We start from the raw sequence: 72,089 nt of genomic DNA, 5'->3' as shown, positions 1-72,089 counted from the left end.
GTGTAGTGTAGTGTGGTTTGCTGGTAACCTTTAATATTCCGACCAACTTTGCATTTTTTTTTTTTTTTTGCTTGTGTTAAAGGCAGTGAACAGGTGATGGCATTTGTATAGCTTTTACATGGAAACTGGGGCATGTGTAGAAACTTAACTGTTGGCCTTTACAGTGGCTGTGGCTACTTCCTGGTTACACGCAGGAGTTTTTCATTTCCCACAACACTGGACCTCGATCACACAGAGGTTCCTTTAAGGGAAAGGCTTAGCTGGTAGCGAGTATCACATCACCTCAGGTTTCAGCTCCTCCCATCAGTTAACTACAAGTGTAGGGCATTTTGGATAGATACATGACTCAAAGAGTTAAATCAGGCATCCTCAGTGAGTGCTTTCACTTCTGCTTTTTGAGCTTTTTGTAATGTTGCAGCAGATTTTGTGATTGTGTTAATTATATCTTTTTATGTTCTGCAGGGTGGTTTTATTTACTTTTTAATAATAAATTATACAGTGTTTTATTTGCCATTGGCTGTCTGCAAAATCCTAATGTAGTGGAAAAGAATGTAACTAAATACTGAAGCACAGCACACATGCCTTCAAAATGTACTTAAAAATGCAGTAATTGTACTTAAGATAAGTATAATTAGTGAGAGAAGTACTTAAACTCTTCCATCGTTGGAGTTAGGGAATAAAAAGCAAAACGTAGTGTGTGTGTGTGTGTGTGTGTGTGTGTGTGTGTGTGTGTGTGTGTGTGTGTGTGTGTGTGTGTGTGTGTGTGTGTAGGTTTGGACAGGCTTCTCTAACTTCCCTGATCCACCAGGGCCCCACAGCAAACTCATTTACACGGAGTGACAGCACTGTGTGACAACCAGGGCACATGGGAGACTACACATGCACACGCACAGACACACAAAAACAAACTCACCCCACATTTGGAGGTCATTCTTGACAAGTTATACACCACTGCCTGCTTTTTGCATCCATTTTACATGTATGTATGTATATGCAGTCCATGTGTTCGCATCAAACATGTGAATAATGTATCATCTTACCGTTGTATTTATACGGACCTTCTACATCAGGTCTCGACTTCGTGTCATCTAAGTCGGCGTTTGGCCCCTGGGGCCTGGTGGTTGAGCTCTCAAGTCTTCTATATGGGCTTCTTTTTTTATATAGAGAGCGAAGCAGCCGGGTGATGCATCATGTATTTTCCTTGAACTACAGCATAACCCAAAACTGCCACTCACTCAAGCCTGAAGAGAGTCGGGTCTTTTTCTGGTCCATGAAAGACACGGGACGATCTTCTTGGTTATTTAAAGATAACTATTCTATTTTTGAAGCTCAGGGTCTGAAACTAAGAGATGAAGTCTCTTAGTTGTGGGGACCCAACAATCTTGGGACTTTCTTTTTCTTTCTTAATTTGCCTTTAAGTGTGGGGAGCGTTCACAAACCATATACAGAAGACACACATTCTCATTAAAATACGTAATGGGCATGCACAGATGGATGCGCATGAGAAATTAAGACACACACCAGGAAACACACATAAGCAAAGAGTTATATGTACGCAAAGATCTCCACAGATATACATACGCACACATTCACATGCACACAGTGTGGTCCAGCCCTTGGCTCCCAAGTCTGTAATGAAGCCTCAGTGAAGGTCTACCGAGGAGGCTGGAGCAGCCAGCCAAGTCGGCCTGCGGTCTCATTCAGACAACCACCTCGCCTTTGCCAGCTACCCAAGCCTCAGTCACTGGGTGGGATGGTCAGGAGATCTAATCCAGCAAAGCGGAGGTTGGAGGTTTGAGGAGGACTGCTCTAGATGTGGTTAGTGCGGGACACCAAGTAGGGCCATCACTTATTTGGTGCCACAAAAGGGCAAAGGCGGCCTTTCCTGTTCTTTCACGCTGGTCTCCCGGCTTGCTGGAGAGTGGAGCTCGCCACAAACAAGACACTGCAAAAAGCAGAGTCCAAGAAGAAAGCTTTATGAATACCGTGTTTCCAGAAAAGCAAACACTCCGAAACTGTGTCAAAGTGGAGCTTAGGCTATTAACATACGTGAATTCCTCTCACTTTCCACTGGCACAGCACACTTCTTTGCAAATATACAAACACACACAGACTTGCTTAACCACTGTGGCTTCCTCCATACACACAATACACCCACCACAATGACCTGGCGGGGCCTACACTAAGCTGGAGCATATATTTACTCCACAGCAATTTACCCTTGGGCTTTGACAGCTCATCGTTTATGCCACTGTGGCGTTGCAGGGGCACCACTCCCTGTCTGCCTGTCCATCTGTCGCTCTGTCCATCTGTCTGTCAGAATGGCAGACCGGTGACCGAACGCTGATCCTGGATCACAGCCTGAAATGGAGTCAGAGGTGTTGTGAGGTCACGGCAAAAGCTGGCATATATTCATGTTGCTCTTTGTCAAAAGCCATTTTGAATGTTTTAACAAAAAAAAAACCCTACAAAGCGCAGCTGTCTCTAATGGTTTAAGTTCATTATAAACATGCTGCTCTTTTCTTAATGGCCTTTTTAGCTACATTAGCTGCATCACTCTGGATATTAGTGTTGATCTGTCAGTGGGTTGCTTGACTGGTGCAAAGCTTTGACCCAGACTTAGAGTTATCTGAGCAACTATTAACTCAATTGCCATGCATATGTTTGTACAGACATTAGTGGTCCCCAGAGGAGAAAACTACTGAGTTTGGCATTTCCCTGTCTTATTTTGGGTCTACAGTGAATTATCTCAATGACTATTAGATGAATTGTAATGCATTGTAATGAAATGTGGTGCAGCAGTTCATTTCCCCCCGGGGAGGAATTAATTGTGTCTTTTCATAGCTGCATAATCAAGAAAAAATATATAATTGGTACACCTATGACATCCTCATCAGTCTCTGCTGTATTTTGTTATTGTGGTAAAATGCAGTATGATATGTTACACCTGATATACATCAGCACATTCGCATTGTCACTGTGACCGTGCAGCACAGTCTCACGGCAGTTTGTGCAACAGTTGCCGCACAGTCTAAGGGCATATCATGAAATACTCATTAAATTTTTATCTAGATAGTTTGTGAAATTATTAAATTGCACCTAATAATTCATGTTAATGGGCCATCCAGGTTAACATTTATGAAAACTATTAAATACTTCAATTTTGCTGAAATAAGAGCTTTACCGACGTCACAAAATTCTTTGTGAATTTTGGGCTGTCCATCTTTAAGACGCTTTGCCAAGTTTGTTGTGCTTCTGCTCGTGTGTTCAGCTGCGGCTGTATGGATGGGCTTGTGTGCCTGTCTGTGTGGGCGCTGCGTTCAGTTGTGTGTCAGGAGGCAAAAACGGCACTGAGTATCTAATCAGATAGTAATTTTCTGTACCAATTAGTATTTCAGTATCAGGTTTTTTCTTTCCGCAAGCCTACTTGGTATGTATGCTGTATGCAGTACCTACATTACTAAAAAAATAAAACTATAAAGTACTGTCACATTCTCAGAATTTTGGTATCTAAAGGTTCTGGTGACATCCCTACTCTGAACTACTGCAAGTAATTTTCTACATACTACTAATTTAAATACACGAGGTCCTAAGTCATGCTGACTGTCACGAAGCAAAATCAGAATTTGTATCACTGTAAACAAACAGATTACATTTTGTGACTATTTTCTTTTCATGTGACACCACTCGATTTTTTATTACACAAATATTATTTTCCTAATATGCAGTTTGATGTCTTGGTATACAGCATTTCTGACAATATTGCCATATCTTCTTTTTGCTCTTACTGCCCTTAAGTGCCTTGAGTTTTCCACAAGCACTATGTAATATTTACATTTTTCAAAATATGTCACAAAAAATATATAATTTTTTGGTTTTACAGCAAGAAGTGTGACCCTACAAGCTCATACCCAAAAGCTCTGACTTTCAAAATCCTTAACAATTTGATGTTGTCATGGAGTTAACAGCATTTCCTTCTTCTTTTGTGAGGCGAAGTTTTAAATTCATCATCTGTACCGCTACATTGTAGGTTGATGTAACAACAGCATTGAACATGCCTGAATGTCTTATTGAAGTAATTAGGCTGCCTTAACCTTTAATCTCACTAAATTCCTCCACCTCACTAGATGAAACGCCCCTGGCCTCGCTCAAAATTGTCAATTACGCCTGTCAGATGGAGAATGGTAACCAAGCCAATTTCCTCTCTCTTTCTTCTCTTGAATTACTTTGTCTTTCTTTTCACTCTGATGTTGTTCTGCCCTCTTTTCATTCTCTCACTGCTAGAGCTGAAATGGCATAGAAGGCTGCTGCTTTTGTGTGACTATAATTGCACATTTCATAATGACACTAAGCAGACATAGACACAGATAAAGAGAGAGACGGATAAGAGGGAGCGGGAGCTTGTGTCCCCAGAGTACCCTGTGTTTCCAGCTTAATTGATGACAACCACAAGTGAAGTTTGGAACCTCTGAGCTCCTTTCTGTCAACATTTCAAGGAAGTGAGACAGCACGGACTCCATTGTATTGGGGATGATGTTAAAGTAGAAGCTATGTTTTGTCCGAATCCCTGCAGTTGTGGGGCTGGAACGTTTTCCGCATAGCAATCTGCTAGAAGCTAATTTAAAGACGCCTGCTTCCCATAGTAAACAAGGCATTTACAGCTTGTGTGGTAGCATTCAACAAGTTGATCCCAGTGCCAGTTACAGTGCTTAAGATTTAAAGGCGGCACATTAAGATGGTATAATCAAACAACAGGTACCCAGTCTTTCATATGGACAAAAGTGGAGGGTAAAGTGCAGAGCGACGGCAAGTGCTCCCAGCTATGAATTAAAAAGGGAGGGGAAAAATGAGTCCCCTTTGACTGCGTGTTGCTTAACTCTCTCTCCCTCTCTCTGGGCTCTGGCAAGCCAAGCCCGATGTTAAGTGGCTTCTTGAGTTTATCCAGTGAGGTCAGAGGGAAAATAAAAACATCACGCGAGAGCTACAATTACAGCCCTCGAACATGACAAGCGTCTGTTTTTGTGCTTTTGACTAAGGGCCCACTTTTAATGGTTGGTTCTGACTGCAAGATAAACAAACAGTCAAAGGGTTAGCACAACCCCCGTCTACAGGCGCTCGCCAGCCCCAGCCAGCGAGAGAGCCAGAGAAGCTAAACTCTGCCACAGCGCTAGGCAGCAACAGCAGAAGCAGCGGTGGTTTTGGCGGCAGGGTAAATTACAGCATGGAGCAAAGCTGTGGTTTGTATACAGCATACTAACACACTCACTCGCTTTTCCTTTCACTCTTTCTCTCTCACACACGCTCAGATCCGCTCTGTTTCACCCCAGTCCTCCCTGAGTCTTTTACAGAACTTTTCAGATTAGACACATAAATGCACACGCGCACACGCGCAGTCGCTTGGGTGGGCTCTTCCCACAGGTGTCTCCGAAGCAAGGCCGGCAATCAACATCGCCCCTGGCAAGACATCCAGCCTACAACCCTACTGATCTCATCAAGAGACCTGTAATCTCCTAAATTAGTGGTTGCAAATCCTGTGGGAAATTCTAAGCTAATGGGATCTCATTATACAGAGAATAAAAAGAATCCCATCAGGTGACATTTACATGTTGCATCATTCTGTATTCTCATCCAGGCAGGCTCGAGGGACTAATCAGAGATCAGTTCAACTAGGTTTCCTCTTAGACCGACACCCCTTTTGGAACAATGAGATAAACTATGGCAAATGTTGATTGTAGGGTTACAGCAGCATCATTACAGCGAATGTTCTAGGTGATCACACTGTGAATAACAGACCGGTGCACTCAGTGGTCACCCAGGCCAGCTCCAATTATTAAGGGATGTTATTAATGTGTACGTTATGCTAATATAATCTTCTGTGTTTTACAATAACAAATTGATTCATTTAATTCCACAAAATGTTCTCTTAGGATACACTCCAGCGTGTTTGAGCCTTTGCTTTTCTTGAATAGGATCAAATGTGCCCACCAACAATGAGGATGATATGAAGCTGTGCTGTTTCGGCTCGCTGTGGGCACCAGGGTGGAGGATGGCAAACGGGTCGCCTTGAGTGCAAATGGAAGTGTGAAAAAAATAGAACGAGGCTAAGAAGAAAGTCTGGTTGTTTGTCAAGAGCTTCAGTCACTGTTGCATTTACTGTGTTATTATTATTATTGCATGCCCTTAATCATGAGTGATACAGTGTGTCTCCATTCAGATACTTGGTTTAGTACACGTAGTACACTATGCACAGTATGTACTTACTGGTGGAAATGAATACATTTTATCAGAGTCAAATTCAACACTTACTGGAAATAACATTTACAGTGTTTTGGCTTTGAGACAAGCTGGCGACCATTGAAGGTAGCAAGTATGCAGCACCATCCAGGTACTTGCAGTATACTTTATGTTGCTGTGCCTGATAATACGAATGCATTTACACACTCAAAGTAGCTTGTCTAAGTTTGGAAGTATACAATTTGAGACACAGCAGTAGACTGTAAAACACATCATCTTTCCCTCATATCAGACTGAGGACAGACTGGATGTGACAGGGGCTTACTATAATGTAGACCAGGGGTGGGCAAACTTTTTGGCTCTGGGGCCACATTGACTTTTTGAAATTTGACAGACGGGCCGGGCCAGCACCAGATGCATACATATCAAACATAAAAAAGGCATTACATTTATTTTTAGTGGGAACAGTGTTGTTTTTGCCAGTGCATTGAAGTCTGGTGTTAGTTTTGGTGACATCAGCCATAGTTATATGATTTAATTTGGGTAATTCTGTACCAATCTTCGGCGGGCCAGATTAAAAAGACCAATGGGGCGGGTGTGGCCCACGGGCCGTAGTTTGCCCGCCCATGATGTAGACTTTATGTATAGGGTGGTACTAGGTGAAGGTGGGGTCCAATGCCTGCTGGTTAGTATGCCAACTTGAGTCAATATCTCTTCAACATAATACATAATTGCTGTCACTCAGATCTTTTTGATAGTTGCTAGAATACACTTTGAACTACAAAAGCATACTTCACTGCATTCAAAAGTGATACTAAGTAGCATTATATTACAAATCTGGTGATGGGTTCTCATCTAACTTGATCCTGTTGAGAGCACTCAGTCTTCCCTTTGCCTGTTTATGGTGACATTATATCATAGACAGACCTACACAGAGTGTTTCTCTCTCCAGAGTAATTCATGGCACTGATGACTGATTCATTTTGTTGTGTGGCTAAGGTTGAGTCACAATACAGCTGAGAAACTCTGAAAATTAAAAGCCTGCTGACAGCATTGATCATGTCTCACATCCTGTACTCCATGATTAACAATTAACATGTGTCCCTTTAAATGTAATTTTACATTATTACATAATTGCATTGTTTAGGAGCAGTGCAGTGCCAGACTTGGAGTGCATACAAAGCGTTTATTTAGAAATATGGTTCATTTATATGATGGTAGTGAAAATGGCTAACCCACATTGTACTGAGGAAACATTGCAGTTTGAGCTTCTCCTCCCCTGTGCCTCATTGACTTTGAATGTGTAAACAAACTCATCTTTGAACACGGTTTCTCAGTCTTTGTGCTGTGTTCACACCTGCTGCTGAGTTCCTGTAACAGATGCATCCATACTTTAGGGTCACTGTGCACACTCCTGCACGGTGTCGTTAGCACACACAGCTACATACGCACAGGCATGCTATACACACACAAACGCGCGCGCAAACACACACACACACACACACACACACACACACAAAGTCACCGCAATTAACCGCGTGGTATTATGTACATGTACACACAGCAAAAACACAGATATGCACAAATGCACACTGTCAGAAACACACCCATACTCCCACACACCTGCTGCTTATCCTCCTCCACAGCCCCTTGTGTTAATGGATGGGAGTCTAATTACTACTCACACACTAGGACTACTTTCTCCACACTTGTCTCACAGGACATGTGTGCATGTTGGTGTGTGGATGTCAGTGAGTGTGTGTGTGTGTGTGTGTGTGTGTGTGTGTGTGTGTGTGTGTGTGTGTGTGTGTGTGTGTGTGTGTGTGTGTGTGAGTGTGTCTGAGAGTGGTGGGGTTAGCTGCTGTCAGCACAGAGCTCTCACACACTGCTCATTAGCAGACTTTCTCTCTTCTTCTCATTTCACACAGAAACACTCTAGACTTCATACAAAACCCTGTTAAACATGGCACAGTGCTCAGCTGAGCATCAAAACATGTAGTAGCAGCTTGGCTTTGCGTACACATTTTATTTTAAGATGCAGTTTATTTCCTCTCTCCCCTTCTGCCTTATTCTCTTACAGAGATAGCTGGAGAAAAGAGACAGAAAGAGATGATTGGTGTGCCTAAAGCAAGACAAAACCAGACAGACACTTCCTCATTCAACCACCACAGCACTGGTTAAAAATAACGACAAGGAACTGTGAGCTGCTGACTCTCTCTCTCTCTCACGGTACTAATGCACACATCTGCATGTACACACACACACACACATATACACAAACAGCACTGGTGGTGGCTGAGGTATTCTGAGTCTGTGTTTTGACACGGTCTCGTCTGTGACGCAGTCTGTGTTGTACCATAAACTGTCTCTGTACTAGAGTGACCTCCCCCACCACTTCCTCTGTGCCTCTGTGTGTTTCATCTCCCCTGTGGCTTTCAGAATCGAGGTCTAAGTGGAGCACGGGGAGCAGATAGGTCTTCAGAGGAAAGATTGCTATTGAGAACAGACGTTCTCAATAGCAATCTCATAAACAAAGGCCACCTGGCTCCTAGCAGCAGAACGGTGTCGCAGTTGGTGCAACAGACTCAGAAGATGGAAAAAGTTCAAAGACTAATTAACACTTTAATTCACAACAGATAAGATTTTGTAGCTTTTCAGAGTGTTACTAAAGTTGGTAATCATATGGTGGTTTAAGTCTCTTTCTTTTTGTAGGTTCAAGTCCACAGGGTGGTATGACAGGTAAGTCATCAAGGCACCGGTTGGTTCTTGGTTTCTTTCATAGGTAAAATTTCAGGTAAGACTTCTCTTCTTCTCCACAGGCTCTGGTGCAGGTGAGGTTTCTCCAAATCCAAAGGTGAGTATTTATTTGTGAGCTAGAGTGGGCCGGGCAGGTTTCTTTAGAAGCAAGGCAGTCAGGTAAATGCAGAGCATTGGACAACAGGTTAGCTAGTAAACTAAGAGGCCTAAATTACTCCACCACACCGAGTAGCTTAACAGTCCAGCAAGGAATGGAGAGGAGAACCAGCTACCACACTACCATCTCAAGCAGTATGTGCTGGTGGAAGCTGGGGCAGCCACACCTGCTTGTCGGAGGAGGAAGCAGCGTGAATACTCAAGCCCGCACACGTGCACATGATAGCGAGAGGAGAGATAGAGCAGGTAGGGGGGAACAGAAAGAGGAGATCAGGGTCCACCATGACAGACAAAACAGAAATCTGCTTTTCTTTGTGCTGCAGTGACAAGCATGTGCTAATAACAAGGTCTACACTCCAGAGGCCTAATTAGCCTTTCAACTAATGTGGTCCTAATCAATCATAAATGCTGAAAGACTTTGATGTTTATATTTTTGGTCATTTGTCTGACCTGTGTTTTCAGTCTGGTGAGGGATGTGTTAATGCAACTGTAATTAATAACTGTGGTAATAGCAAGCTTGACTCTAAGTGGTCTTGATAAATATAATAGTTACAATTATAATAACTTCACTTTAAATGCTCACATTTTGTAGCTTAATGACCACCCGCCTCAAATGAGATTAGGTCAGAACTATTTTTTTTTTCATCCTCCTCAGGCGTTAAACAAATGCACCCATCTGTCTTCACACACATATGAACTTAATATGTCGGCTTACCCTTTGCAGCTATAACAGCTTCAACTCTTCTGGGAAGACTTTCCACAAGGTTTAGGAGTGTTTATGGGAATTTTTGACCGTTCTTCCAGAAGTGCATTTGTGAGACACTGATGTTGGATGAGAAGGCCTGGCTCACAGTCTCCACTCTAATTCATCCCAAAGGTGTTCTGTCAGGTTGAGGTCAGGACTCTGTGCAGGCCAGTCAAGTTCTTCCACACCAAACTCGCTCATCCATGACTTTATGGTCCTTGCTTTGTGCACTGGTGCGGAGTGATGTTGGGAACAGGATGGGGCCATCCCCAAACTGTTCCTACAAAGTTGGGAGCATGAAATTGTCCAAAACGTTTTGGTATGCTGAAGCATTAAGAGTTTCTTTCACTGGAACTAAGGGGTCGAGCTCAACTTCTGAAAAACAACCCCACACCATAATCCCCCCTCCACCAAACTTTACACTTGGCACAGTGCAGGCAGACAACAAGTACTGTTCTTCTGGCAACCGCCAAACCCAGACTCATCCACCAGATTGCCAAACGGAGAAGTGTGATTTGTCACTCCAGAGAACACGTCTCCACTGCTCTAGAGTCTGGTGGCGGCGTGCTTTACACCACTGCATCCAACGCTTTCCACTGACCCTGCTCTGTCATTTTACATGGCCTACCACTTCATGGCTGAGTTGCTGTCATTCCCAATTGCTTCCATTTTGTTATAATCCCACTAACAGTTGACTGTGGACTATTTAGTAGCGAGGAAATTTCACAACTGGACTTGTTGCACAGGTGGCATCCTATCATGGTACAACGCTGGAATTCACTGCGCCCCTGAGAGCGACCCATTCTTTCACAAATGTTTGTAGAAGCAGTCTGCATGCCTAGGTGCTTGATTTATACACCTGTGGCCCTGGAATTGACCTGAATTCAATGATTTGGATGAGCGAATGAGTGAATACTTTTGGTAATATAGTGTCTGTCTTCTGGCCAGAAAAAATAAGAGTTGAAGTCACATACATAATTTAGTTACATAACATTACTAAAACATATAGTTAGTGGTTGTCTGTTGTTAGATGATAGGATTTGAGATTTTGCTTAGGTTATAGGTATTGCAGTGCTATGTCTGGCCCTCACATTCACTGCCATAGAGGAGGCAGTTGTGGTGAGGATGGCTTTGTAAAATGTGTGTTGGCTGAAATCATCCAAAAAAAAAAAATTTCCCAATCAGAGTTCTTGAATTCTCCATTTGGTGTTTATATATTGAAGGCCACCTACATAGTAGCTAGGACAACTGTGTGTTTAGCCTTCCCACTTATGCTGAAACCTCTTAACTGCAACCTGTAAATCAATATGTAAATCCTGTACACATATATATTGCTTTGTAGATGAGGGCTGGTCACCAGTGGACAGTTGCTAGGTATCCCTTTAATATATTTACCCCCACAGCGCTACTCTTCTCTCCCACTGGTAGTTGCCTGAATCATTCATCTTTCATTGATTCTCCATGGTCTCTGGGTGGCACATTGATGCTAGTCTCTTCCTGTGGGATGCCCGTTTAGTCCTAGTACTGATTAATCAGTTGTTCTGCACAGGCAGCAGTCACGTTTTCTGCTTTAACTATTTATGGCGTAAATGTTGATCGCCCACTAGCTACAGGACAATGTCACATCTGCATTTAGATTGGTTCCCTATAAGCCTCGCTTTCACTATGCCACTCTGTCTGCCACTGAGCACCAAATCTCCCTGAAAAAGTAGACTGGTTGTGCAACCAAGACAGGAAGATGACAGCGCTTTTGTTTTCCCTGGTAGCTATTGGTAGCTGGGATGGTTGATGAAACAATGGAAATAACTGTGGAAACTCTAAGCAGGAAAAGAAAAAGACTCGGTGGAAGCAAGGAAGGCAAAGGAGGGGGAGTGATAAAAACCGAAAGTAAAACAAAAGCGAGCCTCAGACAGGCAATCACTTGATGCAGAAAGCTTTTGAAATGATTCAAACACAACATTAATTAGGCATTTTTTTCCACTTGTTTAAATTAGATTAAATAACTAAATTAGTCTTTTTATTACTGTAGTACAGCTGGGTGTTTCAATACGGGATGTGATCCAATCTTTGGGACAGAGGGAGAAAGAGGGATGCAAGAAAAGTTATCTGTTGCCACTTTAGTAAGAATAACATGGCCTTCTTCTGTTTGTATAAGTTTGTTGATGGGATAACACATTCGTTCTTTTTTGAATCACAAACCGCAGCTTTAAATACTCCAGGCTCATGGCTTTTTTTTGAATAAATCTTTCTTCACTGCTTTCTTTTCACTGCCTTGTGTGTAGAGCTGCAGCTTTACAGTGTCCTCAAAAAGCCCAACATCACTCAAGGATCCATCAAAAGAACAAAGGCTGCCAAAGTCACAACCTCAGGATGAGCTGGTGGTACAAAACAACAGTGGTGGTCCATAGATAAAGAATAAAAAAAACAGGGATTGAGTCTTACAGGCGGCTGTGCGAGCAGAGTATAGATTCATCTCTGTCTGGCTGACCTCATCAGCTACTCACTGTTGATCGGCGATGCAGAAGGAGGGGCAGACGGAGGGTGGGCAGAGACCAGCACCCGAGTGGACCCCCGGACCGCTCGATTGCTCAGCCAAGTCGAAAATGTGTTCTCAGATCTTTGCTTGACATGCTGTCCTCCGGGGATAGGCCTCTGCGTTTGTGCGTTTGGTTGTGTGTGTGCATCAGAGAAGAGAGGAAGCTGTGTTTGGCAGGGATTCACACTGATCATCCTTGACTGCTCTGTGATCGTGTGTGTGGTTTAAAGGGCACAGAGGTTTGTTTGTATGAAGCAGGGAAATTTGACAGTTTTACACAGGCCCGCTGCAGACATGAAATATCAGATTACAAGGTCATGTGTGACCATCATACCACATATCATAGGCACTTTTATATTTACACACGCAATAAGACATTTGAGGCACTTAAAGTGTGCTTAGCTCACGTTCACGTGTGAAAATCTGACCACTTTAATTAGTGATGACAGGACTCGAGACCATGTGACCACAGTAACGTGTCGGAATAAGTGTGTGTGTGAAAGGTAGGGAGAAAATAGCTCAGGTGTGTGCGTGTGTTTGATGTCGGAGTGGAGGCAGTGAAAGCATGATGCCTCCCTTGGCCTGTTTCCAGCTGGAACACTGTGTCAGATTGAGCGACCTTCGGCTGACAGGCCCAGGAGTTCACTGGACCGTGTGTGCGTGCAACAGAATCTGAGATTGTACTGTCATGCATGTGTGCAATTGTGTGTGTGAATACGGGTGAATGGATGCATGTGTGATTCTGTCTGTATGTTTGTGCGTCACATATTCGTTGTGTGTGTGTGTGTGCAAGTCTCCCAAGGTAGCAATCCATCTTGACAGTCTGTGTAGCCCCATCACATCACTGTCATGCCACTCTCTCACTCGGACAAGTGATGGAAGGAGTCCAGAGGGAGAGAGAGAGGGAGTGAGTGACGGAGAGAACAACAGATCACATTGGACTCATCAGGAAAAAAGTGCTGTGACACACAATCTGCACAGAGAGAGGAGGGCGGAGCCTGCCCATCAAGGCGAAACAAAACAAAGCAAGTCAACTTCCATCTCGTCCATGGATATTGGCTTAATTAGAAGCCTCCACTGATTGGATTTCCTCAGAGGCAAGCGGCGCGCAGCTTCAATTTCCACAGTCGTGAGAAAATATGAACTTGTGCATCGAAGTGATGACAGCCTTTCTTTTTCTGCAGACACAAAGCTTGTTGTTGGAGAGACCTCCAATAACATTACACCAAATTATTTTTGCTGACTGCAGCTCCAGGATAATCTATAAAACATACAAACAATAATATTGTAGATTTTTGTTCTGCTTTGTCTGTAATGCAGTCAAGCACATCTAATAGTTTAATAGATTATGTTTTGAAATCAGTTTTGGTGAACATTTACACTAAAGCTTAACCATGTAGATATCAGTGCTAAATGTAACTGCTCAAGCTAGTGAGTGAAAACTCTTGTCTGAAGATGGCAGCTTTCAGAATAACCCCAATGGGGTTTCTGTCAGAAGAATGAGGCAGACAGGTCCGGCACTCTATCAGCTCAGCCTGGCTTAAACTTGTCATCTTCAAAGCTGTTTTGCTTACCTATTCACTTGAAAATCATGTTTAGTGTATGTACCTATAAAATGGGATAATGCATTGATTATCTGGACAACCACTACTACTAAGATTTCTGAGTCTTTGATCTGCTAGTAACCTTTGGTAATGTTGGAAAAGGTAATTCCAGTAGTACCAGTAATGATGCAGATCCCTCACATAAATTGTTTTGAACTGGTGAAAAGGTGACATGTACGCCCACCACCCGCAGAAGGCGTCGTAGGGGTCAAATGCAATGTGTGTTGGGTGGCGGCCAAGGGTGGAAGCTCTGGCGGACCAGTCAGGTGTGGGAGGAGTTCAGTGGAGGCATGGAAAAAGACTTTCCCACTGCCTCAAAGTCATTCTTGCAAACCTTCAGGTGGCTCAAGTAGGGAAAGCGGTGCTCTACTCACCCGTATGGTGTATAGTACGGGTGGGGTGCTACTGACATCAACTAAGGATATAATCAGGAGGTGCAAAGAATACTTTGCAGACCTTCTTAATCCGACTAACAAGCCTTCTGTTAAGGAAGCAGAGTCTGGGCGTGAGGGAGGTGACTCGCTTATCACTGGGAGTGAGGTCACAGAGATAGTTAAACAACTCCTTGGTACCAGGGCCCATGGGGTGGATGAGATTCATCCTGAGTTGCTGAAAGCTCCAGATGTTGTAGGGCTGTCTTGGTAGACATCCCTCTACAATGTCACTGGGAGATCTGGGGTGATGCCGCTGGATTGGCAGACTGGGGTGGTGGTTCCCATCTTCAAAAAGGGTGTGATACAACTGTCAGGGGATCACACTCTTCAGCCTCCCTGGAAGGTCTATGCCAGGCTGCTGAAATGAGAGTTTGTCCATTAGTTGAACCTCAGATCCAAGAGAAACAATGCAGTTTTTATCTTGGTCACAGAATGCTGGACCAGCTCTTTATCCTCTCGAGGATATTTGAGTGTGTGTGGGAGTTTGCCCATCCAGTCTACACGTGTTTTGTGGACTTGGAGAAGGCATTCAACAGTGTCCCTCAGAGAATCCTGTGGGGAGTGCTGCGGGAGTACCGCCTCTTGGGTGAGGTGTTATAGGCCTGTCCTACCATGAGGAGGCCCCAGAGTAGACCCAGGACACGCTGGAGAGATTATATCTCAGGTAGCCTGAGAATGATTCAGTGTTCCCCCAGATAAACTGGAGGAGGTGACGGGGAAGTGGGAGGTCTGGGTTTCTCTACTTAGGCTGCTGCCCTTGCAACCCAGCCCCAGATAAGCGGAAGAAAATGAATGGATGGGTGATTGAGTTGAAGGTGAAGATGGTGAAACGACATACCATGCGAGATCTTATTAAAATAAATATCAACAACTGACCTTGGGATTTAACAGCAGACATGTGCCGGCATGCTACAAGAGTATCCGATTAGAGGTCTCTTAAAGAATTAATTAACAAAACTTACAGTGGGCAGGCTGGCCTTGTGCTGAATACTCAGTAATTCTCCAGTTGATGCCTTTTGCTTTTATATCCTCCCACGTTTAGCATGAGCTTCAGCTGTTTACAAAGAGTGAATAGCTTATCATTTTGATTAAAATGATAATTGACTCAGTATCATTTTCGGCTATAAAAGAGTTATGGGTAATTTTCTTTTTAAGAGCAATAAATAAATATAAAATTGCAGTCCCAGTGTGCCATAGTTGTTCATCAAATAGTCTTGAGTGTTAGTCAGAATCTTCAGTACAGCCTGTAAACTTTGAGGATACTTTGAGATGCAATGTAGTTTTTAAAATTGTCTGTCTTTGTGTTATAAAATGAGCTTTAGCTGCATTGCCTGCAGGGCTGTATGGGACACAACTGGAACACTGTCGGGTTGTGATTTACTAGTGTCAATCTTAACCATAATATTTAAGAAAATCTAATTAATTAATTAATTCCTGCTAATATCATAAATAATCCTGTGCCTGCGGGTGTTATTCCACCTCAATGCTGGTTGCCACCCACAATAAAAAATATTAAAAGAAAAAGAAGTAGTTAGATGCAACACTAACTAGCTACAGTAAATACACAGTAAATTAATCCTCCTCTTAGAGAATCTTTTTGCATAACCTTTGTTACAGATTTGCTCCATCTCCATATATGACCTCCATTTCTGCACTTCACCTATTCATGTACCCAGAAGTACACATGGCAGATTTAAAGTGGACCAGACAAACTGCTGATGAGTAAGAACACATACAGAGATTTCTGGATTTATGAGAAAGATATTGAAATAAATGACGCACACCAATTAGTTAAACTGCAGGAATGTCTTAAAGGGATAAAGGCCTGGATGACCTCTAATTTCCTGCTTCTAAATTCAGATAAAACTGAAGTTATTGTACTCGGCCCCACAAACCTTAGAAATGTGGTGTCTAACCAGACACTTTGGATGGCATTACCATGGCCTCCAGGAACACTGTGAGAAATCTTGGAGTTATTTTTGACCAGGATATGTCCTTCAGTGTACAAACAAATATGTAGGACTGGTTTCCTCCATTTGCACAGTATTTCTAAAATTAGAAAGATCCTGTCTCAGAGTGATGCTATAAAGCTAATTCATGCATTTATTACTTCTAGTCTGGACTATTGTAATTCATTATTATCAGGCTGTCCTAAAAGCTCCCTGAAAAGCCTTCAGTTGATCCAAAATGCTGCAGTGAGAGTACTGACAGGGACTAGAAAGAGAGAGCATATTTCTCCCATATTGGCTTCTCTTCATTTGCTTCTTGTTAAATCCAGAATTGAATTTAAAATCCATCTCCTCACATACAAGGTCTTGAATAATCAGGACCCATCTTATCTTAAAGACCTGGTAGGACCGTATCACCCCAATAGAGCACTTCACTTTCTGACTGCTGGCTTACTTGTGGTTCCTAGGATACTTATATGTATTACACTCATGTTGCAATCACGGTAAGCATAACACTTGCTAAACACCACCATGTTAGCCTGGTGACATTGATACTTAGCATGACTGCATACACTGAGCTGTGCTGATACTCAGAGGTTCTGTAGTCTGTCTGTTCAGATCAGTCATGGGTTCATACAGGAGGAGGTATTCCCTGAGACTTTGCTATTTCCTGAACAGTTCATTGTTGGGTGAAATATTTGCGCTGATACTGTTTTCCTCCTCTGTGCATTGTGTTCTTATGTGGGAGCCTCCAGACAGCTGTGAAACTATGGTGACACCTGTGCAGATCTCAGCGGGGACCCTGCTCACTCAGCCTTGGCAACAGGTCTAAGTACTGTAGCTCTCAAAGGAAACCAAATTATAGTATTGCGGAGGACTTCTGAAGGGAGGTTAGCAACCTGCACCACTTCAACTCTCAGGATCCTGAAGCTGAAGCATTTCTGCCTGCTGGGATTGTTTTTTCATCACTGCTCAGGCAATTCTGTCTCATAAATTGTCCACGAACTGCACAATCATTTGACGAAATCCAGCCACGCTCGCTAATATGAATTCCTTGTATCGCAGATTGAAGTTTATGTTTCCCGAACGTGATGTTTGGCCCGGCCTGCTCAGCACTGTGCCAGAAAATGTGATCTTACTTGTGTTTCAGAGTAATGATTTACAAAATTGCACGGGGTAAACTTTCGTGACTTCATTTCCTCTCCTGGTGTGTTGTCACTCAGCTGTAAATGTAATCAGTTCGTTGTCCAATTATGTTCAAACCCAGCCTGTCAGTGCTGTTCAGAAGAGCAGGACTGCAGTTAACGGAGACAGTGGGGAGACTTGGCTTGTTCGCCTTGTCAGCTGCTGCTTTTAATCGAATCTCTTCTGAATAGTATCCAGATTGCGCCTGCACTTCTTCATCCAGTCCTTTCAAGTGTTGGCTGCTTAAGGCGCACAAGCAAAATCTCCTTGATACTCTTGGCTTTTTCAACCTTTGCTTAAAATGTGGAGCACAGATGGTCAGTCCTGGAACCACGTGTGAAAGGCTCTCTTTTTTTTTTGGTTTTAGTATCATCCAGAAGTTTAACTGAAGTGCAAGAAGTTGTATGAATTAAAGAGAACGAGAGGAACACAGCATGAAATCTTAATACACCATAAATTATTCCCATCAGCCAGAGGACTAAATTTAAGTGTTCTTTCCAGCCTTCCTTTCATCATAATTGCTTTTGTTTGTTTGGTGTGTGAAAGCGTCGTGGTGAAGCTGTTTAACAGAAATCTAACGGTGCAGGCACATAATTTAAGCACTGTGGGGAAAATGTATTTGAGATCTTCATCAGCGTAGACAAGCAGGAAAATTGCAATCGCACGCAGTGATTTATTAGTTTCATTAATTTATGTTGATTTGCTTAATCACTTTCAGAGTGTGTCAAGCCCAGATCACGTCGATGTTTACAGCCCCGGCACTCGGCAAGGCGAGGTGTTATAATACTGATGTCAGATAATTAAGCTGGAGTGCTGAATGTGTAATGGGGTTTAATTGGAAACAATGAAGCACTGCAATCAACATTTTATCAATCAGGAATTGCAATGCATCGTGAATTGATCCGAGCAGAATCGCGCCGACTGCCCTTCATTTATGTGGGTGCGAGCAGAGACGGGAGGAAAGCAGCCTCTTCCTCTTCCTCGCCAGACAGATTTCCATTTGCTCTTAATTAAATTCACTGCTCTTTGAGTGTTAACGTATTTACTCATTCTCTCCTCCCATCAGCTGTCTCTTTCCACTTGTATTTGTCAATGCAGCAGCTGGAACAAGACGCTGTTCTTGCACTACATGCTGCTAAAGAAGCAAGGGTATTTTTAACTAGAAGCTCTGTGTCAGTTGCCAAGCACCGAGGGGCTTGTGTGAAGTCTTGTGCCTGGAGGGGCTTTGGGTTGTATATCTCTGTGTGGCAAAAACAAGTAGAGGAATAGTGGAGTAGTCAAAGAGAGATAACTTTTTTTTTCCAACAAGGTTGTAGAGCTGACACTTAGAAATGTATCACAGGGGTGCCTCCAGAGACACGTTGCTTCTTCTTTTTTGCTCTATAGGCAGGTGTGGGATGGATCGACATGTGGGTTTACTGTTGCTGTTGCCACAAGACATGTTGCCGCCCCCTTGACAACAGATCAGCATAATAAATATCTGGGATCCCTATGGCATGTTAACACTATCTCTGGCTGCCTTTCTTATTGTATTTTAAAGGTTTCTTCTATCCCACAGCATGCCCATGTTCATGTGAGAGACACACCAACCAGACACTTTATTAGGTACACCTTGCTGGTTGGATCGTCTTTTGCCACCAGAACTGCCTTAATTCTTTGTGGCACAGATTCAACAGGGTGCTGGAAGCATTCTTTTGGCCCATACTGACATGACACTTATGACATGGATCTCCTGTTCCACCAAATGCCAGATCTCAATCTATTGGATTAAAATTGTGGAGGCCATTTGAGTACAGTGAACACATTGTCATGTTCATGGTCAGCAACAATACTCAGGTAGATTGTTGCATTACAACAAAGCACAGTTGGTATTAAGGGGCTAGGAGTGTGCCAAAAAAAAATGTTGGGACATGTTGTGCATCCAGAGATGCTCTTCTGCATACCTTGTTTGTAACATGATTATTTGAGTTACTGTTGCAGCTCGAAACAGTTTGGTCACTCTCCTCTAACCTCTGCCACCAACAAGACATTTTAACCCAGTGAACTGCCGCTCACTGGATATTTTCGCCTTTTTTCAGACCAGTTTCTGAAATACTCAGACCTGTCTGTCTGGCACCAACAACCATGCCATGTTCAAAGTCACTTAAATCACCTTTCTTCCCCATTCTGATGCCCAATTTGAACTTCAGCAGGTAGTCTTGACCATGTCTACATGCCTAAATGCATTGAGTGGCTGCCATGTGATTGGTTGATCAGATATTTGTGTTAATAAGCAGTTGAACAGATGTACTCAGTAAAGTGGTTGGTGAGTGCATATTGTATCTATTTTACATTCATTTTTTTAATGAATGATAATATTCCTCTTATTACATAGACATTGATTACTCATCTCCAAAACTCTCTGTACTTGTCTGACTAAGTCAGACAACTTTAATGGCCTCAAAATGCTAATGGTTTCATGAAAAGCATATGGTCCCATAAATGCGTCTTTGAATGCGTCATTTTATCACTTTGAAACATCTGTATTCAAATATTCTTGAGGATCACTTCATTTACACAAATTATGAGAGTTCCAGCTACAGTTATTTTCATTATAAATTCATTTTCCTATTACTTTTTCCATTTATCAAAAAATTAATATATATCAATTGATGGTTTATTCTCAATGACTGTTCAGAACCCTGAAGATATTCATTTTACTGTCATATAAAACAACGAAAAGAAACAAAATGGCTCCATCCGCAAGTCAATTAATAATCTAATTTGTTAAATACTGTAAGGTCCTCACCTTACTATGGAAGGTAGCTGTATAAATAATTTGGAATAAAACCGAATTGAGTGGCTGAATCTTGTTCTCTTTAATGATTTTGTCTATTTTAGTGAGGTTTAGATGAAAACTAAAATAACATTTCAAAGAACGCGTATGGGTTAGCAAACAAAATTAACAGCTTAAGTGATTATAATGTTGTTTTTCCTGAGAAGGCTGTCATTTTGTTTCCATTGTCTTCGCTCCAAGCATACACATGTAAACCATACTGGATTACATTTGAAAGAAAACCCAGTAACCTTCAGCTTGTTTTTTTAACCACACAGCCTGATATAATGAAGCCAATAAATGCCCTATTCATTTTAGTATATGACTAATTCTGATGTGTGTTTTCACATGCACTAAAAATTTGGAGGGATCACTGATATAAAAGCATCACCCTACACTAATTCTGTTTTCAGTCTGAGCTAGTGCAGCATGTCTTCAGCTCTATCCGCCTACTTCAGCTGGCTACTCACAGCTTGATCACAGTTCTTTAATCTCATTAACCGCTATCGCTGGGAGCACATCTAAATGACTTTAAGGCAGATGATGCGGTTTAATAGAGATTGAATAGTTGTAACCTCTCTCACCCCCCCAGCTATTGTAACTGCTGTCTTAGCTAACAGCTTGGCAGTAAGGCCAAATCTCCCTTCTCCTGCTGCTGCCTCTTTATTCAGTCTTCCAACTGAAGCCTTTGGTATGTGTCACTGTATGAATATAAATGATGTTTTTGTGGATCTTTTTGAGCCTTTTTAGCCAAACTAGCAATGTGACTGTAGGGATGGTCTTCATGGTCTCGGTCCAGATTGAAATATACCAGAAATGATAAGTTAAATTTAGAGCGATTGTTAGCATCCTATACTAAACTGATATTGTGAACATGGTAAAACCTGCTGAACATCAAGGTACTAAAATTTTTCTTTTCTTTTCTGTTTTTTTTTTTTTTTTACATTATTGATTTATATAGCAGGGACTGCATTTAAATAAATGTACATGGGACTTCTAGCCACAGCTAATTTGCAGCTCCTGGTTAGACTTTTAAGCCACAACATGTCAATGCAAACATAAAAACAAAGAATCTAAATGAAAAGCACATTGATACAGTTTTTGTAAAGTTATTTAGTCACTCTTCACATGCACATACATCACTGGATCTCCAGCATACATTTGATACTCCTTACAGCTCTTTGCAGCTGTCTGGTAACTCACTAATATTTAGGCAAAATAGTAGTGGTCCCAACATTGAACCTTGTGGAATTCCCATATTGCAGTTTTTAAGCATGTTGCACTTAGCATTCATAAAGACACTGTGTACATCCACGGTACCCGTGTGTAAATCTCAGAAAGGCTTATCTTCTGCACATTGAAAAGACATCATCTACCAAAGCCACTTAAAAACAGCCTGAGCCTGAATGAGGTGGTGCTCTGTGTGTGTGTGTGTGTGTGTCTCTTTGAATGAGAGAACTGTCTCTTGTTGGAGAGGCACTTCAGTCAGTTTCTAAAACATATTTGTGGGTGATGCTACAAAGAGCGTGAAGTAAAGTACATACTCTTGGAGGTGCTAAAGCCCCACATCGTGACCCCTGAGAGGCTGTTGATCACGTTTTGTAACAATCTCATCTTCTCAGGCCTGGAGGATGGAAAGGCTCAAGTGGTTGCTCTGTCATTCACTAACAACCACTTGAACCTCGCTGCCAAGGAGACCCAGGTACTCCCCAAATCCCAATTAATGAGAGAAAAGCTTGAAGAGGGTGTTCTTGACGGTGGCTGTGACAGCTTAATTGTGATTTTGGCAAGGCCCCTCTGGCAACAATCTTCTATACTTGACAGTTCTGTGCTCTCGATTAAACTGAAAGTCCTTTTTTGCATATTCATTTAGTTTCAACTGAAAACAGTATAGTGGTGGAACATATGCCTGATGAGAGGACATGGGCAAGTTATTTGTAGCCAAGAAGCTGTATCTATTCAGCATGCTTCCACGGTGGATAATTACAGTGGTGATCACAAACACTTTTGGTGGAGCTGCATTTCAGTCCAAGCTGGTTAGTCCTCAGGTATGTATAAATTCTTTATAACCTACTTGACTCTTTATGTCTCAGTACCAAGTCAGTGTACATTAGAGATGCTCAATTAACAGTACCACATTTACTACCATGGCAAGCTGATATGTCTGTGTTAGTCTAAACAAACTAATGTTAGACATCGTTAACGTTGTCTTTAACAGTGTCACAACAGTCACAGTTTCTTAACTTCAGAATATGAGCGTTTTGGTGACATGTTATTATAGTATGCTACTAAAGGTACAATATGATGTATTCAACTTCAAAAATATGTTAATGAAAGAAGGGATTAGCATCTGTGTCCATGGATGTGAGAGCTGTGAGAAAAGATCTTGTTCACTGTTTGATTGCTGAGCTTTACTCCTCTTATAATAACGTTGCGCTTATAAGTATGCAAGGTTAATAGAACTATTGAAAATAATAGCAGTCTGTATATATAAATATGAAAGGGAGAGACAGTTTTTACCTTGAGCCAATTTCAGTTCAAGTGGTCAAAACAGATCTACAAACACACTGAACATTCGGAGATACAACACATCAATCACACCATTTCCATAAAGATACTAATTCAGATACCTAAAACTATCTACTGACACAGGAAAAATAATCCTCCATTACTGCATAGATAAAATCCTCTCTGTGTTGAGTTAAGATGAGGCCATAGATTGCTATGGTACTGGAAACTGATACTTTGTGGTGGTGGTGTCATGTGATGGCCAATAAATGATCCACTCAGTAAAGTCATTATCTGCCCTCATGCTGATCTGACATACAGGATCTCTACTGCTTATTTTATCTCAATCTTATCACATTAAAACACAGTGTGACAAGTTAAAATATCAGTGTAATCAGCTGAAATAATCAGTATCTGCTGGCAGGAAGCCAAAGTGTTTGGAGCCAAATGTCTATTAATCATGTGGTTGATTGTTTAAAACTTTGACTACACAATGAGAGTTGTGTACTCAACTACACATGACAAAACCCACATTTCTCCTGATATGTGTGGAGAAATAGTTGTTTTCATAAATAAAATGGCTCTTGTGTCTCGGACTGATCTGCTGATGTTAGCCAGAAACCAAAAAGCTGTCCCCCGAGCTGTTTGCTTCTAATATATGGGAAGTGAATGTGTAATTACACTTCCTGCACGTCTAAGTGTGTCTAAGCATGTACATATGGAGTACAGTACTATTATAAGATACTTTGAGAGAATGGCCTGAGAGAATATGTACTTTCACTGTAAGCCTTTTGTAATGTAACTACATTTTCTGGATATTTAACTTTTGCGCTGTAAACATGGAGACTTCTCGGTCGATGGAATTGTGATAAATGTACAGCTGCTGGGTATTTGATGTGCATAAATGGTTGTAGTTGCTGCATAAATGTGGGATACATCGGGCAGACTCATTTTCCTTTGACTCAGGGAGCTCATAAAAGCTGCGAACTAGTCAAGGACACATTTAACCTCACTATGTGTTATTTATATTTGGTTAAAGAGCATGCTGTAGTCAAGTTTCACTCAGGAGACACAGCACTTTGCAGCTAGCACTTATTTCTTTGATAGAAATGAATTTCAGTGAGAATAACTGACTTAAGGCCTGTAGATTAACTATCTTAATCATTCCACATAACCATCCATACACATTCAGTGGCAACACTCAAAATGTTTTATAGGTATGTGTAAAAAGTTCTCTATAGTGTTGCTACTGTGGCACTACTTTATTGTCCTTGTGCATGAAAGACTGTTCCTGTGTCAGCCTTCCTGTTCAATAGAGAGCAGTGTGGAACATCCCTTATTTCAGCTCAACCTAAATGAACCATTACCATCAAAGCCATGGGAAAAGGCAGCAAGGTGCATTAACAGTGGTCTTTTTTTAATATCTGTGGGCACTTAATGAAGGGCACTATATCTCACAATAGTCCTTATTAATGTAGTATTAGCTTGGAACATATTGGACCTAAATGCATTTTTCTGTGTGAATAATGTAAGTGAAAGACATGCTGTCTTCCACACGTCTTTTGCACACACCGTGCAGCTCTTTGTCTCTGAAGTAGACGCCTCTAAAAGCCTTTCTTGGGAGAGTGCAGTGAAGTGGACAGCAAAGTAGAACAAAAGGTTATTTTGTCGAAAGAGGCAGAATGGTGACAAATTATGAACAACTCATTACACTGAGGTGGCACTTTGTGGAGCGCTGAAACACAATCAAACATGAAGGGTGGATCTCTGGGGGAGTGTTGGAAGGTGCTAATGGCTCTTTGTCAGTGACAACATGAATCACATTAAATTTCCCTAAAGACCAAAAAGCCATTAATACTTTAGTGTTTCAAGTTTTAGGATTATTTTTTATGGTGTTTCTGCTCTGATAGGTGCACAGCTTCATAAGTTTGGGAAAACCTTCAAATTACAGAACATGAGGGAAGAAACAGTTGGTCTGTTTTTTAAGTTTGTTTTTTTTTACTTTTTATTTACATAATGTGCACTGACATAAATATAAGAAAAGAGAAAAAAACAGCTGTACATATGACATATTTCAGATTCCATTAAAAATTGTTTGAGTGAGCATGTGTGTGGTTATGTGGATGTGCGTTATATGGATGCATGATAATAACAACAATATAAAATTACAATAATAATAATATCATCTGTAATGCCACCACTACTCCTACATCTACTATTACTGATAATAATTATATTGAGGGGAAGAAGAAGAGAAAGAAAGGAAAATTCAATAAACAAAATAACATAAATGAAAATGAATAAAGATATCAACAAAATATGACCCTGGGCACTGGAGATGGCACAGGACAGGATCTGAGTTTTTATTTAATATTAATTCTTATGTACTACTCACCCACTAAAAAAAATAACCAAACATGTCTCGTCTTCAGAGCCGGTACAGAAATGGCAAAATCTTTTGACAGGGTGGAGATTTGTACATGAATTTATGTAAGCTGGGCAAAAACACAAGAGTGTGACAGTAAAGTGTGAAGGTCTTGTGTGTGTCCTCCTCATTAGGAAAGTAACCCATAGGCACATGGATGGTTTGACATTATATTGTCAAGCAGACTGCATCTCAGGCGATGCTGTGGAGTACTGAAAGAGCAGAGTAACAAATTACTTACTAAAAGTAAATAGATCAAGAATGCATTTTTTCCCCCCTTTTTACAAAAATGTGTAATACATACAGGAAATACAGTAACAGGTCAACAGGTTATTGGCAGATTATAGTGAAGGTGCATCATGTTGGCAAAACATAACCATAGAGACTTGAATCATATTTTGCTTATTACTGAGTAGAAGAAAACAGGTCAGAGATGTTTCACCTATATATTCAGTAAAGGTGTTTCCATGTTATGCACAGATGTTATCCAGACTTAAAGAATCACAGCTAGAGTCATCGGGTGATAAGCTTAGCTGAGTGTAAAGACTGGAGATGGGGACAAATTTTTTGTTTTGTTTTGGTCTCAAAGTTCACAAGATCAGTTAGTGATCTAACCTGCGGTGAGGTAAGATGTAAATGAATAATTGTAGTTTTAATTTTTTTCCTTGCTTTAACCCAGGGACGCGATTGGTGAAGATCTAAGTAGGTATATTTAAAGAGCAGTTAAAGTACTGTTGTAATATTTGTAGTTTTGGTAGTTTGAACAGAGAAAAGAAAATGAACCGCCCATGAAAAAATATATAAATAAAACAGCAGTACAGTGGAAGAGTGATGACAAACATCAGCTCGCTCCACTATTGTCATGGAGCTTAATCATTTGCTTCTCAGTTGCCTCTGGCCTGGCTGTGGTCTAAAAAGGTGTGACCCCGCTCTCATCTCTTGGATATAGTTATCAGCTGTTTTCGATGCTGTGGTGTTAAAGAGAACCACTGAGTGGGCCAGCACATGTTTCCCTGGTGGCATCATCAAATCCCTGTGGCTGGACTCACCACTTCGCTTAATATCCCTTGTCAACAACTGCTTTGGGTTCAGTTCCTGTCACTGGTATTCTAATCAGTCACTGTGTTACAGGCTAAATAGCTACACTGGCCCTGAGGCCAGCTGCTGGGCATGTTTGGATGTGTTTGGAAGCACGCCTGCATTTCAGCGGCCTGCCAGCTTGGGGGCAGCACGGCTTGACAGACACACATATACACAGAGTGCCACGGTAGTGGAGAGGCAGATCATAATTAAAGATATTTCAGTTTTGTTTTTTAATGACAAGTAACATCATGCTGCAGTAGGTGGCTCCTAAAATCTTAAAGCATACGCAAACTTATGTTCACCTGCAAATCCATGCGCCTACCTTTGGATAATTGCACGGCTGGGTGAGGATATAAACTGATATATTACTGCCTGCTTCTCAGAATAGTACAGTGAGGTTGTTTGAGTCAGCTAACTGTAAATAGCTGTTGATTTTGTGTTGAGTATCACATGGAAAAATAATCAAAAGACGATTAAAGTTAACAAGCAGTCGTCGTACCAGGACGTTGGTGGTGTACTTCCAGAACACATATATATTACCGTATGAGTGTGTATTTTCAACATATAAGTGGTAACAATGTTTCAGTCCTCTATAAAAGCACAAACACAGTTTACGACAGCAATAAATTCCTCTATAAGGCATTCTCCAAAAAATAAATAGTTGCACAGCTGACATAAACAGGTTCGCACACATGATTCAGAAATGACAGAGAGAGAGGCCACATAAAATATTTCCCAGCATGCTTCCCCGCCCTGAACATGTTTGCAGAGCTAAAATTCAATTCACAAAGAAAATGTATACTGCATAAATAAGTTTTGGTCCACAAGATGCAACCATGACTTCAAAATATTAGTGGAACTTTTATAATTTGTGTACTTTGTAGTACTAATGTGTGTCTTTGAGGCTTATCTGGTAGTTATACCACTTGGGACCCACCTAACCTCTGGGCCCCCAGAGCATTGCCCCAGCGGCTCTTGTTACACCTTTGGTTGTCCCCTGGTTCTTCAACGGTCAGTTTGAGGCTTCATTTGCTTTTCCATTTGCTGTGTGTGGTTAATAGTACTAACAGACCTTTCAAGAAGTCTGTGCTCTGGTTCTTTGAGTGAGTGAAACTGTGGAACCATTTTATTTATATCTTAACACCAATTAGCAGGTTTCTGCACCTGTTATGCGCCCAACAGTCTGTGGAGGCACCTGGCTACTAAAGCTAGCTGGAGTTAGTTTATAGTTTAGCACTCCACCCTCGTATCCAAATATAGTCTCTTCTGTCTAAAATAAAAAAATAAAAAAAACAAGATGGCAACTGCCAAAAGGCCAACCTCAGAACTGTAGTTCACAAACCAGTAGGTGATGCAGTGGTGGTTCCATTCACAGTTTAATATCTCTGCCAAACATTCAGCTGTTGAGCTGCTAAATGCTTCACTGTGCTCATCAGCTAGTTGCTAACTGTAGCTGTCTCTGTTAGCCAGACAGCTGAAAATGAGCTGAAACTCAAGCTGCAGATTCAGGTGATAATTCCTCTTTCATATTCTGACAGTGTTTCACATGGTTATCACAAAAAAAAACTTGAAAAAAAAAAAAAGTTTCAGCTGCTTAAAGTTTGGGGAAAATCTCTAAGCTTAGCACAATTAATATTGCAATTAATATCACACAGGCACATGATTTGGACACATTAGCACACAGCATTAAAGTCAGTAAACACTCGAGCTGTTTCTCTGCTCTGAATAAGAGACTGAAAGACAGAAAGTGATGGTCGGTGGGCAGCGTGCCAGCCTCGGTGATAAGTGGGCCACTGCAGAGTTATAAGCATGGAGAAACCTGATAGCAGGGTGGCAACACTCAGCATGTTGGAGGTCAGAGACAAAAGAAGCAAGCGTGTAACACGACAACAGCATGGCTCTTAAGTGGACGGCTTGAAGATATTAACACAAGATGCTGCTGGACCGAGTGGAGCGTGTTAATGTCACATCAAGCCAAAGTGTTGCTGAGAGGAAATCTAAATAGAGCAGTGAGTGAAGGTGAAACTCCATAACAAAGTGCCAGGCTTCCTTTTTTGTGCATTGTGAGACTTTTTTGTTTCAAATCCGGTGAAGCGTCTGAGAAAACCCAAACCACATTTGCAACTGAAGCACTGTATTTATTTTACAGTAACTTTCTGTTCTGTGCTGTAACCTGCTGTAAGCTTAGCTTTCATCAGTAAGACTTTAGAAATATCCTGTCATCCTTCTTATATATGTTATGGCTTATTTAGCCAGAAAGATGTGTGTCAGTGTGTTTTTCAGTTTCCATCCAGCTTCCATTTACTGTAACTTGCTCATGTTTGCAGAAATGTTATGTTGTGCTACGGACTCAGTCGGAGTAAGGTATTGAAGAATGGATCAGCTAGTAGAAACAGGGTGACATTAAGATAATATCAGAGTGAAATGACCAAGAGCCTTTAAAACTATAATTCAGTCACAGACTTACTTTAGTGCAGTGCAGTCAATGATAGTGTATTTCCCCATTCCAGTCCTGTGAAGACAGTAGGATAGTTTCTGAATTTATTACAGTAGGTGGAGCGGGGTAATTAGAGCTATTGATTTGGCTAAATGATAGCTTTCGCCTCGTGCTGAAGGGCATGTGCTCAGCAAGCCCCAGTGTTATCTGATGACCCATAAAATCAATGGCCTGGCTGCAATCTCCCTGGTGATTTAGCTCGTTCCATTTATCTCACAGGGCTGAGTGGGTTCACGTGCGTGAAAACAGAACACGAGGCTGTGCACTGGATTGCCTGCTCCCCATAAACATCCATAAATGCTACACAGTTCCCCCTGAGGGATACAAGAGTGCAAGCACCAAATCTTGCCTATAGTCCTAAGGCGCTGCCTGTAGGGGCTTGTTCCCTTGAAAAACACATTTTGCTCAGGTCATAATGAACTCATTTCTTTCGTAGCCTGCTGAGCAACTGATAAAAAAAAGAAAAAAACATCACAACATGAGGGAGACATCTGAAATGCCACCAGGATCTGAGGCTGATGTCACATACTTTATTCAGCCCTTTTTTCTTTTTTTTGTAAAGTTTAACAAGGCACTTAGCTCAGTGTAAACCTCTGCTGATGATTAATGACATCTAATTTACATTTTGTACCTTGACCTTGAATTTTTTTTTTTTAATGGTTATATTTTTTGATTTGTGACCAAAACTGAATAAACGGTTCATACCATACAATATAGTGAATAATGGAGATTTATTGTATAAAGACTTTTTTCTTCTTCTTCTTATAATCTTACTTTTTCATCCCAAGGGGTCAAATCCTGTCATTCTGTCATATGAACCCAAAAGTACCTGGTTTGGTTGTGGAAAATATTGGTTAGGATTAGAATATGTAAAGGGGCACCTTTACATATTCTAATCTAATTGAGTGATACGCGTGTCATCATAGCACTGATGCCAAGGGACACTGTGTGCCTTGAGAAAGCGGCAGCATTTGGCAACCGGTTGAGAACGGGCTGGAATGAAATGTAGGAAAATGTTAATATAAAACTTGATACGTGTTTTAGAAAATGATTTACAAACCTGTCTGTGGTAGTTTGATACAGTATCACAGATGGTTGGAAATTGGTACTGTGTGTGTGTGTGTGTGTCTACAGACTTACTTGGAACATACTTTGGAACTATTTTTTGATGGGCACATATATCCTGTGTGACCCTTTGACCATATGCTTCCTCCCTAATGTGTAGTTAATGCTATCAGGGTTGTGTCTGTTTGCGGAGGTATTTGCCTACAGACAGCGTAGTGCGAGGGGTTGCTCCCATGCAGTCCTTCATAATCCCAGCTGCATGTTGCTGGACGTGGATCATGTTGTGCGTCAGTCAAATGCTGATTGATTGACAAGTGGGCTGGAACAGGGAAGGATCGGTTGTACTACATACTTTGGACGGTGCCTCCATCGGCAGCAGACACTCTCTGCAGGCAGATGGCCAGTGGACAGCCTACGTGCTACTGCTGAACTATAATTTCAGCATACGCTGGCGCTGCCTTAGAAGTATCCCCCGTGATACTTCATTTATATGTTATTAGGAGACATATATAAGATTTTTAAGACATACAGTGGCACAAAAACATCAACATTTGTTTTGTTTTTCCATTTCTGTCCATATGCATGAAATGTCCAACAGTTCCCACGTTTGGGTTTCTCAAAACTGAGATAAGGGCTTACCCAGGTCACTAAAATGACACGTGTTTGGCCAAAACCAACACAAAAATGGGATACTTAGAAACGCGATGAAAACCATGTTATTCATTTCCACGTAATCATGCTCATTCACTCGCTAAAGGCAAAGTAGGCCTCGCTGTCATCACTAGGTTCCCTTTCACTCTCCAGCTGAAGGACAGGATAAGGTCACTTTGTTGACCTGCTTTTTACAGCAGCCACTTGGATGGTAATCACAAAAAATAACACCAACCCACTAAAGAGCCATACACGGGGCTGGCCTGTAGACCCGGTCACAATGAGTGCTGTCTAAATGAGCTTATTAATCACAGACAGCGCCAGAGGCAGAGCCATTGTGAATTCATTAATGCTCAGCAAAGCAGTGTGAAAAAAAAGGCTCAATCATGTTTTCACTATCAACAACCGTGAACCCATTTCAAATTGAGACTGCGCGTACGGCAAACACTCAAACCGCACGAGCACTTAACATCACATTCCAGGGCAGCAGGTCCACAGAGCAACACTACAGCTAACTTGCATTTACAAAACTCGACAATTAACAACAAGCCAAATTCAGTTATTAAAACAAACCACTGTTAAGCTGCCATTAATATACAGCATTATTTCATCACTTTTAAAAGCAATTATTCATGAATGCATGTTCCTCTCTGCTAGAAAAATACTGTTTTGGAGCTCGGAGTTATTAAACACTCCGAGCTCCCTGAAAAAAAGACAAGAACAAAAGGAAATTGGTCAAGGCACTTGGATGAGGCTCCTGTCTTTCCTCACTTCTCCACTCGTGTTTACCTTGAGTACCTCAACAAATTGCCCTGATAGACAGCTGTGCTTTCAGGAGGTTTCCCTTCACAGCTTTTCTTTGCAGAGGACGGGGCCCGCTTTCAAGGGCCGGTTGCAGCAAATCACCGTATCGGGTTTTAAAAACAAAACAAAACAAATTCCTCGACATCCGCTTTATGTATTTGAAGTTTGGCTTTGTTTAACTTAGCTTATTCTGTCAACGAATGAAAAACACTTTGGAAAATATTTTAATCCTATGTTCTGCTGGTATATTACAAACTTTTTGATTGCCCCCAGCACCTGTTTGTGTAGACCCAAACGAGAAGCTACTGCAGAAGTGCCTGATACCTGCAGTCATTTTAATGGCCAGCAGAGGGCGACTCCTGCGGTTCTAATTGTTATGGAAGTCCGCATTAAAATATCATCAACTCCCTCGATCTGTGAGCTTAATAAATACTTTTCTGACAAGTCTGAGTTGTTGGTTTCATGTCTTATTTAATTAATACAACATGATGCTTATTTTATAAATTATTATTGGAAAAGGGGAATACAGAGTGGGGTATTATTTAAGATGGGCCTAGCATGTGAGGTCACTACCCTATGAGCATACAGTGTCCCTCTGTTTCTCAGTCAGCTCTGCCCCATGTTCACTACATCCAGTTTCAAAACAGCAAGATGGCATGTTAACTCCTACGGGTGCTGTTACGGCAGCTACATCTGTCCTTTCAATACAGTCTGTATTTGACTGAATAAGGCAATAAGATTTTTGTACGTGCTGTTCAAATCTGTGTTTGTGTCTCTTGCTCACGTCTTCTCATCTTATTTGCGTTGATTACAAGCTGACGGGTCACAGCGATACACTTAGGGGCCTATTCATGTTTAGAACCCCCGCGACACACACTGGGTCCATTGTGGTGAGGAATGTCTCCTTTCAAGGACTGAACTCGCCTCTGAAAGCATGTCAATAATCCAGAGTCAGTGGGTGCTTCACAATACTGCTGTGACCACCCCACCAACCAGCCCGCTGCAGAAATGGGCCGCAGTTCTGCTTTCTGCTTGTGGAAAGAGACTCGGGTGGTTCAAAGAGGGAGCAGTTGAATGGATGAAGTCATTAATCTGATGGATGCTGATAAATAAACAGCTTCACAAAGGTTAGGCCACTCTCACAGGAAGAAAAGCACTAATCAGCGTTGAGCCTGTGTGCAGTCCTTATTCATTTATAACGTCACGCAACCGCACCAAATATCTTGAGAACAGCATCCCTGTTTTCACAATGCAGGTCTCCAAACGGTAAGTTGAACGCGGTTAGTCCTCTCAGGAAATATCAGGATCCTGGTGCACAGCAGAAGCAGAAACCAAGCGTTGGTTTTCTGTAGAAACTGTGGTTTGGGTGCTGAGTATTTGTTTAAGCAGAGAATCTGATATCATAAGCAGAATAATTGGGATTTGAGTCTTTAGTGGTCACTAAAGCCATTAAAAATATACATCCGTGATATTTATTCTAGGGCTGGTGTGAGTTTGGGGGGTGTGGGGGTGCAGACAAGGCTTAAGGAATCCATTGGTGAAGCTCTCGCAGAGATGGGAGTGGAAAGAGCCAATCATTGCTCTGTAAAGAATTAAAACCACCTCTGCAAATAGCCTCAATATTTGTGCAGCGCCTCAGAGTGGGAGTTTCACAGCGTCTGGGTTTCCAGTGCAAATAAACAGTGCAGAGGTCTACAAGGGTGGACTGGCCCCCCTTATCCCAGAGGTGAAGCCTGCTCCTTTGTTGCTGCTTAATCTAGGCCACTCTCTATTGAACAGGATGAAAAGTGAATCTTTGTGTGCGTGTTTGTGTGTCTGCGTGAGTGTTTGAGAGACATGCCCAGGGTCCTTGATGTGTCAGATGAAGCTGTACGATAATGTCTGTTTGTATGTGGTTCTTGAATCAGAGTCTCGGGCCTGTGGAGACCACCGCTGTGTTTGCCAGTTCCCAGATAGCCCACATCCTTACACCGGGCCTGCACATACCGATCCCAGGATGCTCGGCGCAGAGCAAACTGACAAATATCAGCACGCCTGACCAACAGCTCTGCTTAAATCAACAGTACATGCCCACTTGAGTACAGATATGATGAATAGAGGATGATGCTGATATGCTAGCAGTTGGTTTTGGACTGTTTAAGATTCTGCCTGGCACTGCAGAGCCTACACAAGTCCGCTCAGTTCCTTCTCACTGAGATCTGACCCAGGACCAGAGCTGCGAAGGATCTAAATTAGATTTATTGTAATTAGCATTCCATTTGACATTAGTTTGTGATTTGGGGGATTCTAGGTTAAATACCGACGCACGTTGCAGTGCATTGTCTGGTGATTTGGTGTGTAGCAGTTACAGGAGGGAAATGGGTTTTTGATGCAAAACGGAGGGTGGAAACTGCAACATTTAGAGGAAACATAATGCTAATGAAACAGCTTCCTGTGCTGGAATTCTTCCCCTGTTAGGCTCTGTTTGTTCTGGATTTGACTCTTGTAAAGTTTTATGCTGCTCGGATCTGATCTTATCTGTTTTTCTGATCTTTAAATTATAACGTTTGTGTAGGTTTTTCACAAATCCGTGTTGAACACTGCAAAAGATTTGAACCTATTTAGACCTACTGTAAAAGCATTATAGGATGATTGGACATGGCACCATGTAGATTAAATGTGTTAAAAAAAAGCAAAAAAACAAAAACATTTTTGCTTTTTGGGGGTGGGGATTAGGTCTCCAATACACCTGGTTGTAAAGTTGGAGGCTAAACGAAACCTGAACTTGTGTGTCTGTTCTTGTCTAGGTCTTATTTTTCTTAAATGTGCAGCATGGACTCATACAGCCCAAATTTGTGTGATTAAGGTCAAAGGTCAAATGAGCGGAGCGGCAGAGAGGAAATTACTTCAGTGGATTTTTTTTTTTTCTGTTCTTTTACAGAAAGATCAGTTGATAATTAAAATAATGAACTTTTGCTGCTTTTTATTAAAAATAGATCCAGCAGATTAAAGATTAGAATCCATTACGTCACTGCAGCTGTTTGAACAAAAATTTGGGAAACCTTCTTGTGATCACGCGCAGCGCTTTCTAAAATTTAAGGTATTTTATGTTTCAGACTTTGGTGTTTCCTTATCAGCCGACACTCAGTGCTCCACGATGACAAAGCAAAAACTTTTTTTTTTGAATATTTTCACTATTTATTCAAAATAAAAGGCTGATATATTACGCAAGACACCCCTTACAAGTACTTGATTAAACCTCCTTTGTCTGCAGTGTTTTTGTGAGTGATCCAAAAGGTTGGACACACCTTTCTTTTCTCATTTAATTTTAAGCAGGTTACATTTTCAGGTCCTTCCAGAAGTGATTCTCTGTTGGGTTCAGCTCCAGATGCTGACAGGTGAAGGTGTGCTTTGAGCTGTCTTAAACCTAAATGTCTGTAAACCTTCACCCTAGCCTGAGATCCTAAGAAATCTGGAAAAGGCTCCATATTTCTCTGCATGCATCCTTTCCTCTGTCCTGATTAGCCTCTCAGGCCCTGTCGCTGAACAGCGTGATCCACAGTCTGATGCTGCCACCGCCATGTTTGACTGAAGGGACAGTGTTAATGAGGCTGGTACTTTTCAGCCCTGCAGAAATGTTCGTTTCCCCCACAGACCTGTGCATTGACACAATGCTGTCTCGCAGGCCTGTGGAGCTTATAGCTTAGTTTTTACTCTGACTTAAACCTTCAGCTGTAAGACCTTATGGACAGGTGGAGATGCCCAGTAAATCTAATTAGGGTGTTTTCACACTTTTAAAATCGAACTCTGGTTAGTTTTTCCCCATGGTGTGGTTCATTCTGCAGATGTGAACACTCTAATCACACTCTGTTGTGGACCAAAGCAACCGCACTGCGACCTTTTGGAGGAGGTGGTCTTGTTCTAAGCAAATTCCAGAAAGGTTCATTTAAGGTGAGAAAAGGATCCAACCTCCATCTGAGGTGTACGCTGCAAGTTTGAGCTAAATGCCTTCCTGTAGCCAGGTATGCTGTGCATTTTGAGATGTACCATAGACATGTAGAGGACACTGTTGCCCACATAAAGACACATATTTGGAGTAGATGTATAGTTTTGACTAAAAGACAGATGAGCCCCTGTGGTGACCCCCAAAGGGAGCAGCGGAAAGACAAAGAAGATCCATTAGTCCAGAACACAGCACCTTCTTCCTGTTATTACTTTTGTTGCCATCTGGCCAATAAGTGGACCGAATGTTCTTACGTGGTTGGATTGCTTGGCATTTTCTTGGAGTTTCTTGGAGAGCAAACCACAGGAAAAAGCTACAAGCTTACAAACTCATCAACTGATTTGGACAAGAGCAGACAAGCTAAAGGTGCAAAAATAGATATCCCTCGGATAAAAGTGGACTCCAGTGACGCCTTAGAAGCAACTTAAGCACCACTGATAAAATTGTGATGTGTCAGAGCTCAATTCTGAGGGTCATAACAAATTAAATACTTATTTCAGTGGAATATTTCAGGCCTTTATTTATTTCCTTGGTTTTTTTTAGTCTTTTACAAAATTTTTTTGATATTCTATCCTTGTGTAATTGCCAATTTCTATGTGCAGAAGAAATTAAACACAACAAAATGAAAGCGTCTGAAGACCTGCAATAAATTTGACCGAATTATTAAATCAGATTGAAAAACATGACATTTTTTCTCTTTTGAATAGAATAATTGGAGGCCATCACTATTACCTGCCAGTGGCTTACAATTCAAAGTGTCTGTTAGAAACACAAAGCCAGACAGTGGTTTTTACCGGCTGAGAACTAACAGTTCCCCCAGGAAGCTCAGATTTTGAGAAGTGCAAAGAGTTTACATGTTGTTTAAACGTGTTCCCACTCAGAGTGCCGTGATTACTGCAAGGACTGCAGATAATTCATCATTAGGAGAAGTTCTGTGCATGTGTGTGTGTGTGTGTGTGTGTGTGTGTGTGTGTGTATGTGTGTGTGTGGGGGGGTCTTTAAAATCTGTCAGTGTGCTGCTCACTGACATGCCCCCAGTACATGAGTTATTATCCCAACTGATGTCACCACATCTGCAGGAGGGATGCATTTGTTGCTTAGCAACGGCTAAAGCTCACAGCATGCTAGCTGCAGTTCAAATTTGATATACTTCTTGACTTTTGGCACTTAGTTATGCTACAAATAACACGGAGCATTCCTCACTGTGGTCACTGCAAAGTATTATTCGCAAATAGTTCGCATTTTTGCTGTTTCTCATCTGTTGGCACAGCAGTTTCTTCTTAAATTCACTCCCAACGTGCGGTAAAGTGCCATGCATGCTATCACCATTGATGATTTAAATTTTAAAAATAACATTTTTAAAATGGCTACTCCGTCTCAGTGAAGTGAAACTACAGGCAAGACGTTTCACAGCATGCTGATAAATCAATCAAATCATAAATGTCATGTAGGCCAAGCTAAATCCAGGCTGCAAGCAAAAATAATCTCACCCCTAAATTTAAATGTGCAAGGGGTCTAAATGAACACCCAGGTAAGCAAATGCATCCAGTAGAAGAAAATGAGCAGAAGCAGATGAGTGAGAGAATCCGGTGTTTGAGCGAGGTAAAAGCTTTGTTTTGCAGCAAATGTTTTCATGGAGGGGCTGAAGAGGAGAGGGAGAAGGAGAGGGAGGGGGGGAGAATCAAACTGATATTTAGCCCCTACTGGCTTTTTTTTTTCTCCTGCTTTTGTTTTATGCAGGGCTCTTTTTACCACATGGTAGTGACAGATTGTTTGAGCTGAAAGGAAAAGCCATTCGAAGCTAATTAAGCAGCCATTCCAGGCACTGTTCGCAGGCAGGAGGGAGAGTAGCACAGGCATTTGTCAGCGCCGTACCCAACGTGGGTTTAATTGACAACCAGGACTCCTGACTGACAGCTTCTCCGGCGCCCAGCCAATGGCGAGCCGCGCAGGAAGACAGCTGCGCGATCATTGGATAAACGGTAGCGAAGTGGCGGGGGAGTGGAAGAGAGGGGAGCGAGAGGACCCCACGTGGGGTCGGGCATAGTGAGAAACACGTGATAGGCTGAGGTGCAGACGTGTTGTAGCCTACCTAGTGCTGCTGATAGGAAAGCTTGTAGATGCTTGAGGTCTCGTTAGAAATAGGTCGATCAATTCAAGTCACTCAAAGGACACTCTGCTGTAGATGAAGGGGTATTCACATCTGCGCACTTCGAGTCCTGAATGAATTTCTATGAGCTCCTATTATTCTTGGCACAGAAACAGGACGTATTTCTTTTTCTTGGCATCTCTAGCTCTCTTTCAACCGAAAGCAGGAAAGTGTGATCTCTCAGCTCCAAACTAAAACCCCTTTTTCAGGGTCACGCCAGCTTCAGTTGTAATTGCTCATACGGCGAGCGCATTTGAAGCCGAAAGCTTTTATTAAAATGATCCCTTATATCTTGGGGCTGGGTTATTCCTTCTATTTGTGAATGGGCTTCGTTTTAAATTGTACAACTCGTTGGTATATACTCTGTAGTAATATGAAGCACTCGGGCATCCGCTGCAGTGTGCGGACATATAAATTATTACCTTTGTTTTGAACAAGTTGTTGAACGCACTGAATGTCACTTCAAATCCAAAATGGCGAACATGTGAGGTCACATATCCTGGACCAATCAGAAAGCGGCACTGCTGAATACCCCACGTGGGATCTGACGCGTTGCGATTGGTCCTTAGTGCTAAACTCCTCCGGAGAACCCAATTGGTTAGCGCGGGGCCCCTCTCTCGGCTGTCGGGTCCTCGTGTCAGTGCACAGTCTGTGTGTGGTACAGCGCGCGGCAGAGGAACTGGGTACCCAACTGCAGGCTGTCGGTGTGTTTCACGACGGCCGACATTTTAAACAGAAATAACGGCTTCAGTCGAGAAATAATCTCTGGACTTACTGGAAGAGTTTCGAGCTACTACTGGATCTAACAGGGGCTTTCTTTGAAGTTATCCGCGGTTAGGAACTCGCCCCGGTCGAGGGGTTTCCAGCGTCCGAGCGGGCTGAGCGACGCTCTCAGCCTCGGGATCAGCGGGGCTTTAAAGGACTCTCAAGGGGGCCAAAGAAGAGCAAGAAGTGTATGAAAAATAGAAACGACGACGGACAATTACCCACCCCCTTATCAGTCTGCGGTGAACGTTACAGATTACCGGATATTAAGCTGCGTGTGGATACTATTTTTTCTCTTTTTTTTACCTGTGCAGAGGAGAGGAGGAGAGGAATCAGTCGAGACAAAGGTAAAAAAAAAAAAAAAAAAAAAAAAAAGGGGCTACATGAAGAGAGAGCCGCTAACAAGACGGGTGGTAGTAGTGGTGGCGGTGGCTTTATGGCAGCCGACTTTGAAAGCAGCAGCTCCTTGTTTTCTGATCTTCCCGGACCACCAAAAAAACAACAGTTGCGTGTGTTCCTCTCTCTCTTTGTGGAAGCCGACTCGTTAGATTTACGAGAAAAATGCAAAGCTTCGTGTCGTTGCGGGTGTGATCAAAAGTCTGAACTTTGGGATTTATTTGATCCACGGGATCAAACACATTTTGCTGCCACTCGTGTTTTTATGCACACCGAGACGACAGATTTGTTTTGTGGCACACAGTAGGACATATCTGAATTAAAAAAAAAAAAAAAGCTAAAAGAGAATTAGGGGGGAAAACACTTTATTCTTATTTTGCATAAGGGATATGAAAGCAGTCGGACTGAGTTAATAAAGCTCTGATTCGTGTTGCTTTCAGGTGCTGTGAATGTGATCCAGCTGTTTTGTGTTTGTTTAGGTACAAAGGAAGGAGGTGATCCATCCGCTGGTTTGGGTCTGAGTGTGCGCCTCGCAGCCGAGAACAAGGCTTTGTCCGCCGCCATCCTGCGCATATTATAGGGGAGGGGGGTGGCGGGCATTTACCGCACCTTCACTGGGATTACGGAAAGAAAGCACAAAAAAACACACCGGTTCCCTTGTGCAAAGGACTCGACATGTATCCACAAGGCCGGCATCCGGTAAGTCTCTGCTTTTTTTTTTTTTTTTTTTTTTTTTTTTTTTCTTTTTTTGGTCAGGGTTTGTAAATTGATGCAAAAGCACTGCCTTTATGAAATGGCCTAATTAGCTCATCAGAGGGGAGCTGCTGTGATCCACACCTTACTATTTATGGTCTGCGATGGTGCTGCTGTGGGCTTCACTGTGGCAGGAGAGACACTGGGAGGTGGTGTTTATTGGAAACAAGATCTGAGATTGTGTTGAACTCAGTAAAGTAGATAATCGCCTCCTTCTGTAAACTAACTTTTATTCGTGGTGGATGACTTTATTTGTTTTACAGTGCTAAAAGTTAATTGTGTAGTTTAAAAACCCACCGCTGTGTATGCTTTAGCAACACTACCTGGCAAGCAGATAAAGTCACACCTCTGTCATTGCACATGTTGAGTGAAAGCAGCTCCCTCCTCTGCCTGTCTGAGGCTCAAGGGAAATGAGAAGACAAACCATGGGGGGGGGGGGGCAAAAACGAGTTTAACAAGAGGAAAAAAAAAAAAAAAGAAGAGGAGGAGGAGGTGGCAAGAGAGAGCTGAGCTATGTGATGAAGTTATTTACACCTGTGGTATCTTCAATCTTACACTTTTCAGGCTCCTCACCAGCCAGGGCAGCCTGGCTTCAAGTTCACAGTGGCAGAGTCCTGCGATAGGATCAAAGACGAATTTCAGTTCCTGCAGGCCCAGTACCACAGGTAACTAGACTACTGTAAACAGCACCGGCTTCCTGGAAACAATGAAGCAGAAGCTGCTGCTGTTTTGTTCCTTTACCGTTGCTTCACGCAGCGAGTGCATGTTAACGTGGCGCACAAAACAGACATTTTGAATCAAGTGTACCAATCCTTTTTACAAATGCAACACTCTCTTTCCCTTCCTTCTTCCCTCAGTCTTAAAGTAGAGTATGATAAACTGGCCAATGAAAAGACAGAGATGCAGCGTCACTACGTCATGGTGAGTACTACAATTATTGAGCTGGGAACAGGATTTCATGGCGTTTCCTCCCTTTTGCCTGAGGTGAACAGTCACAGGTGCTGAAAAGGACCTGGTTGTTTTTGTAGAGGCTGTGTTAAGACTGTTGACTCATGCCTGGGTTTTCATGGGATAAGAAGGTGCAGTGTAGAGGGGTGGGGGGGGGGTGATGGGTGAAACTCTATCTGAGGTCAAATGTCCAACTATTGATTGTGGGGTGTGACCACCCACCCCCCTCTGTGGCTCTGGGGTCCTCTTTATGACCGTCCACCACCCCTTCCTAACACACCCAGCATGACCCACTGGGGGTTAATGACTGGTCTGCTGGCTCTGTGTGTGAATCAGACAGTTTCCTCTGTGTGTGTGTGTTTTAAATCTTAACTCTCTGAGTGAACCATGTGGTCACACCCAGAAATTTCTCACATATTGGGAGACTTTGTGTGTTTTTTCTCCCAGCTGTAAAGATAATAAACTACTTGTTCGATAATTACTTGTCACTGAACTATCACAGTATTAACAAGAATAGTTTTTTTTCTTAGATGGGAAAATGTATGCAAAATGTACTGTTAATATTCACTAATTTTTTTTCCATTCAAAAATGTTAAAGATGTGCTGATTGCAGCTTGTCAAATGAGAAACTTTTTCATGTTTCTTGGTGAGTTTATGTTCATAAAGAAACAAACATACAACTCGAAAATGTCTCTTTAAGGTTTTCAGATATTTCTGTATCCATGCTATCATCAGAAGTACCCAGGGGATGAGTAGGGTTTAGTTGCAGCTTTAAATCACATTTAGATTGAGAGCAGGAAGTTAAAAATCTGACCCTGTATATTTTGCTGCGTGTCATTTTCCTTTTCTGTGTGCACTGCATGTGTCAGAGCTTTCACCTTTTAATGGAAACCACACTTGAGAAGCGAGATAAGTGCTTGATGCCTATCAAAGTGCTGTGAAGGGTTAAATGTAAAGCAGTTCCAATAGTGCAGTTAAATCCTATTCTAGTCAATTCAGAGCTCTCTGATGATCAAATGGAGACAAAGAAATCTGTGCCTCTGTAAAGACAAGCCAGCTCAAAGCTTCTTGCTAATACAGGAAAGGCTTCATTGTGTGCATGGAAAAAAAAAAAAAGAGAAACATCTTTATCTGACAAGTTGTGTAACTTAGACCTCACACTTGTGTATGTGCATGCTTATCTTGTTTGTACATGAAAGGAATGACTTTAACCAAACGCAGCGGCACTTTTGTTAAATATTATTTTCCCCGTGAGGAACCAGAAGGTGGTGGGAGTAGCTACAATAAATGGAAGCTGTTTGCTGCGTGTTTGATAAACAAGGCAGACAAACTACTAGGCTTTAGTTTGTATCTGTTGGTGGGCTTGCAAGCTTTTGGCAATCAGCAGCAGATAATGTTGTTTTCAATAATAGTATTGGCTTTCTTCTTGCTGCCTGGATGGCGTTTGTGCTCAAAGACAAGGCGGTGCCAAGTAGAAGTAAACAGGAGCAGCAGCCAGCCGAACGTCTGCTGTGGCTGAAAAACGTGCGTTGAGACGTCAGCCTCGTCGGTTGATGTCAATTCAGCCGTGTTCTTCTACATGCGTTCGACAACTTTATTCTTGTTTGGGTGCTTTAGAGGGCTGATAAGATGTCACACCAGTTAACAACTGTTTGTCACAGCCTTGTTGCACAAGTTCTCTGTGCCCTCAGAGTAAAGTCAAGAGTACTTTGGATTCTTTCTCGTTTTGCTCATTTAATAATGCTGTCATTAAGGATGAACATCTGCCTTTAATTAATTCAACATATAAATTCATTTAAGTTTGTAATGGCTTTTTTCCTCTTCTTTTTTTTAATTTTTTTTTTACAGTACTATGAGATGTCCTACGGGCTTAACATTGAGATGCACAAACAGGTATGTAGCCGTATCAGAGATGCTTTGTGTACAGCCAAAACACTCTTCCACCCCCACTCCTACTGATTAAGGATATAAACATATAAACACACATACACATGCATACCTGATCTTAGTTTCTACCCTCATCCCTAAATGCCTCTGGGAGCATACACATGCTGGCTTCCTGTAGTGAAAACGCTGACAGGCTAAACAACACGAAGGGCACGCTGCCTGATGTGGATGGGTTGATAAGATTAAAGTGAAGTATTTGGCAGAAATTCTGAGAAGACGTGTGTTTTTTGTGCGGTTTGCCCTTCTGAGTGTGTGAGTGTGCACATACATGCCTGCTTTATTCTCCAAGCCTCCTGAGTGCCATTTGAGCTAAAAGCTCATTAGTTCAGCTGCCACCCAGCACTGGGCATCATGCTGCAGAAAAAAGACTTTTACAGATGAACAGGGCGACTAATATCCACAGCTCCCTCCACATCACATTACAGTCGAGTTAGATTTAGAAATGGTGACCATGTTTGTTGGTTTGCTTCCAGCTGATCTTTGGTCCGTCATGTCCAGACTGAAGCAAGTTTTTTTTTTTTTTTTTTTTTTTTTTTTGGGAAACTGTCCCAAGTAGTGAATTACTGAGATGTCCTCAAGCTGAAAAATGGTGCTTTATTGAGTGACCTTGTTCTGTTTTTCCTTTTGTCTGTTCAACACAAAGTCAGAGTTGTTTTTTTTTTTTTTTTTTTTTTACATTTACTGTAGAGTTGAAAAACTAGAAATTTGTTCGGTCAGGGGAAAAAAGTACACTCAGGATGCTAGTTTGAGCTCAGAATAACAGCATTTAAAAAAAAAAAAATCATATGTATTTTTTTAACATTAATCTGGATAATATAATTAGCCGTTAGTTGCAGTTTCTACATGTAAGATGTCTGTAAGTGCTTTGAGAATCTCACCTGATGGGTTTTGATCTGGACTATCTGGTAGGCTGTAATCTGTGTGATAACTTTGTGTGTTTATGATAAAATATCTTAATCCCACACATACTTTAGCCACTACAGTCCTAAATGCAGAATTACCCCTGCGTAAAAGTCCGATTACACCCGTACACAACTCAGTAAAACAGCTCTATTTAGCTAAAGATCTGACCTGAGTCAGCTGTGTGAAACCCACATCAGCATAATGTTTTATTCTGTTTACTTTAAAAGGAGGAAAAAAAGATGAACATGATCTCCAGATGGCCCTCTTTTATCTTTCTATGCTTACATTTCCATTTTCTCTGATTCACACTTGCTTTCTGTTTCCTTCAGTCGCCTTTGCCTCCCTAATTCTCCTTCTCCACCTCCTCTTGGCACCCTTATGTCTTTTCATTGCGCCCTCCTCCCTTCTCTGCCCCGCCGCCCCAACGATGTGATGTGAATGATGGCCCTTGTGTCATTAGCTGTGTGATATGATGTATGAGAGTGGGAGTCTGTCAGAGAGAGAGAAAGATGAAGAGGGGTGGGGTGTGGAGGCTTCATGGCCCTCAGATCCAGAAGGTTAATGGCATCAGTGGGAGGGTAGCCCAGTTGGAACAGCAGCACACTACGCAATTCATCAGGCGTAGACATTTTCTGTGTGTGTGTGTGTGTGTGTGTGTGTGTGTGTGCATGTGTGCATGTGTGCACGTGCGCTAACTAGGTGTGTTTACTGGCTACCCACCCCACTCCTTCACGTTGTTGAACGTTTTTCTGTAAAGCAACAAGGAGATTGTAGTGATGCAGGGTGGGGGTGAGAGCTGGTGGTTGTGGGTGGATGCTGGTGGCAGTGGACAAAACAAGTGGGTAAAAAAAAAAAGGGGGGGGGTGGGGTAGAGACAGGCAAGAAGTGAGGGCCTTCAGGGTAAATGGGTTAATCGACTTGTCCTCTCCTGTGCATCTCCTTTGTTTATCAATAAGCCCAGTGGAGTCAACGGAGCTCTCTGAATAATGCATGATCCCCCCCCCCCCCCCCCCCCCCCCCCCCCCCCCCAAAAAAAAAAATCTCCCATCCCTGGTGAACGAGTGTTTGTGATGACATCAGCGAGAGGTAAACAGACGCCCCTTAGCTGTCCCTGTTGTTGGTGCGACCGGAGGGAGGCTGGATTATTGGATGTAGGCAGGCATATTACTTTGCTTGCATTGGAAGATTTATTGCAGTGTTACCAAGATATAATAAACTAAAACAAAGCTGGATTAAAAAGAAGGGGAACAGGCATAAACACATGTGTGCACATAAATAAACACTCTCATCCCTTACATGGTAGCACGAGTTGTGTCTTCACACACAAACACTGTAATTCAAGTTCCAGCAGACGCAGTTTCCCCTACGTTGCTACTGAGCTGAATAGTTGCTATGAAAGGGATCTGTGCGGCTGCCGGGGGGTAATTTGTTTTGACAGTGTCTCTTATGATGGCAAAGAGTGCAGGGTGGAGGTAATCACCCTCGCTTGCTGTCAATAAGTGATTTTAATTAGCGCAGCTCATTAGGCTGCCTCAGCATCGTGCCCTGCTGACTTTGTGGTGTGGGTGGGGGATGTTTTGTTTTTCACTATCTCTGTTGTGGTCCCTGTTTATCTCTCATATGCTTGCCTACATTTTGATTTTTAGCTCTCTCTTTGGGAAATTGAATGCAACACGAACAGAAAACATAATTACTAAATTCCTATACCTTGCTGCTGTGCTGCTTAACTTTGTTGCACCTTGGGTAGCCATTTTGTGAATGTGCTCCACATATCAATTTCCTCACTTGTTGAGTGAATGAGGGAAACAGAAAAAGTGGTTTATCAAGGAGAGTGAAGTCCGTTTCCTGGAGGAAGAGGGTGAAAGGAGGAGCAGAGGGAGGGAGACAGAGAGCTTGTGCAAATGAATAATTTATACAGGATTCCTGGAATTGTTTGCCAAGGTGATGATGGCTGATCTTTCTCAAAGCCAAAACAAACTGACTGCGAACACACACACACACACACACACACACACACACACACACACACACACACACACACACACACACACACACACGCACACACACACACACACACACACACACACACACACACAGTCTCTCAAGGGAGCTTGACGAGGTTACCGGAGGCTGAGAGACGTGCTTTATTTTGATAGCCAGACTAGAAGGACTGGAAGAACAGTATTACACAATTAGTGTGTGTGTGTGTGGTCAACCTGCTGTGAAGCCTGCTGTGAATATGTGTGTACATGTAAACTGTATAATTCAAAATGAGAAGTATAAAAAATATTGTCTACGTGATGATTTGAACTCTAACGAAATCAGATGCAATCTGCTGGAAAACGACCTGTTTCCATATGCTCCCCTGCAGAAAAGGATGTCACTTCCTTTTTGTGTGTATGAGCTCAAAATAGAATGACATGCACATGCAAAATATTCTTCATGCATTTGTAATGAACAAGATACCTCTAAGTGCCTCTTTCTTTCTCTGCTCTGGCTGAGAAGATAATTCCCAAACAGCCATCTCTGCCCCCCCCCCATCATATGCCACTTGTTTTCCTCGCCAATTGAATCCTCGTCAGAGACTCAGCTCTCCACTCCGGGGCTAATGCCTGGAGCGACAAACAGCCAAATGGCTTTCAACGCACCATTGACGGAGGGATGCAATGGGGAGAGAGAGAGCCTCTCCAAGCTCTGGTGCTACTAGACAACCCTGAGTACCTGTAATTGTGGAGCTGCAGTGAAAAGCTTCTGCCGGCTCAAAGGCTTCTGTTTTCAGTGGCTTTAAGTGACAGTAAACTCTTTCCAGTGCTCGTCTCTGCCACTAAAAGCACTGTGGAAAATAGTGCCAGCAAAGTAAAGTGGGAGTTGTTATGAGTGCTGCAAGTCATTGGATGTGTTATAAAGGGGTGTTTTTTTTTTTTTCTCCCCCTCCACCCTTCAAAATGGCTGTCAAAAAGACGTGCAAATATGCCATGTGCCTATTTGGCCGCCTTAGTGCGTGAACTCTGGCTGAACAGAGCGGAATGACTAAATATGACACGGAAGGATGAGATGCAGCTGATAGCATCAGTGATTCGGTTGAGGAGTTTACAGTCTCAGGTTGACATGTGAGTCATGTTTGCCCTCATGATCTCTTGAATTGTCACTCTGATATGACATTGCAATAAATGGGCCACAAAAAGAAAAACAGAAAGGGATGCAAAGGAAATCTGGTCCTTTTTTTTTTTCCTCAAATTTCCAAAGTAATATTTTTACTCCGGGGGGGGCGCTTTCAGAGGAAACCATGGGTTTCAGGAACATTTAACTTAAAAAAACAAAACAAAAAAGACTAAACAAAAAATGCACCTCAGCTCTCAAAGCACCTGGTGCTCCAGTTCGTGTTTCAGAATGAATCGTTGAGAGAAATCTGTGTTTTTTAGCACAGCGTACTAAACAATTCAACAAAAAAAGGCAAAGTGCACCTGAATTCCATGATTTTTTTTTTTTTTTGGCTTAAAAATGGTGGCTCTGAAGTGGTGATTTGTGCCGAACAAATGGATGCTTTCTGTGTGAGGGAGGGTTTGTAGGGTAGTTGCTCTAATAGCTGAGTGTATCAGCATACTGCTGTTTCTACAGGCCCCATGTTGCTCCCCTTGCAGCCATTTCCAGAGAAGTGGTGTGATACTGAAATACTCTTACCCTACCATGTGCCATTGTATCCAGCCTCCACTAATGATCATAGTTTATGAGTCTCCGAAGAACCCCAACCACCACCCCCATTTCAGGGCCCCCCAGTGCACCCCCACCCCACCCCAATCATCTGCAGTCTCCCAGTTATCCCTCATTAATTTCCCGTGCCGATCAGATCGACAGGCCGAAAATTCAATTTAATGACCTGCCTCTGTGCTGCGCCTAATATGATTTTACAGGCTGTTCTGGTCAGAGCCCCAGCCCAATTTACATAACGATCAGCCGTGCCAGATAGCGTTGCCCCAGCAACAGAAGAGGGGGAAGATGAGAGAGGAAGAGGAAGGAGGGAGGGCACAGAGGAGAGTAGTGGAGATTAGTATGAAGGGGTGTGAAGAAGCATTTGGAGGAGGAAGGAGGGGAGAAAGCAGAGTGCGTCTGAGGTCAGACGGGGGTTGTGAGATAATTCCTGACAGGCCAGCAAAGGTCTTTCCCCTCCTCTCCTCCTTTTCCCGTTTTCCCTCCTCCAGAATGAAAAGGGTGACACAGAGGCTGTGCAGAAAGCAACTGGCACCTCCTGTCCCTCTTTCCCCCCTGTCCTCCTCCTGCTCTGTTCTCCCTCCCCCTTTCACAGTCAAACAAGGTTAAGGGAGAAAATGAGTGAAGTGCAACAGCGTATAAAATGGCGGGAAGGACCTCTTCAGCCCACACACACCTGCTGGGCCTCCACCCCTAATCTCTCAGAATCAATTAGTTCACCTCCCCCAGTCCAGTCAAACCACATTACCTTAGTGTCACATCAGAGGGTTTCACTTCACCATTCATCACCCCCACACATACCCCACCACTTCTCTTTTATTCTGCTTTCTACTTTTGTGTTCCTCTCCTTCTTCTTTGCATCTTCCTCATCTCTTTCTATGGAAAGTGCAGATTCAAAAAAAAAAAAAAAAAAAGGAAATGGGCTTGGGCAAAATGTCTAGGGACCTTCAAGTGCGGTAGGCGGGCAGCACAGCATATCCATTTGACCAAATGCAGCACTGTAAAGTGCTCCATGTATGTCGAGCCCGCCAGTATCATCTTACTCTGCCAGCTAATATTCTGTGGTCGATACCAAAGATGCCTCTGATAGATAGGGCCAGAGTTAACCTGTCTGCTTCAGCATGCCTTACCCCCCTCTGTATGGGCCGTAATTATGAAGTATAGACCTCATTAGGCTCTCTCCAGCCAGATGGTATTAGCATATTTCAGCCCTTAATGAAATAAGGCCTGAGCCTAATGGAGGCAGGAGAGAGGGGGAAGTAAATTTGTTCTAAGGCGGTCCCAGTTTAGTTAAGAAATACATGATCTGTCCTGATGGACGCTGCTACATTTAGTGCTGTTTTATAGGTAATTTAACTGCTCTATTCTTCTGTTGTCTGTGGCATGCAAGACTGTCATTCTAATAATTTCTGTCTCTGCTCCTGCAGACTGAGATTGCCAAACGCCTCAATGCAATTCTGGCTCAGATCATGCCATTCTTGTCACAAGAGGTGAGTGTCAACCCAGTCAGCAGCATTTCAAGGATGAGACTGAGACTCATTTGTTTCACATTGTGCTGCTGTTGTAATTGTGAAGATGACTATTGTGCAGATTCTCTCTGGGGAACAACAGATGACTCACGGGATATAACAATAAAGAAACTTTTTTTTTTTTTTAAATTGACAGTTTTAGCCCAAAAATAATGTTTTTTACCTAGACTTCAATTACTGACCACTTCTAAAAATGTCACTCCTTTTCTGCCTTGTACTGTCAGTATTCAACAAATAGCCAAACATTAACACAAATTAGTTCTTCAGAATGAACTGTTTTACTTGGAAAATAGACGAGAATTAATGCGCAAGAAAATAAAAGGGAAGCAAGCCTTCAAATGTCTTAAGTAGGAAACCTGACAGTAGATTTCAGTTTGCATTCTTTTGATTGACTCTGACCTGCATTTCTGTACAGAACATATATTACAGAGTTTTTTGTCATGTTGTACCTAATAGAAGATTCTCATGTTATGAGTGCCGTGTAGTATATGTGTTTTAGTGACAATGAGTATGATTAAATGACTGTTATGCATTGTGGAGCATTTTTCCCCTCAGCTTAAGTGCCTACTTATACACTAGTGTAGGTAAACCATCAGGCAGGGAGATCGTTTTCTCTAATCTTTGTTTGTGTGTCCTGCAGCATCAACAGCAGGTGGCTCAAGCTGTTGAACGGGCCAAGCAGGTGACAATGACAGAGCTGAATGCTATCATCGGGGTACGTGGACTTCCCAATCTGCCTCTCACTGTGTGTATATCCCCTCTTCTTCCTTCATTTGACCTGAGGCCAGGGGCAAAACTGCATGCATGGAGGAGGACCACCACTCAGATAGAGACGTGTAGACTATTCAAGCGTGCTACATTACGCTTGCGGGTTTATTTGACCTTTCTAAGCATCAGCTGAAGTGTTGCATGTCAAGAATAACCTGGGAAAAGGGCAATAGATTCACAGGGAAAATAGGGGTGAAAAGGGGATAAAAGTAGCTTAGCGTATTAATCTGCAACAATTTTCTTCCACCCATCTGTGGCATTTGAATTTTTAGACTGAATACAAACTAGTAATGCCATGTCCTCTCCATTTGTTCAGACTTGTCCCGGCCTCCAGTGGTTTATTATGTTTTTATTTGAGTTCACAATGTTTGCAATGTGCTGTCAATATGGTGTTTTCTACTGTAATTTCTGATTGTTGGTTAACCATGACCCGTCAGCACGCAGGCTGCAGCACTGCTCTGATTTTATTTATTTTTTCTTCCTCTCAGCCAGAGTCAAAGAACATCTGATATATAGTAACACAGTCCAGACTGAGATCAGATCACGGTGTTTCTCAGATTTCACTTTGGCTGCACTTTAATTAGATAAAAGGTTCCAGCCAACAGGCTTACCCCCTACCTCTGACCCAATAGCTCGAGGAATTAAGAGTGGTCGGGTCAGGACAAGCATTGTGATTACAGCAGAGATTACAGCAGCATGAACTTAGCAGATACTGAGCATTTGTAAGGTGTAGTGGATAAAAGGTTTGGGCAGTGCTGGCAGAATAGGGAGAACATGAGTGTCCCACCCATTGTTCACCACATTGTTCCCTGATGGTTGCCACAGCTTCTATAATTAAATCATGTCATTTAACAAGCTCAAATTAGCTATTTTTGTTGTTGCTGTGGGTAAAAGAAAAAGTACCAAGAATTTTTATTTTTTGGTCATCGTAATTCATAGTTTTCATTGAAGGCATTATTTGTTACAACCCAGAATTTAATGGAGCAAATGAATGGAACAAGCTGCAACAACATTTTTTTTTTAAATTCTTTAAGAGTAAGCAGAACTGAGTTCTTTGAAAAACCGTTCATATGAACAGCAGGCGAATAAAACACATTGGCTAACTTAACAGTTGGAACTTCTTTAGAAAAAAAAATCGCTGATGTTTGTTCCAACAACCCTAAACACACAGTTACCTCTGAGCAAATGGCCTGTGCACTGACTGGATCTTACATTTGCTTTAATTTAAAACATATAAGCCTAGATGGTTTCGATAGTCAGGTTGGATAGTGGTAGGAGGTTGTTGAATGAGCAGCGGATGCTAAAATTTGGTTTAACTCAATGAGCCGGGAGCCTATTCCCAGTTTTAAAGGTAATTACCTGCTATTTGCTCTTATTTATTAATTTTTTCAACTAGGTCAGTAAAACTGTCAACAGGAGTTGACGCTGCCTTCATTAAGGGCATGCAGGGCTAGCCTGAAAGCACACACACTGATTAATACACGCAGAGGAAAACAGGCTTTAATTATTTGAGGTGAAGACATGGCAGGTGATCAATCTCCATGTCCCCACAGGGTGGGTGAGGCAGTGCTGCTCTAGTGTCTCGACATTAGGAGCATCAAACTAGGGCAGCGTTCAAACGCAGTTAGATCAGAAACTGCGTTTGAGTATTGACACACACGTAAGTTAGACGTTTGCCCTGCAGGGAGCACCTGCTGCAGTGTCATGTAGTTTATTGTACAGAATCCATACACACTTGCTGTGTACAGAGCATGTAACGAAGCCACCCCACCGTTTCCTGATAGCTGGGGTGACTGAGGCCAAAAGCAGAGGTTTATATGGACCTCAGCTTTTGCTGTGCAGAAAATTTTTTTTGTTGGACGAAATTGTGCCATTTGAAAAAGGCCAAAATGATCAGCAGTTGATGTTGTGGCAGTCAGCTAATCAACTAATTTTCTGTGTTGGTAGTGTATTTTATTGAAAAAAAGTTTCTAAATATAAGGGCCAAAAATAATTATATTTGCATAATTCTTACTACATTATAAGGCTGAACTCTACTGGTCTCTCTGCTGTTTTGCATGTGTTGGCCAGAGGCACCATATGATTGAGCCTGATTTGACAAGTGTCAGAGGTGCAGTCTCATTTCCAAGTTCCTGCCCTTATTTCCATGATTTCGACACAGTGTGAGATTGTAGTTGGACAATGCAGTTGGACAAGTCGGTTACAGCTGGTGTGCTTCTTATCACGTATCATGTAAATGCTAATCTGTGGAACACGACATAAACCTTCACACCACCTGGTTTTTCTGTTGTCACTCTGGTAGCAGCGATCTCCTCTTCTTTGCATGTTTATTTGCCTATGCATATGTCCTTTTTATCACAGAGTAAAAGTGTCTTCATTTACATAGTGTGACTATAGTGTCCACATTTACACATACTTAGACACAATATGTGACATAAGCTGGCGATGTCTTTTAGCTTTTGTCAAAGTTTCAGAAAGATCGTGAACATGTCATCGATTTACCTACCATCTTACCTAACAAGCAATTTGAATTTGTCACTTGGGCTTTTTGTTGATTAATGAGGAAAAAAAAATCATCAGCCAATGAAATCTGAATGAAAATGACCATCAGCTGCAGTCCTACCTCTGAATCTCTCCTCTGAGCCAGCACCAGCCACCACCTGGTAATGCCTACCTAGCCTTCTTGGTCGGTGTTGAGAAGTGGGGGTTTTGAATGATTAGCTTGCAGTGAAATGTCTGTTTTTTGTGAAGGGAAACAAAGCCTTTTGGAGACAAAGCACGACTTGGGTGTGTCTGCCTTACTCTGGTGTTGTGGATTTGACAGAACGTTATCTCTTTATCCGATGACTAACCTCAAAAATATTCCCCCGTGTCTCAGTCCTGTTCCACCACTGCTTTATTCCGCTTCAAACATGGGTTGTAGTCCAATCTTTGGATCTTTGTTGTGACGACTGAAGAAAATATGATGAGCTAGAAACTGTTGTAAAGCACAGAATAAGTGGGTAATGTGGCGATCATTGCCAGACTTATTAAGCCAGGGTGCCAGCTGGTTTGTGCTGGTGCTGTTGATGCTTGTTCCACCTGACAGTACTGTTCTGCAGGAAGTCAGCTTCGCCTAGTTAACTTTAATTGCCTGTTTCCTGTGGAAGTTGCCTGAGCTGCTGCGGCATTTACACATAATGAAAAAAGATAAGTGTGAAAGGAAGCCAGCTCTTTATCCATGAATATTGAATTGGAGGCAATTTATTTTCTGAAAAATTTCCCCTTCTTTTCTCTCTCTCTTTCTGTTTCTCTACCTCACGACTCCCTTCCCTTGTCTCTCCTCCTCCTCCTCCTCAGCCATAGCTCGCTAATGAGGCTTCTTGATAATGATCCCTGCACGCTTTTCCTCATTAGGCACACTCAATAGGGACGTCCCTGCCTCAATCCCTCGCTCACTCTCTCTTTCATTCTCTTGTTATTTTCTGATTCTGCCGCTCCCTCCTTTTCTTGTTCTGGCTGCCCCTTTCTCTCTTTTTGCCCGCTTTTTCCTTTTTCACAACAAATAGGCTGCTCGGCAAAGCAGTACAATATCGATTAACAATGCCGCCCCTCAGTTGCTTATATCCATTGTACAATTTCAGGTCCAGCTCGACATAATGAGCTGACTGAATAATGGCCAGCTGCTAAATAAGCCTTTAAATGTGAGAAGTCACTAGATATACCCTTGTCTAGTTTCTCCATTTTATGTAATGAATGTATGGATGAGCTTATTGAAGTTCTATCTAGCAAGCAGAATAGCAATCGTTTTTTTTCTTTTCTTTTTTTTTTTTTTTTTTTTGGAGAGGCAGTTGATGGATGTGCTAAGTGTTATTTAACCTTGTTTTAAAGCACTTGCTTCCCTCTTGCCTGAGTGGCTATTTAACTCCTGTCTATCTACTCTCTCCTCTCTGGCTGCCTCTCTCACACAGACATTCATGGCCTCATGGGAGGTGTGTGTGCATGTGTGTTCTCCACCATCTCTCCTTAACAGCATTTTGCTGAAGGAGTGCATGCTTGCTTGGTTTTCCAGAGTGTTGAAAGGTTTTGAGGTTTTCAAGTGTAGACCTATTGATTTTTTTTTTAACTGTCCCAACCATGATTGAAGCACAGCGGTTTGGAAGTGAACAAAAGTGTTGTATCATTTCTGGCGACCACAGGTGACGTGTTACTGAGTCAAACACAGTTGTCAGATAAAGGTCACGTACCATCAAACAATAAGCAGTTTGTAAAGCTTGCAGTGATAAGTGTAGCAGTGTTGTAATAAGTGCGAAGCATGATAGAAAATGAGAACCAGACATGTAGAAATAACCGAGAGGGGTCTTGTCAGAGGAGGAACATTATGATTCACCCATGTGCAGACTCTGCACAGGTTTACTGAAGCTGTTTTTGTTTATAACATTGATCAAACCTCGTGTTAATTATGTGGCTGCAGCTCCTCACTTGTCGTGATTTGCTTTCTTTAATATGAATTTAAATGGAATATCTTTGCATTTTATACCCTCACGCAAACTCCTGTCAGTTTTGTAAGTAGTGATTGGCGTTTAATGCTATTTTCTAGTGGAGCTAGATCCACATGTTGGCAGTGACTCGCAGTCTGCTATTATGCATAAATGGTTTGGCTTTGAACTAAATGCCCTCAAAGCCAGCGTGTTCATTCATGGATCCACTTCCCAGCCGACCCACTTGTCCTCTGTCGTGTCTCCTGTCTCTCCGCATTTGTTTGCAGCAGCAGCAGCTTCAGGCTCAGCACCTCTCTCACGCTGCCCACGGCCCCCCAGTCCAGCTGCCCCCTCACCCTTCAGGCCTGCAGCCGCCCGGCATCCCCCCTGTGACGGGAGCTGGCTCTGGCCTGCTGGCTCTGGGCGCTCTTGGCAGCCAAGCCCCCCACCTGCCTGTGAAGGATGAGAAGAACCACCACGACCTAGAGCACCGAGGTGAGGAGCAAAGCCTGCCACACACAGTGCCTGCAGCATTTTAGTGGTGATGGCTAACTGTACCTGCCAAGCATAGCTTTCAGCAGCCAATTATATTTATCAGTAAAACACGCCAACATAGGTTTTCTGTACAAAATGACTGTGTGATGAAATGTTTATACTTGTTTTAGTATAATTTTCTTGCCAAACCGATGATAGGTTGACAGAAAATAGTTTATTCTAACACAAGAAAACAAAAAGCCATTTATCATGAAAGCAGATTTAAGCACTAAAGGTATCCCTTTCTAAAAATTCAGCTTTTATAGAGGGTCTTGTAAGTTGTAACAATTATTTTATTAATCACTAGTAAGGCTTTAAAGACCATTAACTTATCAGCAATTGAGGTACCAGGTTTTTGATGCTGGCTAGTCAGGAATTGTTAAAAGCTTAGAAATGTCTTCAAGAGTGTCTTCAAGTAGTATCAGAATCAATAACGCTGAGCTGCTGATATGAGTAATCTTAAAGCTTAAATAATAACTCTATTACTGCTGTTTGATTGTGCTCCTGAGTCACGGTGACACCCATACTAATTTGTGTTTTGCTTTTCTCTCTCCTGGCCCCTCATCTTTTCACTCGCCCCTGGCCATTCCTCTGAAAGAACGCGAGTCAAGCACGGTACGTTGACTCTCCGTCTCCTGTGTGCCGCTCTTCGGCTCACTGTGTTTGGTGATTAGGTGTCTTTACATAGACGAAAGCCTTTTGTGCAATAGAAACTCGTGTGGACACACACAAACACACACACTTTTGTGGGTCTTGGGGGTATAAGCTGACTGAATCAAATAATGACGTCTGGCCAAATAAGCCAGTGCCATCTAATCCAGCTGGAAAATGACTCCAATCACTGGGCAAGGATTAGTAGTCAGCTACCTCCTTTAATTTCAGCACAATTAAAAGCGACTTTGACTTTCCTTCTCTTCATCCCTAACCACCTTAAAGGATTTACTGTTGCATGTGTCCAGTACCTGGCTCTTTTCACTCGCTTTATCTACCTGTCTCCTTTTCTTTTGCTAATACTATTATTTTCTGCTTTGTCTTATCTTAGTTGTTTATTCCTTTCCAGCACTTTTGCTCCACCCCCAGTCGCTCACTGTCACCATTTCTCTTCCTTCTCATGTTCAAGTCCTTGTTTATTGGACTAGCTTAAAGCTCTGTTAGCTGGAGTGCAACGCTCTGTTGGATCTGCTTGGCCAGATTGAGTTCCCATTGACTGACCATCCTGAATGGGCCCACTCATGTCTGAAGGGAACCCAAACTCGTCCCTCTTCTCATATGGTCATGAGCGGCTGCCAATACCACCTTACCTGATCTCGCCGCCACAGTCTTCTCCCTCTCTTTTCCAGTTTGCGCACACAGTCTTCCTGTCCTTTTGTGTCAGGTCACTTGATACCAGAGTTGGAGGCAAGTGCAGGGTTATTGAGTCTAAGCAATCCTTGAAAGGCTTCAGGCTCAGATACACAGACAGACTGCAGGAGATTTTTATCTGTCAGACTGCATCTTTGCTCCAAATCAGACTAAAACTCCTACTGACTCTTCCACAACAGTAGCTGAACACATTTCCATATTCTGACCTGAGGAGGAGGCCGAGCTGCTGGGTTAGCTTAAATGGCCAGTGAAGGGCCACTTTATGAAGGCTGCTGTGGAAGTGTATGTCATTAACTACTCAGCTGCGTCCCCCCCCACCCCCCCCACCACACACACACACACACACACACACACACACTCAACTCAGGAGGTCTTTTTTTTAATGTCACTAAGTTTTCAAGCTGTTACCTTTCTGTGCTGTTCTTTCTCTTGGAGTCGGCCAATATGTCAGAAATCTCCCCCCTCCCTCTTTCACCAGGCCTTTCACTCTCTGATGAAGGCAGGGATTTGTTGAGCTACCTAACAGTGTGGGCTATCCTCAGGGTTTGGTCGCCTTCACCTCCTCCCTCCCTCTCCCCCTGCCTTTCGGCCTGCTTGGCAGTGCCACCCCACCACATCAGCGCCCAGACTACAAAAAGCCCGTTTGCAGCTTCTGAGAGAGTGCCAGCCTGTCCGAGCATTCCCACTAGCGGGGAGGACTCATTGCCACACTGCTATGCTCTCATTGCTTGCCAAGTTCCTTTCCTGTTTTGCTCTCTTGTCTGCCCCCCCCAATCCATTTTCTCACTCTGCCTCTTTCATGGTTCTTTTCTCTGCTGGCAACACCCTCTTTGTCTGTTCTCTTTGCTCTCTCGTCCAGGTTCCTTTAGTGGCCCCTTTCTTTGCTTCCTCTTCCTTTTAATCTGGTTCATTTTCATGAACTTTACCATCAGCACACAGATAAGCACACACGCAGGAGCAGCCATTACTGACTTGGTTTTTGTGGTCACTTTTGTTTTTATTTGCATGAACTTGTGTGCAGCCTGTTGGATTTAGATTGTTAGCATGTTTGACTTGCATTGTGTGTGTGTATGTGTGTATATTTCTTTTTTTTTTTTTTTTTTCTGCCTCCACTCAATATTCTCTCCTCATCAGCTTGTTTGCCAGTTAGTGCGTCTTCCATAGGTGCTGTGTGTGTTTGTGGGTTTGCTCCCCATGACCTGTTTCCTCACTGCTGTATTAATTTTCTTTCCCAAGTCAGTCCAGGAGTGTTGTCCATTTAGTTTTACAGTCAGTAGTGTTACTGGTCCGACAGAGGAAAGGGCTTCCAGAGTAAACATGCTGCTTGGTGTAGTGTGTGGCTTTTCTGGAGGTTTGTCACTTGCTGCATTTAAACTACAAAACAGTAACTTTGCTGAAGGGCGTGTTCACTCTACATCATGGACTCTATAGATAACTCATTTGCAGTATTGTGACAGCAAGACAGGTTAAGGTGCTGCAAGATGGAGTTTGTTTCACACACTTGTTAAAATGGATTTCTACACAATGCAACACACAGTAATCTCTTCATAGCTCTTGAAGCATATATAGTTCAGGATGTTTATTGATTAAAGAGACAAAAATTTAGCCAACTAAAGGGGAACTGGAGACTGATGTGGTCTGTCTTCATGATGTTGTTGGCAGAATAACTCAGTTTCGCCATCAGACAGCCTGCGGGCGGCAAGTGAGAAGCACCGCAGCTCCTCAGACTATGGACTCGACTCCAAGAAACGCAAAGTGGATGACAAAGACAGCATGAGCAGATATGTGAGTGTTTCTTTACTTCGAGGGTTTCCATTAATGAGGCCAATCGTCAAACGTTTCTTATGCTAATCAAAATCTAGCAGAAAATAACTGTAACCTGTAAACTGTAACCTGTTTGAGTATGTAATTGGCCTTAACTTGGAATTATAAGTTAGCATGTAATGGGACTTTATCATTTAGTGTCAGTCGGTACATGCATCAGCTGAACATGCAGAAATGCATTCTGTTTCTAATCTCAGACTTGTCTCCATTTGATTCCAAGTTACACATTTCTTTCCAAGACATTGTTCTTTTCAATAAATTAAAAAGGTTAGAAATTTAAAATGCTTTAAAACACTTTGTGTCTGTATGCAGCAAATAACCCTGCAGCTCATTCAGTCTCAGTCTACACATCTGGCCCGGTCTAAAATGTGAACGGCGCTGGTTTATGCTGTAATTTTAGCCATCCCAGTGAGCTAACCCGTTATTCCTTCATTTCAGGACAGTGATGGAGACAAAAGTGATGACTTGGTGGTGGATGTATCCAATGAGGTAAGAGTGCAATTAAACCGAGCTGCCCAGTCACATTCTTTAGTGTGACGGCTGCACACAAACTAAACACAGCTCTCCTTTGTCTGTAGAAGCCTCAACACCTTTCTGTGTTGCCAAAAAGTCTGTCAAAATATTGGCTGTGTGCGATGAGTGTGTGTTTACTTGCTGTATTTCTTTTGCCACTCATGCAGAAAGTGCGACAAAGAATACAAAGAAAAGGGGGTGACAGGTGAATGAGAAGTGCATGCATGTGTGTGAGAAGGAGAATGTGAGCATGCATGAGTATATTTATCTGTGTTTGCACATGAGGCCCTGGTTTGTTTGACCTACATGTACATGCCAGTGGCTTTCCTCCAGTCTGTTTGCTCAGTCTTTCTCTCTGTCTGTCTCATTTAACTCTGTAGGATCCAGCCACCCCTCGAGTTAGCCCTGCTCACTCCCCTCCTGAAAATGGCCTGGATAAATCACGAGTCCTGAAGAAGGATGCTGCCCCCAACAGCCCCGCCTCTGTCGCCTCTTCGGGCAGCACGCCGTCTTCTAAAGCTAAGGACCACGCCCATGTGAGTGTCAGGGACACACTGCAAGGCTAGAGAGAAGCTGAAATAAGGAGGTTACAGTGGAGGGGGTGAAGGCTGAACTGACACACTAAAGAGCATTTGTCAAGTGAAGTGGATGTCTGTGTGAAAGACTAATACGTAGGCTTAGCAGTTAGCTGTTATGCGGGGCTTGCGAGGGCAGAGGGTAGATGCACTCTCAGGAAATCAAACCCTATGGCTCAGCCCTCTCAATCTCCTTTATGGCTTACCCAATAAATGGTCATTTCTCCCTCGGCCCGAGGCTGTAAATAACCCAGAGACACAGCAGCGGGGGAACTGCTGTCTCTGTCTTTTTATGCTGCAACTCATCTTCACTCCTTCCAACCCCCACTTTCTCTAATACCGAAGTGCTCACTAACCGGGCTATGTTAGTTTTACAAAAAACATTTCACTGAGGATTAGGATAGCTTTATAATCCACATCATCTCCCTCCACCTATAATGTCACCAGGCTAAATCCTCACTTCTCCAGCCTCCATTGCCAAACATTGAAGGATTTGGATTAATTATAAGAGGTGTTTGGGACACCATCTTGAATGTCTGGCCACTCCTAATAAGCTTGCCTTCGAAGCAAAGGTTTATGCTCTACCCCCAAACACACTAACACACACCATGGCTGTAATGGAAGTGTCAGTGTTAGATTGGATTACCTCAAACCGTCCACTCAGATTGTCACTCTGGATTTCCCTGCCAGTGAGGGTATTTTTGACTCAGTGGGGGATTTTGAACTCTGGTATGGATGCTGTTTTGTGTGCTTGTGTGCGCGCAAGTGAACTTACAACTTTCAGCAAGAGAATACAAATCACCCGGAGGTTAAAAGTTGAAGAGTATCTCTGTTTTAGAATGACAAGTCATCTACGCCAAGCTTGAAGTCAAACACGCCTACACCGAGGAACGAGGCGCCAACACCTGGAACGAGCACCACTCCGGGACTGCGGCCTTTAACGATGGGCAAACCGCCCGGCATGGAGGCCTTAGGTAAGTTTCTGCAAGTATTATTAAAGCATCGAGAGTTGTCTGGTTTTTGCTTCACTAATGTGAGAAAGGGTTTGATCTTGTGATGAAATGCAGGATATTTGATGAAAGTTTATTAATATCAATTTTAGCTTGAAGAAATTGTGATTTTAATATATATATATTTTTTAACCCTTCTACATTAACATTGTGTCACATGGAAATGTTGACAAGCTAAAGCCCTAGTCATACAGGCCTACAGACAAGCCAGTAACCACCAGTTATTCAACCACTGTGTATTCCCCAATGCCAACCATCTAACGAATGAAAATTTGAATTTCGTTGCTTAGAGGTTGGTGGAGGTTGTAAGGATTTTGAGTTGCCAGCGCATAGCTGACCAGTCTAAGGCCTGTGAGACTGGGGTGTAATTGGACCAGAAAAAATAACCTTCACGTTTAGAGTTCATTTTTAATTCTGGAAACAAAAGCACATCATCTAAAGCTGTATCCATTTCCTCAGCTTTTTGACCATGTAACACAATCTTCAGTGCAGCTCTGCAAATTTGTTTGATGCTCTCATTAAGCATCAAACAAATTGTTTGATGCTTAATGAAACAAAATGATTCTCTTGCTTCCATAAAGTTTTTATAAATCTGTTTAATGAAGTGTTTTCTCTCCATCAGCCGCCCCGGCCCTGCGTACCCCCCTGTCCATTGCAGGATCTTATGCCACTCCGTTTGCCATGATGGGCCATCATGAGATGAACGGATCCCTGACGAGTCCTGGCGTGTATCCAGGTCTCATCTCACCACAGATGAGCGCTGCAGCTGCCGCCGCCTATGGACGCTCACCAATTGTAACTATTCCTTAAAGAATTTATCAGTGAAAGTGTGGCTTTATCACACATCTGAATGAATAATGATTCACCCTTTAGATAATGCCAGGCTTCACGGACAGCTGTATTTATTATCCACTGCTACTGTAGGTTGTGTTTGCAAAATGACTTTGAGAAACTTAAGCATTCATTCTGCATTTCCATAACTCATTGTGAATATTTCTGCTTGGCTGGCTGCAGCTTGTTGTGTGTACATAATGAGAAAGTAGAAAGATGGCCCAGCTCCTTTACTTTGATGTTAGTTAGTTAGCATTCTAAAGACTGGGAGAAAAAAAAAAGCTTGGCCTCAAATTGCATCTCCATGTTTGAAAATCTCTCAGGCTTTCATTAGCATTAGCAAGTGGGATGTTATAGCCTTGTGTAAAGCTTCTCTGTATGCAGTGAAGCTCAAGTCCGTGCCTTTCAAGGGATTTGCCTGGAAACAATGGTACAAGAGTTCCCTGAGGCGTAAGCACCTAAAGCATGGCTGCAATTTGAATGTTAGCTTAGCCTGATTTATCTTTTTAGGTTGTTTGCTAACTGTTCCGTCTTTTTGCTCATGCAGGCGGGCTTCGACCCACATCCTCACATGAGAGCCCCAGGCCTGCCAGCCAGCCTCACTTCCATTTCTGGAGGAAAACCGTGCGTATTTCTATTTCTACTTGCAGCCCAAAAGTCTTGTGTTTAAATTACATTTGTGTTTGACAGATTAGTTCAGCTTTTAACCAGCTTTCCCGTCCTCTGTCCTCTGCAGAGCCTATTCTTTTCACGTAAGCGCAGATGGTCAGATGCAGCCCGTGCCCTTTCCTCCAGATGCACTGATAGGCCCGGGCATCCCACGGCATGCTCGCCAGATCAACACGCTGAGCCATGGGGAAGTGGTGTGCGCCGTCACCATCAGCAATCCCACACGTCACGTCTACACCGGCGGCAAGGGTTGTGTCAAGATCTGGGATATCAGCCAGCCGGGCAGCAAGAGCCCAGTGTCCCAACTCGACTGCCTGGTAACTTTGTTGTTTTTGTTATAAGTCTCAGGAGGAGAAAGTGTGAAATGTGATTTACATGCATGCCATTACTACTTGTTGTTAGGCTTCCAACCAGAACAGAGACATAATGCATTCACGTTTCATGAAGTCTGTGTGATTGGTCACTTCATTAAGAGTTTTCTTGAGCATCAAATGTAGCCTGACCCCACATCTCCCAGTAGCTTTCCTCCAGATCCCAGCAGACACAGATGTGAATAATTCAGCATAGTGTCTCACTGCTGTGCTGAAATAATCCAGGGGGAGGGGGGGAGAGGGGGAGCCTGCTGAGTAATGATGTTCTGATTGGCCAACCCTGTCTGCCATTACCCAGCTCATTACTTCCTCCCAACTGCCTCCCGTTTCTCATTTTGATACCGTGGCTTCATGCAGTTACACTCGTCTGGCCTCTCAACACCCTTAAGGTTCGTCCAGAGTGCAATCGGGTCTTATAAAGCCATCAGGGTGCTGTTTTAATTCTCCCACAGTCCTATTGATCTGTCTTCTTGCTTTCTCGAGCCTGGCCAACAGCTGCAGCCTCACACTCTTTCTGCATCTCTTGTTAACGCTGACATCCACATATTCAGTGTGTCAGAAACGAGTCGGGTACAGTCTGAAAACTTGTCAAAGAAAAGCTCCTCTTGAGTTTAAGTAAAGAGAGCCTTAAAATTAATCCACTGAAGTACACCGCTGATTTCTTTGTTGCTCAGAAATGTAATGGTTTGTCCTTCAAATCACTCTACTCATGCGGACATTTCACATATTGAAGGAAAAAAAAAAACAGATTACATCATTAAGATTGGGGTGATAACCTGCCTTTGTTTATGCTCCAGAACAGAGACAATTACATCCGCTCTTGCAAGCTGTTGCCTGATGGCCGCACCCTAATAGTGGGTGGCGAGGCCAGCACACTGACCATCTGGGACCTGGCCTCACAGACACCCCGCATAAAGGCTGAGCTCACTTCCTCTGCCCCAGCCTGCTACGCACTGGCTATCAGCCCTGACGCCAAGGTCTGCTTCTCCTGCTGCTCCGATGGAAACATCGCGGTGTGGGACCTCCATAACCAGACCCTTGTCAGGTCAGTGCTTTGGTGCAGAGGATATATTTTAAACACCGCTCACTGTGTTTAGTAAAACGGCTGACCATCAACATAAGACACCCTTGCTTTGTTCCTGATCTAATGTTTGGCATCTTGTGGTGTTCCAGGCAGTTCCAGGGCCACACGGATGGAGCCAGCTGTATCGACATCTCCCACGACGGGACCAAACTGTGGACCGGAGGACTCGATAACACGGTCCGCTCCTGGGATTTGAGGGAAGGCCGACAGCTCCAGCAGCACGATTTTACCTCACAGGTAAAGAGAAGAAAAATCCTTCTGTTCATCCAATTATGGTACCGATTAACATTTCTGACACATCTTAGCTCTGCCAGAAATGTTTTGGTGATTGTACTAATTTAGGTGATCCTTGGTTCCTGTGATGATGCTGATCCATCTCTGTTCATGTTGCAGATCTTCTCATTGGGCTACTGTCCCACTGGGGAATGGCTGGCTGTGGGTATGGAGAGCAGCAACGTGGAGGTGCTTCACCACACCAAGCCTGACAAGTACCAGCTGCACCTGCACGAAAGCTGTGTCCTTTCGCTCAAGTTCGCCTACTGTGGTAAGTACCAGGTCAAGAGCTGTGTTTATATACACAGACCTATGAGCAAGGAAATGTCAGTTTTATTTGGCAATTATAGTATTTGAAGTTGAGTGGTGCCAGATTTTGGCATGAATCCTTAGAATAAATCAGTTCTGTACACCCACACAATGGAGGACACAACCAAAAGAGAAATGGATGTTAGGTTGTGTGTTACACAAGCTGAAGACAACAGTGTGTAACAGACATGATATGTTGATAGTGAAACTTTATGATTGTGCTATAAAACTAATCATATGTTAACCATACTTACCTCGGCTTGTAGTACACTTTTACCACTCCTCTTGTAATATAAGTACCTGTAGAGCAGCGAGTTCTGTCATAGCAGTAGCAGAGAGGATGAGTAATACCAGTGAGCCGAGCCATCCGTCCATTTTCCTAATCACTCATCCAGTCCAGGGTCATGTTGGGCTGGAGCCTATCTCACAAGATGCCCAACATTAGATCAGGAACAAAGCAAGGGTGTCTTATGTTGATGGCTATCTCAGCTGTCAAACGCCACCTTAGAATTAACCCAGCATGTATGTCTTTGGACTCTGGGTGAAAGCCAGACACCCAAACTGAGCCAGTTGATTTGGGGGGGGGGTCTGTTTTTCTAAACATACAAAAGTATGTTAAGCTATTCAAAGGGTTTTTTTTTTTTTTGGTGCCATGTATCATATACATGCCTGTCAGTGAGAAGCTATGATCGGGAATTAATCTGTAATAAACATTTATGAGTGTAAACAGGATTCTGCATCACCCACCAGAATGATAAACCTGGGAACACGTATAAGCAATGCTAAGAAAACATAACTGAGTAAATACATAAAATGTGAAATATTTAAAGACAGTTGGTGGCTAATCTGTAATTTTGTGAGAGAATTTGGACCCCTGACCTAACATCTCAGTTATTGGCTTGCTGTTAAATGTGATGAACATGGATTTTTCCAGATCTTTAACTTGTCGTGACAGCCACCCGGGCTACAAACCACATCTTTTTCACACTGCCTGACCAGGTTTTTTCAGTCTATGAGCAGAGGGTTACTGCTTAAAGTCTCTGTGCTATAAAAACAAACAGAACCATTCCTGTAAATCTAGAAATGATTGAAAGTGTGATTAAAGTGACGTTTGTTTTTTAGAAGGTTTTTATGAACTAATGAGTACAGCTTATTTGTAAAAATTTAGACGTTATATTTATGTAGCTTGCATCACTGAGTCTAGATTTCATGGGGTGAAGACTGTATGCATGAACATGGAAGAAGTTACTTTACATACATGATCATTAGTGAAATTTGTTGATGCTTTTTTGCGGGGATCACTGTGCCTGTTAGGCAGACCAGCTGGTTTCCAGTTTTGCGCTGAGACAAATGAGGTTTTACTGCTACACTTCTCATAGAAATGTCCATATTCATTTAGTCTCAGAAGACCCCCCACAGCACAGTCTCATATCTGCCACCACAGAATTGGTTCATTTAAATGAAGCTCACTGCTTCAGAGCTGTGCTGTCACTAATTAAATCATTAGCCAAATAGTCAATTGGGTAATTAATCAGAGGGTGATTTAAATAATTATCTAAGATGAAGTGGTGTGAGTCTCCTTCATTATGGGCATTTTATGATTGTTGATGTAGTGGCAATTTTCCCCTTTCAGGTTTTTATGGCCATCGATAATGTTATTACAGACACATGCTGCTGTGTTCTGTACATCTTTGTTGTAGGCCTGGAGGACAGAAGTGACCGTGTGTGTGTGTCAGCACACACACCTTTGGATTGTACTATAAATAAATGTGTTCTGTGTATGCAGGTAAATGGTTTGTGAGCACGGGGAAGGACAACCTGCTGAATGCATGGAGGACTCCTTATGGTGCCAGCATATTCCAGGTAACTGACATAACCATGAGTATACAGTACCAGGTAAAAGTCTGGACATGAATGGCTGAGTGTGTCCAGACTTTTAACTGGTACTACACAGTGTGTACAGTCCAAGGAGAGAAAAAAAATCTGGAAAAACTGGGTAGATTCAGACTCTTATAATTTTACGATGCACTTTTATACAATGCAGTAGTTTTTGTCTCTTAACATGAAAACACAACCTGAGGCTTTTCAAGCTCTGGTTTCTGGTTTACTTTTTGTCCTTCAGCTGATCTGACATCAGCAGAATCTACCAAACAGACATCTGGCCAGCTAATTCAATGCTGATTTTACTGGATTAAACAGCTGTGCACCCACATGGTGCTGGACAGGTGCACATACTTTACCCTCCTTGTGGTTAAATTGTTGATTACAAGACTAATGAGAACCTAAAACAGCCAAAAAGAATGAATAAAAATGGAAACATTCTTTTTTGAAAACTGGAGGAAGAGTCGGTGGTGATTTTCAATGCTTGCTTCCACAGTCGAAGGAGTCGTCCTCCGTCCTGAGCTGCGACATCTCAGCAGATGACAAATACATTGTGACAGGATCCGGTGACAAGAAGGCCACCGTCTACGAGGTCATCTACTAGAGAGAAGAGCGGCTCTCCCGCTCTGCTTCAGCGCTTCTACTGAGATGAATTTTAAGTTTTCTCCCTGACCAACCATCTGTGGGCTGCAGATTTCTCAGAGTTGAGTTTACTCATGGAAATCGGAGGCGCTGTCGGCCTGAGGATGCTGGTACTGGAAAGAAATTAACTTTTTTTTTTCCCTCTCATCCTTTTTGTCCTTGGGTTTATTCTTGGGTTGCACATTTTTTATTGTTTTTTTTTCCACTCAAGAATATTTGGATGTAACCTGGTGAAGCAGTGCTTCATTTGAGAGAAACTCATCCCCCAGACATCTTGTGCAAAGTGTACATATTGGAATAAATAAGACATTTTATATATATTATAAAAATATATATTTTCATGTCCTGGGTGTACTTGTGGTGATTTTTTTTTTTTTTTTTTTTTGGCCCACTCTGATTTGAGTGGGACAATAGAACTTTTTAACAGTTTTACTCTTCGTTTTTCTTAAAGCACATTCTGCAGGCTGATCTTTTCTGAAATCACAGGAGCACCAAATTTGTTGATTTTAAAACGGCCTTTTGTCACAGTGCTCTTACCGGACGATGGAAACACGGTTGACATGTAAGACGGCGCCTCGGTCGCTTTGGACCACTGTGGGATCGAGCGGGACACTATGTTTCAAGAAAAGAGATGGATGTAAATTTCATTCATATATATATATATATATAAAAATCCTTTTCAAAGTGTACTAAGTGTACTGGTCTGTCTGTGCTATCTTTCCCCTGTTTGTTTTACCTTGTTAGCTTAAGGGAGATGGGGAAACATTTAAGCTTAGCCTAACCCTTGGACCTCAGTTGGCAGCAGAAGCACAGCAACAGGCACAAACTGAATGACAATGTGCTTTTTTGCTAACTTGATGTAATGTGGATGTTGGATTGCTCCATTGATTTCTTGGCTACAGACTAAACTCAAACAGTCAAATCTGTGCTATTGGAATCACTCTCTGCCCTTTGTATCTTATCAATATTCTTGGAACGTGTTTGTTTGGCCGTGACGGGGAGGCAGACGTTTGACCTGACTGACTGGGTGGATCGGTCTGTCTCTACAGACGTGCCTCTAGATGCTTGTTAATTAAAAAATTTTTAAAAAGAAGGTAATGGCACTTAAATATAAACAGCAGAAATACTCAAGTTAGTAAATCAAGGTGGTGTATAATTCAAACTGTGCTCCTGATTCTTGTCAGCATTTCCCACAAAGTCTGAATAGGGTGAAATGCACCGGTCCCTCTGAATAACACCAAAGTATGTAGCAAATGCTGTCGGCACTGAAAAGAAATGTACAGTTGTTAATAAAATCAATAAAACTGTTTTTCTAGACTCGCCCATTTCATATTGTTTGACCTGACAGGGTTTCATCGGGCGTTAGCAACACTTGTGCAGTGTGCAGGACGGCTCTGTGACTAAACTCAAACCAACAACATGGGGATAATGGCACATCAGAAAGTTAAAGGAATGTTTCAGCGTTTTGGGGAATTTTGCTTCCCGATGGCACTCCTACATGTGGCTAAATGTGACGTTTCAGCCAACAGGCTGTTGGCTTCCCTGATCTTCTCTGATCGAAGGTAACTCAGTCCACCTTGTTTGCTTTATCTGTACCAAAGGCCGAGTTTAAGAACAGCTAGTTTGTATTGTGGTTTTTGTAGAGGTCTGTGGACTAGGGGCTGTTTTCCTCACCAGGACTGGTGACTTTGTGGAGTTATCCGGTTTTAGTTACTGTGTTCAGCCAACAAACGGTCCTTCGGTAGCTGCTTGTTTTTCAGTCTCATCTCTGGTTAAGACTTTTTTTTTTTTACAAACTGATTTCTAAAATTTTAGATGTGGTGCAATAAAAGTTGGTAACTTTTGGAATCAAAACAAAGGATTTCTTACCCAGAGCTTTTTTTTTTTTTCCCCCCTGTCAGTATGTAGTGACAGAACTGTTATGTTGAGAAAGACATTTCCACTAATAAGCCAACCAAACTAAGATTTTTATAAGAGAACTCAGCTCTGTGTTTCTAACATTATGGATAAAGACTACAAATCTATCATCATTGTTCTGGCATCTTAAATTTCAGGCATTAGAAAATTGATTAGGGTCTTTTTTTGTTTTTTGTTTTTAACCTTTCTTTTACCAGGTAAAATGTTTGAACTAGTTCTCATTTACAAACATGACCTGTTTCTTGCTTGTTCAAAAATCTCTGAGCCCCCCCCCCCCCCCAATGTAAACAGATAAAAATTACAAGAAAGAAAATTTTAAAGTTTCAAACGCAGTTTTTCTTTGATTCATTTTAGTGCAAACTGAACAAAACCTTCACAGTCTGAGGAACAGGTTTTGGCTCACCTCAGCACGTGAGCCTTCGCTGTGACTCGACGCCTTCAGTCCTGCATTTGCTTGTTTCTGTATTGAGTTCACGGCATGGCGTCTGACATGAACTCTCAGGGCTGTGTTTCTAAACTCCAGGCTGATCAGTCTAAGCTGCTTTTACCACACAACAATCAGCACATTTCAGTCAGAATGCCTTTCAAATCAAGTCCCTGAAAATCATGTTGACTTTTTTTTTTTAACTATAATCAGACATTCAGAACAAAGATGGTTCAAAATAAAAAATAATGGTGAGAAAAAATGTAAAAGTAACCAGAGTTGGGAAATATTCACTTACTGAATACAAATATTTACAGTTGGTCATATCAAATGACACAAATTAGACTGAGTACAACTCTGGGTCATTACTCCAGAAATACTGAGACGGTTCTGCAGTTGTTGAATGCATTAGTGATGGACAGGAGGAGGAGTGCAGAGCACTAGTGGATGATTTTTGTGGCGTGGTCTTGGGAGGGAGATCATCTGCTTCTGAATGTGAATAAAACCAGAGAGATGGTGATCAACTTCTGAAGGAAGAGGATGGCTACACAATCTGTGTCTATCCTGGAATGGGATGTTGATGCGGGGGAGGAGTACAAGTCCCAGGGCCCCCACATCAATAACAGAAGCTGAACCGTGAGACCAACACAGAGGCTGTACACAAGAAGGAATCAGGCAGGCTCTATTTCCTGAGGAAGCTTGAGATCTTTCAACACGTGCAGCAAAATGATGGAGATGTTCTATCAGTCAGTTGCGGCGAGCGCGGCGTACTTTGCTGCAGTCTGCTGGGAGAGCAGCACCAACACTGGATAAACTGATCAGGAAGGCTGAGTCTGTGATTGGCTGCAAACTGGAAACTTTTAAAGCCGTGGTGGACAGAAGGTCACCGAACAAACTGTAATCATCACGGATAATCCTGACCACCCTCTGCACCAGTTACAGCAGAGCACCTTCTCTAACAGACTCATTCAGCTGAGCAGCCATGAGGACAGATACAGGAAGATACCACAAACAATGCAGTTTGTTTTTATTTTTCATTTTGCTTTGCTGATTTTAAAATATATTACTTGTTATACATTATTATTACAGAATTTCCCACGTTGGGGATAAATAAAGCAAATCTTTGGATTTTAACTTTAAGGTGAAAGAATAAAGAAGCACCTCAGTTTTTCCTTTTGCTGTCAGAAACTTCAGGTTGCTTATTAATCATCAGCTGATAGGAACAGCTCGACTGTTGCTGCTCAAAAAAAAAAAAATCAGAAACAAAAATGTAACTTTTTCATAAAGACATGAAGTCATTAGTGCAGGTGTAATTCTTGCAGTTCAGTGCAGGTTGTTCCTTTTAATATAATTGCCAGCGCACACTGTGATATGAAACAAGTAAGTGTGATGGAGCGAGGACTCGTGAACTGAAGTAAAGGGTGTGGGACAGACAGAGACGGTTGTTGTGACTTAATGGCTTTGTTTCCAGACAGGATGGTTTGTGGTTTCGGGCCTGCTGACAGGAGTAATGGTGGGAGGGATGAGACATGGAGCTCTGGATCAGTGTGGCTCGCCAAACCGCACACATGCACGCACGCACATGCGCACGCACACACAGCCAGAGAGTGACTACTCGGTCGCGTCACATGAATCACAGAGCCAGCAGAGACGCATTCAGTCGCACTCGCATTTCACACACTCCCACACACACCTAAGAAAAAGACAAGCTACTCTGGGAATTTGTGGCTTTGTGCTGATATCAGAGATGATTGTTGGGCAGCATTTCTGGATAAAATGTCTCACAAATGAATATCATGCAAATTCCAACAGCCATATGACTGTCAAACTGCAACGTTTGTCTTTTTTGTTATGCATTTTTGTCAAGTACAGGCCACAGGAGATGACTCATGATACATACTATTAATGTCAGCTTCTGAATCCTGTTGTACTGACTCACAGCCATGAACAGTTGCCATGTCTTTTCCTTTTCTCCTCTCTTTCTTCCTCTCCCACTCTCTTGTTCTGCTCCCACCACAGGTGGTGAGTACATTCATTTTCACTTTTGTGGGGGTGCTGGCTGTAAGGCTGTGATTTCTGACTGTGCATGTGAGAGAGGGGGGAGACGGGGTGCTTAGGGATGCAATATGGGGTGATTTTAGCTACGCGTGTGGGCCGAAGGCGCTGTGCATATGGCTGAGCTCATGCATACATGGCCATATTTTGTTCAAATACATTCACATCAGTTACCAGCTCAAGGACCTGAAGTTAACCATGTTTCCACACAAGATTCTGCTTAATATGACATGTGACTGTTTGAGGATTTGATTTACAATCAATATTTTGTGCACATTAATTGCTGCGTATAACACACGCATGTATGGAGGTAGTCAGGGAGGACTGTGGCCTATCAGGACTGTAGCTGACAACATTATTTGCATTCCTCATATCCTTTGTGGTTTAGCCGTGGCAACTAGAGGATTTTTCTGCTGTAGAGGTTGTAGCAATAATTTTGCAGTCTGCTGTTTTGTTCAGTGAAACCTACACGCTAAGCAAGGTTTATCATCAAGCTGGTGGAGCTCATTATCATTAAAGGTAAACATACTGTCTGTAACTTTGTTACAATAAAAGCATCCCTCTGTTTCAGCAGAGGAAATATGGCTTTGGTTTGCATCAGCAGTAAATGAAAACAATCAGTAAACAGTTAAATAAAGCTGATGTCTGATAGACATCAGCGATATCATTGTGGGAGTAAAACAAAACTCCACAACAGTGAACACAAGGAGACCTTTAAAACAGCACTTTCCAGCACAGACAAACATGAGTTTAGCTCCCAGGCAGCCGCACGGTGAGGCTGAAGTGAACCAACCTGGGATAAAACTCCCAAACTAGTACAGTTTAGTTAAATATACAGGAATATTAAACGACTATCAGTACTCCTCATGCAGTCAAAATTATTTGACTGTATGAGCAGTACATAACTGTAAATTTAAACATTTTTGGGTTGCTACAAGCAGATAATTTAGGAAAAGCAAAAATGCCAAAATCTGTGATGGACACTTAAAAGGTCAACTGAGGTCAACTGAAGTGTTAACCGGACACATTTAAATGTGGGCATCTGTATGCATATGTACAGCTAATGTCATCAGCATAGAATGACTACAGGTGAATTTTCTCTAAAGAGCCAGAGTAAGGAAATATAAATAAAATGGGGCCTATAATGCAGCCTTGGGGTGCACTGCAGAGAATTGAAATGAATTCCTAACTAAAATCAGTCTGTTGCAAATGAGAAGTGAACCACACTACTACACATCTAAAAAGTAAAGAAATAGCTTAAATTACAATGATTTGATTATTGTGTATGCATTTAATTAGGTCATGCGCTGACCTTAAACTGACCTAGAAATGCAGTATATATAATAATAAATAAAGAGAGAAAATTAATATTGAGTGGAATTGAGTTCATCTTACTGGTGCAGCCATCTACAACAGTCCTGGTTCCTCATGTGGCCCTTTGGAAAAATGAACTGCCCAGTTGTGCTCTAAAGTTTCAGATTTGCTGTAACTCAGACCTACAGATTTGTTGATGACAGCGAGGTTGCAGAACGATGCTTGCTAACGCTCCCTCTTCCTGCCCATGAGTGGCCTGTTCTTCAGCAAAGGTAAAGTCAGGTGCACTGAATCGGGTTTTAATAACAGTGTATCGACACACAGGTCCACTCAGCCTTCATTTAGGTGTTTTTTTTTTTTTTTTTTTGTATGTTGACTCATAAAGAGGTTAAAGGTTATTTAACCTCGACATCCATCCCACTGTGATTTCATTAGCTGCTTTACTCCAGAGTTGCATAAGAACACCCTGGATACCATTTCAGATTTCTGTTTTTCTTCACATTTTCTTGCTGGCACAAATGTAGATATGTTACCAAAACAAACAAACAAACAAACAAACAAACAAAAAAAACCCCATTAAAGACTTTTTTCACTCAATTCATAAAAAAAGACCTTCCCTCAATCTGTGCTAAAAGCTGACTGTGCTCCAGTAAAGGCTTCTAACCACTCTGAAAGGCTCTGCCTGATGCAAGGTGTTTTGTTCTCTTGACAGTCGAGAGCTTTTCCTGTGAAGGAGAACTGATGC

At 42.4% G+C, this 72,089-nt stretch overlaps 1 protein-coding gene across 6 annotated transcripts; it reads left to right on the top strand.

Moving 5' to 3' along the window:
- Nucleotides 1-38,220: 38,220 nt before the first annotated feature.
- Nucleotides 38,221-66,951, top strand: tle3b (TLE family member 3, transcriptional corepressor b). 6 transcript variants are annotated; one of them, XM_030719812.1, is made up of 21 exons: nt 38,221-38,691; nt 39,220-39,439; nt 40,058-40,158; nt 40,351-40,414; nt 42,290-42,334; nt 48,427-48,489; nt 49,169-49,243; nt 54,044-54,251; nt 54,889-54,905; nt 57,315-57,437; nt 57,915-57,965; nt 58,370-58,525; nt 59,403-59,538; nt 60,197-60,369; nt 60,953-61,029; nt 61,142-61,391; nt 62,243-62,490; nt 62,619-62,766; nt 62,923-63,073; nt 64,898-64,974; nt 65,489-66,951. In XM_030719812.1, the coding sequence occupies exons 2-21, from the start codon at nt 39,416-39,418 to the stop codon at nt 65,594-65,596; spliced, it is 2,295 nt and encodes a 764-aa protein (XP_030575672.1). In that variant the 5' UTR covers nt 38,221-38,691; nt 39,220-39,415; the 3' UTR covers nt 65,597-66,951. The 6 variants fall into 6 exon arrangements, with proteins under 6 accessions (XP_030575672.1, XP_030575654.1, XP_030575644.1 ...); XM_030719794.1 differs by having other exon boundaries at nt 54,847-54,905; XM_030719784.1 differs by having other exon boundaries at nt 49,169-49,273; nt 54,047-54,251; nt 54,847-54,905.
- Nucleotides 66,952-72,089: the final 5,138 nt, after the last annotated feature.

The sequence above is a fragment of the Archocentrus centrarchus genome, chromosome 3 (assembly GCF_007364275.1).
Source record: "Archocentrus centrarchus isolate MPI-CPG fArcCen1 chromosome 3, fArcCen1, whole genome shotgun sequence".
In the NCBI taxonomy this organism is placed as follows: Eukaryota; Metazoa; Chordata; class Actinopteri; order Cichliformes; family Cichlidae; genus Archocentrus; species Archocentrus centrarchus.
This window is presented reverse-complemented; position numbering and strand designations above follow the sequence as displayed.

What these genes read in the sequence shown, in the direction of transcription:
- tle3b (XM_030719770.1), top strand. Translation starts at nt 39,416, where the DNA reads ATGTATCCACAAGGCCGGCATCCG. An exon ending in ATCCACAAGGCCGGCATCCG is followed by an intron (nt 39,440 to 40,057) that starts GTAAGTCTCTGC and finishes TACACTTTTCAG; the next exon opens with GCTCCTCACCAGCCAGGGCA. An exon ending in TGCAGCGTCACTACGTCATG is followed by an intron (nt 40,415 to 42,289) that starts GTGAGTACTACA and finishes TTTTTTTTACAG; the next exon opens with TACTATGAGATGTCCTACGG.